Below are 72,089 nucleotides of genomic sequence, written 5' to 3' on the forward strand. Positions count from 1 at the left end.
ACGCTGTAACGCTAGATTGGGGTACATTCGACCGGGTATTTGACGGTTAACAGAAAAATTGCTCGAGAGCGACTCCAAAGGATCCATCTTGCAGATTCGCGTTTGTGCGTGAACTGCAACGTCCAGGATGGAGAACACAGACTACATCGTTGGCCGGCAGAAGAGATTTGTCTCAAATTTTGGCTCTTTTTACGGATGTCGCCCACTTCTGTTTATCTCCACTCTCCTCTATCCGAATACTGTTTATTACCCGAGGACGAATAATGGCGTCACGCGATTCATTTATTTGGAGGTGGTGTCTTAGGACCTGGATTTTTGGAACTCTTTAAAACGATAGTTATTGTGCTATTTTGAAGAACCCTAAGAACAGTCAATACTTTTCGAACTTTTTGTGGAGCATCTTCCACAATTCGACCCGTAGCTGGATTGCTCATCGCAGGAGGATAAATTTGATACTTCCGCTCGTAGGAGATTGACGAGAACGGTACCTACACGACATTACGATAAGCCACTCCGTGATGGGACGGCGGCGTCCGTGGGGTAGAGCCGCACGTGCGTGTTACAGGAGTGGCTTTTCCAGGGAGAAGTTGTGGAGCACGCGGATTTATTTTTTCGTCCAACAAATGAATATCCTTCCGTCGCTATTTACCCCTTCCAAGTGTTCCTGTTTGGCGACGGAGACATGCCTCATAAAAGGACCCTTGCTCACGTTGCCCGGAGATCATTCCAGCTTCGTAAGAGCAAACATGTAGCAGGCGACAGTTCCACTCATGCTCAAACTCAGTTTTTAAATCTACATTTTTCATCACTTGATATTTAATTTATATGACATGTGATACGTAATAATTAAAGCAATGTATTTGCATGAAGGTTTACTGAATTTCGTGTTACTTGACTAATTTTTAACCAAATTCAGTAAGTAGAACGAACATTTACAACTATCTAAAAGTAAATGAAAATCAGTTTTCCTGGGAAAGGTATGCCTGACGTCATTTATGAAATCGCTTATGAAGTTCGAACGTTAAGCACTTCACCATGAACAACGTTCAACACCTCTGAATTTCCAGAGAGATGCATTTTAATATTCCACATTGTTTGAATGGCCTACGAAAGGTGTACAAACTTTGAAGGAAATCCATGATCCCAAAGTCGTGACCGCCTCTTCTAAGCCTTAAAACATCCTCTGATTCTTCTTTCAAGTTGTTGCCACCAATCGGCGCCCACCTAAATGTGTCATATTGCATGTTCGTCTATTATGATTTGAGTGCATTTGGTGACACTTTTGTAACGTTTTATTTAGTGATTTAAACTTTTTCCACAATTTATATTTATATCGGTTTATATTGTACCACACCAATTATTTTGTTGTAGCTGGCTTCTGTTTTGCTTGACTAAATACTTACGCTGTAACATTCTTTACGATGTTACCTAACGACGCAAGTTTCATGCTGTTAGTATGAGTTTTTCTTCCATAAAATTAGTATAAATGTATTGTCAAGTTGTTCACGATGTGCCGAAATACTTAATCGCAGTGAAGAGAAGTTACTCTGACTTGCTTTGTATGGTTAATGCTAGTGCCACCTCTTGGCCTTCGTTTACCTCTGGTAGCTTAATCGCCACACACTTTGCACTGGTTCTATTCGAACAGACAACAACACTGTCAAATATGCCCACATAAGATGCTTGTTCTGTATTCAGTCTTTGCGCTCACTTTCGTTAGCTATGTACCAAAGTTTGATTTTTATGTAAGTACTATAGTAACTGAAATTTCTGTGTATTTGAATACTTAGACGCGTACTTAAGCATATATTTCGTATTAGTTTTCTTTTACACTTCATTCCATAGCTTCAGCCTGACGAAAATTTGAAATGCATAACGCTTAATAGAAAATTGTGCGACCAAGACCTTCCTGTATTTATTTCAAAATTGAGCCAAATCTGTATGATCGCCTGCCTCTACCATGGGTGTAGCTCTCCAAGTAATGGTACATAAAAATGTTGGCCAAATTTAGCAATTTTCAGCTATGTTCCTGAGAAATTGTGAAACAACTGCTTTTGAGTATTCTTCACATGTAACAAACGTAACCTGTTAAACAATCGTATGTGTGACAGGTCAAACAAGTTACATGATTTTTGTATTTTGTTTTCCTAAGTGGAAAGATTTATACCTTACAGGATTTAAGACTAATTATTTAACTTCCTGGAAAGAAAATTATCGTTGTAAGAAGAAAACAGTGGGTCCAGTTCACTGGTTTCAGTACAATCTTTTAAACATCTCAGTAGTTCTTAAATGTAAATTGTTTTTCCCGCTTAATATTTAGCATGAAAGAGTGTGAAATCTTTTAGTTAAAGAGGAATGTCGACGTAGTACTAATTTTAAAAAGAAACAATCCGTTTATACAGTTCTGATTTATTTTGTGAAGTTTTACCAAGCAGCCAAGGCAATGCAACTGATGTGAGGGAGGGAAAACAGAGGGAGGCGCCGAATGGAATATTTGGGTGGAAAAAAATGTTCTCGAACTAGCCCTGAAAACGAGAGTCATTTGATTACCAGAGCGCAGATACAGCAAGATTGATGTAGCATGTCAGCAGTTTGCCCTTAAGTGTGCATACTCTTAATGAGGTGTGTCATCCCATCACAAAGGCCACGTAAAGGACTGTAAAATAGTCATTTCTACAGGGTAGACCGAGCATTTCTCCCTCAAGTTTTGTTGGTATATTTTATTACACATTTCTTTATAAAAAAATTTTTACATTTGAATGAATGATTTGGGCGGTCATCTGTTCTCTTTTTCTATGTTTTGTATGGTATCCTGATTATGAAAACATTCGTCTGTAAAAACTGTGGGTCCTATCGCCTCTTCAGGTAAGACGGTTCTTGCCTCCTGCAAATGTGCAGTGAGCTGGTCTGTTGCATGGACGAGGTTCTTTGAGGACTGCGTCCTGTTGTGTACCCACAAGTGTTGCACCATAGGGTTTAAGTCTGGACTGTTTCCAGCCCAACATCCCAACAAGGAATTCATCTCCCAAAGGCCGTTTGGCTGAGTGAGCTGTGGCTCCATCTTGCGTAACAACAGCATTCATTGGATTTGATAGACTATTCTTTCTGGACCGCTTCAGCATAGACAGGAGCAGTCTTCTCCCAGTAAGCACCAGAGACCTTTCTGTATCAGTCAGAGGCAGTTTAGATTTCCCATAGCCACAGATGCTGCCAAGAACCATTGTCTTCGCAAATGGGCATTATTTTACACTTTGCGTGAGGTATGGCATAACAGAACCCTTCCCTAACTATTTCACAAAATTCCTGATCAATATTTTTGGCAGCATGGGTTTTTGACAGGACATAAGCATGTTTTCCCAGTATTTTATACGAATAAAGTCCTTTACGACTGTTCTGCAGGTGGCCTATCTTTACTGGTAATCATACAAGAATACAGACATTTGGCAGCTGCCTAAGTAGCAACCCCATTTCATACTTTAATGTCTGATTTTTAGTTTAGTGTTTTGTCTGAGTTTTGTTGGTTGTTCAACTCCGTTGCTGTCAAGTTACCTTCACCTGAATTAACCCGAAGTCTACTAGCTTTCAGATCAGCAGCCATACGTGAGCTGTTATTTTGTTAGACATTCTACTGACATGGAGGCCTTTAATCTGGGAACAAACGTGTTCACGTTTTGGTCTTAATGATGCCCTTAAAGGAGAAAAATAATTTTAGGGCAGTATACAGACAAAGTTAAAAATTCAAAGTAGTAATGTGTAAATCCATTATGTTGAAGAAAAATTTTTAATGAGTATCTCCCTACTTAATATTTAGAGAATTATTTTTCTGTTCTTTGATTAGGTGAAAATACATAGACTTTAATTTTCCTAGTACATATGTTTTAAAATTGTGAAAATTATCTGCTCAGAAGTGCACCACAACAATTTTGCCAACAGTAGAGTAACAGCTGTGGGAGTTTTTCTACTATGATTGATCAATACAGACTGCCATGAAGTTCATACAGGGAGCAGATTCTGTGAGTAAGATTGTACCTTCTCGGAGACATCAAATCCAGTTTAATAAAAAAACTTGAGAAACTTCCCATCACCCTCCATTTTGCAAATGATTTCACACAGTATGTAAACATATGCTTCAAGCTTTTTCTGAACACTTCAAATACGAATTGTTAATGTTTTTTCAGTAACTGGTATGGTCTATTTGTTAATATTCGAACTTTGATTTTACACAATGCAGAGTTTTACAGATAAATAGCGATGGGTGACAGCAAATTCCAAATTATTTTTTATTCAGTTTCACTCTTTTGAACATGAAATTTCTATGATAATTTTATTGTAGTTACATATATGATTTGAATAAGTTATCGAAATTTGGAACAAGGCAGTTTACAGAATATATGAAACTGATTATAGTACTTTTGAAACTACACTTAGAAACCAGTATTTTGTAAAGCTACCAGTGTTTAAATCTAATTACATTCATAAAATAGGTTTGCAGGAGAAATGATATAGGTTAGATCTGAAACTGTCTACTATCTTTGGCATTTTGTTGTACTGTGCAAATTATCAAAAACTTTTTTGCATATTTAACATCCTGAGACAGTAACTAATCATAGCTAATGATCATTTTTGCCTCTCATCTAGAATGTATGGAGTCACTATCCTGAAACTGTGTTGGATTACTTATGACTAATTGGAAATATATCATGTGATGCAGTTAACAAGCCCAACTACTTGAGGAGGACCTACATGGTGACCTCAAGTGACCACATTACTGCTTGCTTTTGTGCAATCAAAAATTTCTAAGTGATGGCTAGCCCAGAAAGTTATTCCATATAGCATTATTAATTAGAAATATACAAAATATATTAGGAGTTGCTTTATTTCTGAGACAGGCAGTTATATGAAGAGTGAACTCATCTTACAACTGTGAGCAGCTCAGTAATATGTTTCTTCCAGTTCTAGTTTTTATCAGCATTTACACCCAAAATCTAGCATTGCCTCTTTATCCACCTGAAACATAAGTAGGTATGTATGTATGTTTTGTAGAAGTGAATGTAGTTTGTGTAGTTTTGTCACCAAAGTATTTGAGTAGTGTAAATTGCATCTACTTAGTTTGTGGTCTAAATATGCTGAACTGAAGTAGTTGTGGTGTAGCCAACAAAATATAACAATGTTATCACACTTAACCTTTCTTGCAGATGAACTAATATTTGTAAATCCTAATGAGATCAGTTTGTTTTTGAAACTTTGCAAAGGTCCCAAGTTCGAGTACCGGTCGGACACACAGTTTTAATCTGCCAGGAAGTTTCATATCAGTGCGCACTCCACTGCAGAGTGAAAATCTCATTCAGTTTGTTTTTGTTTATAACTGACCTAAGAGTCTTACCTTTTCTTGCAATGAGTCGAATTTGTTCAACACTGCATGTGCATTTAATTTCAAGTCAGAGTCAGACATTTCCCTATCTTCAACTTAGTGGTGACTAACAATTTTACAATTTGACTTTACTTTTTGATTGTCATATGGCAGTCAGCACCCTAGACTGGAAAACAGGAAATTCTTCAGTTACAGCTGAATAATGGAAGAATATAGAAGCTTTTATTAAAAGTAATCTTAAAATCTGGTCTCACTGTCCATACATCTCATTAGAGCTCTTGTCATAATGGAAATAGCTCTCAAACTAAAGTGTTGTCACCCATTTGTGATTACTACATTCACCATGATAGCCAATCTCCACATTGAGGCCACAGTCTTTAGTCCATTCACATAGCAGCTGCCACCATCTCAGATCAATGCTCTCCATTCACTTTCCTAGAACAAAGGAACACCATTATTCATGAGCTGAAATGGTAAGATACTTTATCAGTTTTATGAACTTCGATGAATGCACTAACAGGAAAAAGTTTAGCAACATGTGAACTAGATTTCTACTTGCAAAGCCACCATCAAAATGGTAATCAGAAACTGGCAGTGTTAAATATCTTTCAAAAGAGCGAAGTCTACAGATGGCGAAGTCTACAGATCTCAAACATTCGGTAAAGTCATTTATCAAACCATCTCAAAAAAAAATCTTTGAAAATAGGCTTTGAACAGACACAGGCTACATGGAAGGGTTGGCAGAAAAGATTTCACTGATCATACGTGCTCAGATTACAAAAATATCGAACTTCATTTATGTTACTGCAGTTTTACTCCTTTTGTGCACCTTATGCTTCATATCCATCATGAGATGATGTTCCACCATCTATGGGCATCACTGCATCCTAGATAGTTGAGCATATTGCTGGCTGGCTGTTGAACTCTGTACAAATTTGTAAAGACATTGTCGCAATATCCTTTAAAATTGAAATAAAATTAAATGTAAAAGTGTTACTACTTTGTATCTGGGCTGGTGAGAACACTATTAGGAAGTTTTTCTCTGTAGAAGTCTTCATCCCATGACTGCGAGTAATGGGAGATGGTTATGAAGAGAAGTAATGTAGAGGATCGAAGCACTGAGCAGATATAACTCAACAATATGTAGTTTCTAGAGACTTCTAGAGAATTTTCGCAAGATGAATGGGAAGTTTTAAATGGAGATTCTCTTACTGACATCTTACAAGAAAACTAACTTTCTTAGTAGCCAGTTTTTACGAATGTCAAGGATAGAAAAACTTATGACTAATTTGACTATTGTGTAAGGTGTATAACTAGCTAAGTTGATTTGGTAATTTGTCTGGTCTTTGAAGGTTTCAGTGACTTGTTAAAGGAAATGATATAACAGTAACAACATGTGTAACAATATACATAGCTACAAAATCTGAACAGTTTTAGTGTTGCTACTTTGATGAGGCTTCAGGAAAGATATTACTGACTTTCATAAATCCTAGTAACTAACTGTTTAGCGAGGCGTTTTTGTGTGTGACAACATGATCAGTGGCCGATTGTGTTATATAAATTCATTCTGAAGTGACAAATGTTTTGGCAGGCATTTGTTCATTTTACGTCTAGAAGGCTGCGCCAGTGAGAGACTGAAGTGGCATGACGCCAATAACAAAGTTAATTTAGGTGTTGAAAGAAGAGATTAACAGACTACTTTCCTAATAACTCTTTGGAAAAATTCACAATTACAATCCGAGTTGTAACATGCATTTTACACCCAGGACCTTATTGCTTTTGTTGTGCAGCCCATTAATTTAAGGCTTATTTGACTGCGAAGTGAAAGGAGATTTCCTGTTTGCACTGAAAGCACAGTTTTCAGTGTTATACCACCACTCGCGGCTGGCGAAAACACTCCTGACATTATCAAGCTAAGGAATCATTGAAAGTCGTCGTCCAGTAAGCAAATTTGTCGAAAGTTTGAACGAACCAGAGACTGTACATGGAAGGGTTATTATAGCATAGTCACATAACGAAATCACTTCTTTGAAAAGTATTTTCATTGCCTTTAAAACTCCTGAAGTGTCTTACCTTGTGCACCCTTCTGAGTTGATTTATCAACCCGAGGTAGGGGATTTTTTCACGTACTTTTTGCAGCAACTAGCCGAGGGTCATGTAGCCCATCCACCGGCTAAGTTCTGCAGCTGACTACTGAAGTGCGCGTCATTTATGTTGGCGGCCGAGTTTAGGTTCGTTCTGCGCATCTGACGCCACAAAACACAGCCAATGACAGAGAACGACGTTGCCAGATCGTCTGCAGAGCAGAGCACGGACGAGTGTCTTCAGTTTTGGAAACGTTCAGTCAAAGTAATATAACAAAAGCAATGTCTTGATAGAATCTTATAGAAAGTTTGGAAAAAGCATTCTTTATACCAATTGCTTCATATTCTATTAATTAAACCAAACAAGCAATAAGACAATTCAGGCGATAGCAAGGAAAGGTGTTTGTATCAATCTCATGAACCGCTTTTTCCCAATAAAGAACAGCGGTAATTATTTCCTATTGTACTTCGACGAAGTCTGAGTAATACAAACAGTGTTTGTCAGTATTTTGCGTGACATGTTAGAGACCTGATAGTGTTATATGGTAGGACGAGCTGCGATAGCATAACGATTAAGGCGTTGGATAGGTAATCGGAAGGTGATGAGTTCAATTCTTGAGTGGTGCTTAAAATTTTCTTCATTTAAAAACAATATCTAAGTATCTTACTTCACGAATTTTATTCGTTTGAATGCAATTTTGTGAAATTTTTAGTGCTTTCTCTCTTAACCCTTTCGCTGCTGCAGACACGTGCTCCCGCATTCCGCGCTGTGCGCGATTTTGTCATCACTGCACTGCTCGCCTTTGCAGACAGTGTTCCCACTGCTTTGACACACTTATTCGATTTCACAAAAGCTATTTGGCCCAAAAATTAGATTTTTACACATCTTGACTGATACCTTCCCCCCATAAATGACAATGTTGTTTCGATTGTTTAAAATAAAGCTAAACGCGCCCGGTGTAAATACAACTTATTACAGTCGCGAAAGACAGAATATTTCTCAATATAACATACGACACCTATGTGGTACTTAAATGAGATTGTTATACAGTAAATTTTACATGAAATTTAGGTATCTTGTCCCCATTTCATTCTCAACATTGTGGCAAGTAAAATCAACCATACGGAAAGTATACGCTATGGACTTTTACCTCTGCAAACTCTTCAAAATTTCGTGCAATGGTTTACTACATTTAATGCTGCATAATAACTGCGTTGAACATCGAGACGTTGTCAGTCAAGAAGATGTGTAAAAATCTAATTTTTGGGCCAAATAGCTTTTGTGGAATCGAATGATAAAGAGTGTCAAAGCAGTCGGAACACCATGTGTCAGCACAGGCGAGCAGTGCAGCGACAATCGCGCACAGCGCGGAATGCGGGGAGCACGACTCTGTAGCAGCGAAAGGGTTCATGCGGCCGTGGTGGCTTTACTTCATGAACTGCGCGCTACCCCCTAAACGTAACTAGGCTATACTATGGCGCTGCTTCTCTTGGCGCGTGCGTCGTGTGCAACTGGCAACGCAGCAATCTCCCGCATGTGGGCGGGCATGCGCGAGCCACCAAGACAAAAGAATTGAACTATAATCGTCTGGCGTGGCATTCTGCAACATTGCAGCGGCAGGTTAGCTTACTTCATGCAGTGGTTCAGCGCCATTATCTAGCAGCCGTCTACATGACGGGAAACTGCCTCGTAATACACCTCAGCTCGTCCGTTAACAGCACTTTTTTTACTTCCGCATGTGCCGTAAGTCTCCAGAGCAGTCGTCTGTCAAATGTCAGTCACTACAACCTCATCAAAGAGCATCATCAGTTACGTGAAGCCGCTGGTCGAAGAGCCGCCGTATAGATCCGATGGTTCTGGGTCTCATTTTTTACAGTCCCTGCGTGTCATCACTTTACACCCAGGCCGATTTCAAGGGTCCTGGGTTTAAAAAAGCAGCGTCTCCTCGCTCATGCTGAGCAACTAGAGTCGCCTACGGTATTCGTACGGGCATCCATAACCTCACAAGCCACCGAGCTGACTTCAACATTTCATCTGCAAGGCCACACTCGCTGCCAGCCATCTTATACTAAGATAGCACGCCACCATCCTCGTGTGCACATTCCCCCACCAGTGCCTACGCGCAGACAGCGCCTCTTGTATAGAACCCATATTTAATACACTGAAGTGACTAATGTTTTGAGATACCACCTCATATCTTGGACCTCCTTTGCCAGGCTTAGTGCACCAACTCAACGTGGCAATGGACTCTAGCCTTTGGAAGTCCCCTGCAGAAATACTGAGCTATGCTGTCTCCATAGCCGTCCTTAACTACGAAAGTGTGGCCGGTGCATGATTTTTGCACGAAGTGACCTATCTCCCATAAATATTCGATGGGATACATTTCGAACTGTGTGAGTTGCCAAGTCATTTGCTCTGTCTTCAATTGCGAACAATTATGGCCCAGCGACATGTCTGGGAACATTAAGTCCACAGATGACTGCAAACTTTAAGTAGCCGAATATAACAGATTCCAGTCGATCGGTTCAGTTGACCGTATAAACAGCCTATACCATTATGGAATCTAACAACTTGGACAGAGCCTTGGCAACTTGCGTCCGCTGTCATAGCCCATTAACGCGAAATTTCTTAGTACTGTCCTGAAGGATACGTTCTTGTCGTTCCACAATATTTTCCGTGGTTATTTCAAGCCGAGTTGGTTGTCTTAGCACTGACAATTCTACGTAAACGCCACTGCTATGTTAAGTCAAGGCCGTCGGCCACTGCTTTGCCAATGGTGCGAGGTGATGCCTGAAATTTGGTATTCTCGGCACTCTGGACACTATGGCATATGTATATATAGTGGGTGCCAGCAGTGAAATGGAAAGAAGGTAACTATTTATGGCCAGACAAATAAGGGTAAAAAAACAGCATGAAATTGGATAATTGGAGTTTAATTCTTTGTAAATGGTAAATCAGGACGAAGTCAATTCCTGTCGTGTGGCCATAATCTCTTCGAACCTTTTCATAAGAATCACCTGAGTAGAAATCAAAGCTACACCAATGCATTGCCCTTCTACACCTTGCGTACGCGACAATATCGCCATTTTCATATGTTCATATCGCTATCCGTGACTTGTTACCTCAGTGTGAGTAACTGCATTACGGAATGACGATCAACCCCGCACTCACCGCGGCACTGGGAGATCACAATAAATAGATCCCATACGCGCCATTCGAGGGCAGATGTGGTCGTGCTGGCTGGTAAGCCTACTAATATCTTTACTGCAACTCCACCACGCCATTACACACAGAAAATAAACACCGATTATTATTTCAAGGAAGTTTCGCAAACATTTCATTGTAAGTACATATTTGTGTTTTGCTACTCATTTTCAGAACTGACATGTAAGATCACCTGCATAATTAATAGAATCGTCCACTGTTTAGTAAAGCAAGCTGCGAGCCATTCCCCTTTGTTTTGTTATTTGCCTCAAAGGATTTTTTGCCTAATTGTGCCGTAAGATAAATCTGTGTCTGTAATTCCGAGTATAAGACCAGGCCCATCTTTACTAAATTGCGGAAGTCAGGATAATTTCCTAATTAACCACATGAAGTATCTAGTTCTGCTCGATTACCTAACAGTATTTTCTCTTCCAATCACACTGTTTAAACAAATGCAATTACTATATTACTGATAAAGTTAGGAAAATAACTCCTAGAAATCCTTTAAGTATTCATGTAGGTAATTTCCAAAACGTGGTAGGAACATCAGTACTTAGTTTCTTGGTAATTAACACATGTATGGTATTGGCAGTCAGCTGTTTTTTTTTTGCAGGTTTCGTCATGTAAGGCATATTTCAGTGTAAGTCCTTATTAAAACAAATTTCAGACCAAAACCAACTTCTCTGCATTATTCAGTTAATTTGAGCTGTAAAATTCGAATATTAAATTATCGAAGTTACGAATTTCACCATTTTCAACTTTGTAGCTATTTTTGCAAAGCTATGTAAGCACTGGACGAAAAATCCATTTTAAGTCAGCCTGTTCTGAGATCTCGAGCTTGGCACCTGTGCCAGTCAAAACAGACAAAATGTACTTGTGCAATAATGTAACTTAATATCAAACCGGAATGTGAATTAAAACTTAATGACAATATGAGGGTTAACTAAAATGCAAAACCGTCAGTGCCTAGATTCCGAGTGTGGAAACCATGTCAGTCTGAAGAATATTAATGTGACAGCAGTTTTGTGTTGTAAATAAGAAGATGAACAGTGAAGGAGGGCAATTAACAATGATTGCTGCTTAGTTTTTATGTTAAAAGTGTAACACGTGTTGTTCACTTGAGTGAGACTTTATTATGCTATACTGCACGGTGATTCTCATGTAACTAAAAGGTGCAGCATGTGCATACATGGTAAGTCCAAATTATGTAATTAAGACACGGATTGGCCATAACTAATTCAGTAAGGGGTCTGACATTTATGGAAGTAAATATCTGTGAAACATTTTGTGTGTGTGTGTGTGTGTGTGGGGGGGGGGGGGGGGGGGGCTGTCACATTCTTGAACGTAGATAGTGCAGTACCCACCCATACTTAATTTTTCGCCCTGATCGCTGCCACCGAGAAGCTGAAGCTGACATATGACATGTCATGTCACAAACGCTGGCAAGCTTCTTGCCCCATTACCTCTTAATATTGATTTGGTGGCACTGTTCTGTAAGTCATTCTCAGCCGTTTCCGTTCATTCGAGAGGGACAGCGATTGCTATTACACCGACCGCGTAAGAGCGAGCTACCGTGGAAAATAGCGTGGTTCATGATCATTTTTTGTTTGTACAACCCTGTGCTTCAATATTTGTTAGTGACCTATCCAGCACAGACAAGCCGAGGAGAAAGTTTTCACACCCCAGTTTCTGGGGAGAAGGCTGCTGTGACAGGGCAATAGTTCTTGTCAGGGTTAAAACGAGAGTTGCCACTTAAGTACGTTTGAAATTTGGTTGGCTTGTAGGGGAGACTGACATCTATTGAAAATCTCCCTCAGCTCTGAGAACAATTTTTGTTGAGGTATGTCTGCATTCAGCACATTACTTGCAGTCTTTGAAAAGTTAGTGTTTCTGTGGGTGATACTTATGACTAGTGAGAAGATTTCAAGTTTTCAATTACAAATTCATTTTGTTCGACATGGGAAATGGCACAAGAAGTCATGTACTTAACGAAGTTTTACAAACCCATGGCAGTATGATTAGGCTCTATGGATCTGAAACTTTCGTTCCCACGTAAAAGCAAGTGACTGTGGTTCAGTGTTCAGAACAAAAATTTCTCCATAGAGGGAACTGCTTCAGAAATGGAAATATTAGAAATGAATTACTAGTTCATTCACTACAAGAGAAAATAGATGTAAATCGAAACATTGTGGGAACATGTTTGGTAGAGTGCAAGACAATAGACTTAAAATACATGACAAACAAGAGGGACATAAGACCACACTAACTTATTGAAAGGTGAAATTACCTAATCCATGAAAAGAGTAATCGAAACTGCATTGTTTCCATCAAATAACAATCTTAATGCCACTAGTAAGTGGAACTGAGTGTTCCTAACACTTGTACAATGGTCTAGGGGTAGAGTGAATGTTAAATCGTCCTAGCTCCCCAGTTCGAACAGACATTGTTTAAATTCTGAATAAAAATCAGCAATGCCGGCCGAAGGCCTTCCCGCATAAGAAGTCACCATTGTTCTTCGAACAACTTTTTCGAAGAGTGCACAGGAGTGGATAGATGTTCAGCGCACTCTTGCCCTTTGGAAGGTAAACTACTCCAAAAAGGAGATGAGCAATTACCAACGGCGTGAGGGTATAGAAGGCAAAGAAAACCAGTGCATTTAAGATAATGAGTATCCACAGGACAGGTGGCCTGTAATTGAGTCATTATCTCTCCATTGGCGAAAGATTTCAGGTTAGTCCCACATTCAGGTCTCTAGGAACAGACTGACAAGGGGATGGAGACCATGAGAATGAATAACCAGTTATGAAATAACATTCTATAAACCAAGCTTATAAAGTCAAAAGTTTGAACGTTGGTAGGGAACCTACAAAATGTTAAGAGCGAATACAAAGGCATATGTAAATGGCGTGGGTATCAGTGAAATGGAAGGTAACTTTATGGCCAGACAACAAGGGTAACAACAGCATCGTGAAATTGGATAATTAGAGTTAAATTGGTAAAGCAGGACAAAGTTATTGTTAATAGTTCAGTGATAGGGTTGCTCTCATTAGATGTGACACCAAACTAACACCGGCAATGATAGTTCAGGTACACATGCCAACGTCGCATGCAGGAGACTTAGAACGTATGGAAGTATTGAACGGGAAATTCAATATTAAAAGGGAGATGAAAATCTCATGTGGTATTGGAATGCGGATGCAGGAGGAGGAATAGAAGAAAATGTTACAGAAGAATATGGTCTTAGTAATAGGAACGAGAGAGGAGAGTTTTGCAGAATTCAACCAGTAATACTGAATACCCTGTTCAAGAATCAGAAGAGGAGATAGTATACTTGGAAAAGGCCGGGAAATATAGGAAGATTCCAGCTCGATTAAATGACCGTCAGATTCCGCAATTAGACATTTGGTTGTAAGGCGTACCCATGTGCAGATACGACTGTAGACTGATCACAATTTAGTAACGAGGAGTCTAAAGTTTAAAAGGATCGCAAGAATCAGTGAGGAAGTGGGATGTTTAAGTACTGAGGAATGATGAGACGTTTTAAGCTTGCTGAAGATGTTGGCAATGCGATAAGGAATGCCACAGTAGGCACTCCAGTTACGGAGTGGACATCCTTAGAAAGGGAAATCACGCAAGTTTGAAAACCAAATGTAGGTGCAGGGAAGCTAATCGCGAAGAAACCTTGTATAGTAAAAACTTAGAACTGATGAAGAAAGGAAGTAAAACTGCGCAGAAAAACAGGAATACAACGATGTAAAGGACTCACAATCGTTAATAGGAAGTGTAGTCCAACCAAAGCAAAATGGCTGCAGGAAAGAGGGGGAGAAATGAAGTGATCGTCTTGAGGACTGACTATGTAGAAGTGTCTAAACAACCTTCTATGAAAACAGTAGCAAGAGTGGTAACAATAATAGTGCAATGGGAATTCCATTGTTTAATGCAGAGGAAAGAGCGAATAGGTGGAAAGACACTCAAAGCCTATATGCAGAAGAGGAATTTATGAGACTGAAGAAATTGGATTCTATATGGAAGACAGGAGATCCACGTATTAATTTGGAACAGTTCTGTAAGACTAGAGATCAAATAAGGTACAAGGGTTATGTATCAGATTTTCTGAAATCAATGCAGAAAGTGCCAACCAAACGATTAATTAAGTCTGCGTGTAGAATCTATGACATAGGCGACGAACCATCGAACATTCGGAAAATCGCACAGGTCCGAAGATGGCAAGGGCAGATTAGTGCGAGCACTATCTTGCAATCAGTTTAACTGACCAAGAATCCAACCTACTGACACGACTAATATACAGAGAATTGGAAAATTTGTTAGTTTTATTTAACTTTGGTAAGGGCGCGAAAGACGTTGCGTTCGATAATGGAAGCTAGATAAAAATCGAATCACAATCATACGATTTTTTGACCTAGGAAAAGGGTTCCACAATTTAAAATGGTATAAGATGTTCGAGATTCTGAGAGGCACGAGAGTAAGCTGTAAGGAAACATGAGGAATATACAATATGCACAAGAACCAATGGAGAACAGCAAGACTGGAAAGCCAAGAACGAAGTGCTCGGATTAGAAAAGGTTTAAGACACAAATGCAATCTTCCGCCCCTACTGTTCAAACAATACTTCGAAGAACCATGACGGAAATTGAGGGCAGGTTCACTAATGAAATTGCAGTTCAGAGTGAAAGCTTATGAATATGGTTCGCTGATGACTTTGCTATCCTCAGTGAAGATAGCAAATACAGCATCTGTTGACTGGAATTAATGTAATGAGTATAGAATATGTATTAAGAATGAATCTGAACAGGAGGAAATGGAAATGAGCACAGCAAAAACCTATCAAATTTTATGACGAAGTTACGGAATTATGTTACCTTAGACGCAAAGGAGCCGTGACAGATGAAGCAAAGGCATAAAAAGCAAGTTAGCACAGGGAAATAGGGCATTCCTGGCGAAAGGAAGTCTTCTACATCTACATCCACATCCATACTCCGCAAGCCACCTGACGGTGTTTGGCGGTATCAAATATTGACTAACTTGAGAAATTTATGATGAGAATACCTGTTTCTAGCACAATAGTGCAGAGTAATCTTAGAATGCGAGAAATCCAGAAGAGAATAAGCGTTAGAGCTGTGGTGCTACAGAAGGATGTTTAAAGAAAGGATGTGTGACAAGGAATGCAAAGGTTCTCCGCAGAATAAATGAAGGGCCTTAATGATATGACGTGTTCAGACACAGGGAATAACCTCTTTGGTTCTACCGGGAGCTGTAGACGGTAAAAACTAGTGGAAGACCGATTGGAATACATCCAACAAATAATCATGTGCACAGGGTGCAAGTGCTGAGCTGAGATAAAGATGTTAGTGCAAGAGAGGAGTTTGTGGTGGGCCATATCAAACCAATCAAAAGACGTGACTGAGAAAGGAACTTCGTAATTTCTTCGGTTTCTTTGCAGTCAGGAATGTAAACAAAAGCAGATCTCTTTAGGGGTCCAAAAAATTGGTGAATCTCGTTATAGATTAGCACAGATAGCTTTCACTTACGCACACTTTGCTACGAGTACACATTTGTTTTACTTAAATTTTACTCTTCACGAGGAAAAATCACTATTGACTATTAGTGGCGACAAGAATACGGAATGTATTGACGGAAACTATGTTCGTTCCAAAAAGCGAGGGCTGGGAAGAGATTGCGGAATGTTTGAAATTGCATTGTTGCACTCCTTGGGAAGCATTTCAGAAGTGGAAAACTGGCGAACAGTGGTTCAACAAAATTCATTTACAGATCGTACCATTTGTGTTAATACATGCTGCGGACTACGGATTATTTACTACGGTCGACACGGATTATATTTAACGGAACAGTGACAGAAATATTTAGCGCTTTTGCTATCAAAATATGCAGGCCTATTTACTCGATCGTACAAGGAAATATTCTGTTTATTTTTGTTCTTTAGATCGTAAGTATGCACATCTAGCTTACATTTTAAGGAAATTGAATCTTCTGTCTTTTGCAAACGGTAATATAATTTTTAGATGACTACATGAGCGCTTCCAGCCTCACGAAACAACACTCCCAATAGTCACTTTGTTGCATATTTTCTTACATTAAGAACTTTTGTTCGTGTGTGGAGCGCCTAATTTATATAATTCTATGTAAGTAGCATTATTTCAGCTTTTGATCTAATATGGCCCACTATGTACCTCCACATAGTGTTATAAACCTGTTCACTGTTTAGTATTTTCTGTTGTGCCATGACTAAACAGTTACTCCGAGGTTTTACAGCGAGTTTTGGATGTAATTTTATTTTCTTCGAAAGCCATCATTTACTCTCCGTCAATGGTCTGCTACTATGAGAATTAAGAAATACTACGTAATATGAACTTTTTGTTTAATGATATCAAATAAATCCTATTTACAAGCTTCTCACTGTTCGCCGTACACAGTATTTCACGTGTCTGAACGTGAAAATATTTATCAGATTGCAGCGGACAAATGCATTAAAGTTTTGATCTGTTGAGACATTTTACCTCTTACTGTTCCTTAACATCGTTTGTTGCGCCGTAACTGACGTAGGTAGTTTCTCAAACTATTCGACCACAAAAGCGAACTATAATGCCCGTTCTGGAAGACATACGCAAGTCCAGTGACTTGCTTAATTGACATACAACAGATTTTGCAACTGAATACTAAACTTGAAATAAAGTCCAAAGGGATGTGAATAATTTGTAATTCAAAATTAGTAAGTACCGAACAAAACCGAAGGTATGTAAATCTTTTAAATATTTCTAATTAAATTAACCAAAGTGCTACGCCGTTAACAGTAAGACTAATTTTTAGTTTCAGCAGTCTTCCTACATTCAGTGCATTTTATCAGCCTGTATTTATGCAGGTTTTGGAATAGCTACTAATTAACCAATAAACCACATCTATGGCAAGAGCAAAAGAAATTAAAGAGAACGAAGTCAAAGCCAGAAAATATTGTTATAGTTTGTACATTGCAACAAATATGGTAAGAGGCCAAATGCAAAACCGCGAGATATCCTAGGAAGTGGGAATATCCGAAGCGATATCACTGGAGCTGGATCGATAGGAACATGCACTTCAACGTACTCTTGTAGATTTGATCTGTTATCGCAGACATTGTGGGCCTCAATGCATTGGAAACAAGGTGTCTGTTACTAAACAAATCTAACAGAAGTGGGATACGTTTACAACGAATTGCAGTAACACCTCTCTCAGACAAATTTTAGTAATTAAAATTAGCTGTTTAGGACAAGTTAGGGCTGAATTTGTTTCCATTGTTCGCTTACTTTTTTGCACAGAAATCTAATAATTACTCTAACAGGCACTATTTCACTAACAATGACTTGTGCTGTGTGACAAACTCTACTTATACAAATTTGCAATTTCAGTAAGAACTGGGGAATTGTGATTCAACAAAACTCTTTACTACAAAAATCACGAAGTTTTACTCACATTTTAAGACAATTTTTGAAAGATTTGTGAAATAGTTTACTTTTTATTTAAAACAATTGCTTCCAATGCATGGAGTATCACTTGCAGAGTTACGCGTATGTAGGCAAGCAACTCGACCGCCTCCAATTGGTACAAGGTACGGTCAAATAACTAACGCCATCGGCTCAGGCCGCTCCGTTATCAGTACGAGCGAGTTTAGGTACAAAGAGCAGCAACGTCGCCGGAAATGGGTAAATTCCGAAAGTTGGGAAAGAAGGCAGTTGTTGCTCGCACTGTCTTCATGCAGGAGATGCACCAGAAATGGTGGAGTATGAGACAAGCTGAAAGACGGCTTCATACAGCTCTTTTACAATCTATAACAGTTTACGGTCAAGTATTAAAGCAAATCTGAACACATAGGACCTCAGAAAGATGTGGTGCATCCAATGACGATTTTCAATACCAAACAATGGAAGTTAACATTTCGCAGTCAAAGACTTCCACAATGAATCTCTCAATTTAGTAACACTTTATACGATTTCTATAAAAGATATCTCCGATGACAGCATTGCACCATACTACCATCGCTGAAAGCCACTCATCTATGGCTTATTGGCATATGAGGTCTCTTATGGGACTGTGACATATCACCATTCCCCACCATTACTCAGCAAATAATAATAGCACAAGCAGCTCACATATAGCTGCGTAGTCATTCATTGAACAGTTCACTATTTTGCCAGAAACTATGTAAGTAACTACAACTTATACAAAATCATTAATTTAAAAATTTGTGAATCACATCGCTTAGGCGATACCTCCAGTGTAAAAGTGCCAAAGGATACTTCTGACAAACAGGCCTAAATAACTGTTCAGACAATATTTAATGACAGTCTTATTTATTGCGAGCACATCTGCACGAGAATATTGGGTTTTTGATTTGTGGACAAATACACTACTGGCCATCAAAATAGCTGCGCCACAAAGGTGACGTGTTACAGACGCGAAATTTAACCGACAGGAACGCGATGCTGTAGTATGCAAATTATTAGCTTTTCAGAGCATTCACACAAGGTTGGCGTCGGTGGCAACACCTACAACGTGCTGACATGAGGAAAGTTTCCAACCGATTTCTCATACACAAACAGCAGTTGACCGGCGTTGCCTGGTGAAACGTTGTGATGCCTCGTAACAAGCAGAAATGCGTATCATCACGTTTCCGACTTTGATAAAGGTCGGATTGTAGCCTATCGCGATTGCGGTTTATCGTATCGCGACATTGCTGCTCGCGTTGGTCGAGATCCAATGACTGTTAGCAGAATATGGAATCGGTAGGTTCAGGAGGGTAATACGAAACGCCGCGCTGGATCCCAACGGCCTTTTATCACAAGCAGTCGAGATGACGGATCTTACAGCCACGTCTCTATCCCCGAGTCAACAGATGAGGACGTTTGCAAGACAACCATCTGCACGAACAGTTTGATGACGTTTGCATGGACTATCAACTCAGACTATGGCTGCGGTTACCCTCGACGCTGCATCACAGACAGGAGCGCCTGCGATGGTGTACTCAACGACGAACCTGGCTACACAAATGGCAAAAGGTCATTTTTTAGAATGAATCCAGGTTCTCTTTACAGCCTCTTGATGGTCGCATACGTGTTTGGAGACACTGCGGTGAACGCACATTGGAACCGTGTATTTGTCATCGCCATACTGGCATATCACCCGGCGTGATGGTATGGGGTGCCATGTGTTACACGTCTGTCACCTGTTGTTCGCATTGACGGCACTTTGAACAGTGGACGTTTCATTTCTGATATGTTACGACGCGTTGCTCTACCCTTCATTAGATCCCTGCGAATCCCTACATTTCAGCAGGATAATGCACGACGCATGTTGCAGGTCCCGTACGGGCCTTTCTGGATACAGAAAATGTTCGACTGCTGCCCTGGCCAGCACATTCTCCCGATCTCTCACCAAATGAAAACGTCTGGTCAATGGTGGCCGGGCAACTGGCTCTCACAATACACCAGTCACTACTCTTGAACTGTGGTATCGTGTTGAAGTTGCATGGGCAGCTATACCTGTGCACGCCATCCAAGCTCTGACTCAATGCCCGGCTTATCAAGGCCGTTATTACGGCCAGAGGTGGTGGTTCTGGGTACTGATTTCTCAGGATATATGCACACAAAAGTGGTAAAAACGTAATCAAGTCATTTCTAGTGTAATATATTTGTCCAGTACCCGCTTATCTGCATTTCTTCTTGGTGGAAGAATTTTAACGGCCAGTAGTGTATATATAGGGAAAAGTGAGTATAACTAATTCAACTTTTGAGTCGAGCAAGTGGTGAAGTTTAGCCAAATGATGTCTGTAGAAGAACGAGGAAATGCAAATGGGCTTTTTCGAGTGAAGAGTTCAAGGAAGCGATTCTGGGGACTTCTACATTAATTCTGCAAAGAGGCAGACCTGCCTGTGGAAAGAAGTGGTGTTCAATCATTGAAGTGTGATGTTAGTCAATGAAAAACGCTACCTTACTTCTGAAGGAACTAGTTTAAGAGGTCTGAATGTGCTCCATAGTAGGACTGACGTTTTCCACTTTTACTGTGAAAGTGAACAGTATTAGTCAATTGTTTCTATAACATGCGGTAATTTGTAAATAATCGTGTTTAGCTCTGAGGTGTTTATTATTTGATGTATTATGATTACGAAATGCACTTAGCTTTCGTGTATCTTTGATACCAGTCAAAGTTTGGGGATTCTGCTACCATTCTCTTAACACTCAACGTAACTAATGCACGTCTAAGCATTTTCTGTCTGTTTTAACTGAATATGACAGGATTTATTATTTGAGATGTCCTTTCCTGAACAAACCAACAATTCTGACGTTTACATCAATTGCTGGCATAATGCAACCCATGTTATTAAATTATTCATTTAGATTTGTGTATTTTATTAACTCACCTTTTTAGCCAATGTATAAGCTGTTTGACTGTGGGATCGTAGCTACAGTTTATTTACAGCGAATTAGCTGCAGGTCATTAAAAACGTGCAGCTTGACCCCTATAACTACCTCGTGCTATTCTTTTTAAACAGAAGCCGTGCACAGCCCAAGTACCTAAAGTACACGCAACTGCAGGGAAACGAATTGTTTGCTTGTCTCCGACGCTGTTCAGAAGGGCGACTAGGCAGCAGAAACCCGTTAGGTGCCCGCTCACACTAAGAAAATCTTTGTTACAAAATACAAAACCTAACAAATTATTCTGAGTCACTTCTATTCACTAAAAAATTGAACTACTGCATCCTCTACACAAGAAAATATCTTAAAAGTTAGTGTTTTGCTACTATCTAATTTTTAATCTAATGTTTTATAGAACTTTGGGAACTTTTATATAATAAATTACTACCAACGAAAACCACTAACATCTTTATAAAATGAAAAATTCAATTTGGCAAAACTATATTAAGTACTATTTAGTTTTTATTCTTAATGATACTCTTCAAATAAGGTAACAGGAAATAGGTTCCAATTTCAATTAAAAACGACTAAAGAGAAACAGCTTTAGAACTGAACTAATTCTACAAAACCATATTCAGAAATAAAACCAAACAGAACACGGTCAGGGGTAAAGTCTGAAGACAAATTGTGCGACGACAGTATGTAGTAATGTCTGTGATAGAAAAGCATGCCATCAGATTCTTCAGTTGTCCCACTATCACCAACGGCTCTAATTATGAAAGACTTTCATTGATGCCGTACCCAGTGGTATCAAAGAATTCAAATAGCACATCATGCGTCGCATTCTCGCGGCACACCTTGACATGCATTCGCGATATACCGGCTGCTGGACGGACATGACCGTTCAGTTATAACTTTCTAATTTTTTATTTTTGTAAAAATCAGCATCTTCTGGTGACCCCACTCTCAGTAGGCACCACATGATTACGATCACTCCTACAACGAACATCTGCGGTGGTTTTAAACTTTATTACTGTAGCAGTTGCTCACCGCTCTGTGCAGAAAGATGAGAATTCAGCCCTGTACTGGTTCGTCGTAAGAGTAATGATCACATTAACATTACATTATGCATCCTTGCGTGTTTGCTGGAACCTCACTGGATTTTGTTTCACGTGTAGCGGAAAACAAGCTGTTGAGTACAGACGAGTAAGACAGTAACGATACGTTTTGTGCTGAGTCAAGCGCGCATCGACTTCGCGATGATACAGGACAACAGCTTTATATCTACATATATACTCCGCAAACCACAGTGAAATGTATAGCAGAGGGTACGTCCCATTTACCAGTTGAGGTTTCTTCCTGTTACATTCACATATGGAGTGCGGGAACTATCACTGAATGCCCCTCTGCGTGCAGTAATTATTCTAATGTCATCCTCACGATCCCTCAGTGATGCGTAGGCGCTGTAGTGTGTTACTAGAGTTGATATTTAAAACCGGTTCTTGAAACTTTAATAGACTTTCTCTGGATAGTCTACCTCTGTCTTCAAGTTTTACAGTTCAGTTCCTTCAATATCTGACACTCCCGCGGATTAAACATGAGACCATTCGTGCTGCTCTTTGTATACTCAATATCCCGTGTCAGTCCTTTTTGGTACGGGTCCCACACACCTTAGCAACATTCTGGACTCGGTCCTTTGTAGACTGATTATAGTTCCGCAGTATTCTACCAATAACTAATTGTACCACCACCTTTAACACGACAGCCTGTGTGATCATTCCATTTCATGTCCCTACGAAGTGTTACAACCAGGTATTTGTACGAGTTGCTCAATTCCAACAGTGACATTGTAGTCTTGCGATTGATTTTTTCGTTTAGTTTGGTGAATAATTTTACATTTCTGAACATTTAAAGCAAGTTGCCAGTATCTGCATGACGTTGAAATATTATCAAGATCTGACAATCGTCATCCAGGATGCAGAGTACAACCGATTGGTTAAAAGTATCCCATATTGTTATGAATCTGAACCATATCAAGATTATCCACATTTATACAATCAATTTCTCTTAGAATACTGAATCATTTTATGTGAAACATAGACATAGCAAGAGAAAAGATGAACAATTGCTGGAAAAATTCTCAGCAGTGAAGTCATAAAAGATCTTCGATACAACTTGACCGCTGAGTGACAAGAGAATACTGGACCCCTACCACCTATTTGCTATAAATTATTTCGAAAGAAGAGACATCAAAAGTGACGAAGGGGCTGGAAACTACGGTGGGTGTCGGCAAGAAACGGGAGGATGATTTTATTGTTCAACAAAACATTGTATAGATCACAGTGCATAACTTGTGGCTAAGTGAACGTATTAAGCAACGTAACGTAAAAATAACCATAAAGCTGCACAAATAGTATCTTCTTATTCAGTTTCGAGACACTGATGAGCTGAAAACTGGGCCTTAAGAGGCTCTACCATGTAGACTTGTATGCTAAATTAGTGTTATTCATCCTCTGTTCGGAAAGGCCATCTTCATTACACCAACTTTTATACCACTTTCCAAGTAGTATGCAATTTTGTAGTTTCCTCAGAGGAACGTAAATTTTCAATGCACCCTTTCTTGTAGAATGACAATCTTCCAGAAGGAGACACACTGATCATAAAAACAAAGACAAGATGGAATCACTTTGCCACAATTGCATAGAAAAGGAGTATTTTCGTGGCAGTAGCTGTTAACTGTTGAACCAATGATACAATTAACGAGCTGTCAAAAAGATGAGCGAAAAGCGGAAGGAGCTGCAGCCATCAACCGTGGAGATACAAGAATGAGTCTTTACAAAATTACCGATTATGCAAATGTCTCAGACTTTACTGACAATGCTGAAGTTACAGTTCCTGAAAATTTAAAAGCACTTGTAAAGGACGTGCTGTCTCAGAAGACACAGTGTCGAAGATGCTGAGGACAAAGCTGTACTAGCATGACTCTTCACAGGACACTGAGGACAGTTTCATGTAAATTATATACAACTGCATAGTGATATTTTAGTTGTCTGTTTTACGTATGATTCTAACTGAATTGTAAGGAGGATAATTGTTGATTAGTTCTACAATAATTCTAGATTCTGATTTTGATTTCAGTAGACATATTAAGATGCGTAACATTGAGCAAAAACTATGAATCGATAAATAACTTTTAAAAGTAACTTCACTTTTTCACTTTCAGATTTAGTACTAACATTTATGTACTACATAAATGCTTGTTGTATCCGGAGTAGGTTGCTGTTCGGAAACTACAAAAAGATTTTGCTGATTTAGAACCAAAGTTGAAAATTGCATGAACTTTTAGGCTAATGGATTTTTTATCTCGCAGATATATTGTCTCGAAAACTGGTTATCATGCTTCAGACATGTATAGGACCATCTTTCAAAATTAGACTAGAAATATTTTGTCAATGTCTTCGAAAAATGAACCGTTCTACGTAAAAATTGAATTGGGAGATGGATGCTTACTCAGAGGGCACTGTTTCTTACCACCACTTCATCTGACTTATCCCAAAGTTCCAAAACTATTTTCCCCTTTTTTCCTCATTTGTCTGGAGTGAAACCAAACGTGTGAGTCTGAGCAGCGCCGATGCATGGCGGCAGTAGCCAATGCAGGTCAGTGCAGTGCTCTCACTGCCGGAGTAATCCGTGTTTTATTGCCCCTATTAATAGCCTTCAATAAAACTAATCTCTCACTAGAATAATTTTGCACTGCTCTGCCGAATGCGCACATCTAACTGCAACTAGTGCGGACATTTTCTTCAAAACGTAAAATTAAATGAAAAGAACACCCTTAGCTGCTTACAGGCGTTGACATACGTCAACAGGGACAGATGAAAATTTGTGCCCCGACCGAGACTAACCCGGGATCTCCTGCTTACATGGCATACCCTCTATCCATCTTTTTTCTGTTCGTTATTGATCGTTGTGTTTGGTCGTTGCGGACGTCGCAAGACATCCAGTTCAAGTTTGGTGGTTGATCCTTCCACTCTTTTTTATCACAGAGAGCACGCAGCCCTCTGACCATCTGAGCCACCGTGGACAGAGGATAGCGCGACTGCAGGGATTTATCCCTGGCACGCCTCCCGCGAAACCCACATTCCCAACGGACATGTCCGAAAGGACAGATACCATCTTAGTAAATAAACGTAAAATTCAGCCTAGAAATAATTTTCATTTAACGGGAAAGCATCGCTTTCCGTCGATACTTAAGCTACATATCGCAAAAACGAAATTGCAAATATATGCCGAAGCACCAGAGCAAATGCTCCTGACAATTCTTAGGACCGACACCCTATACAAATTTGTGCGTGTGAAACCGTTTCCGCGAGTACCTAAAATAATGGGAAACAAAATCTGAGTGTGCCCAAGAAAAAATTTAAAAATAATCTCAGTTATTACAGGAACAAATTAAATAACTAGAGAATACTCATTGCTGTCCTCAAAGTGAAGATTTACACCACGTGTTTGGAATGAAGGGTTGAGCACGAGATACGGATATGGTAGCCGAACAAAGCTAGATTAGATGTGATTGGCGATAAACTTATCAAAATTGGTGACTGAAGTAGAAATGAAAGAATTCTGTTTTCTTGGCAGAAAAATAACGTGCCGTACATAATGTGGGGAATATAAAAATCACACTAGCACAGACAAAGGGTATTTACGAACAAAATTCTACCAGAGTCAAAGATAGGACTTAATTTGAGGAAGAAATTTCCGAGAATCGTCATCTGGTGAAACAGTATTGTGTGTTATGAAACACGGACAGAGAGAACCTGAGCCGAAGATAAGCTGAACGTTTGATATCGCGCACCATATACGGATCTTTAAAATTAGGTGGATAAGATAAGGAATTAGGAGGTACTCCGCGGAGTCTGAGGAAAGGAATATATGGTATACGCAAAAAGGTACAAGATTATAGAACACGTTGACATGAAGCAGTAACTTCCACGTTGAGAGAGCTGTAGAGGATAGAAGCTGTAGGGAACACATCCAACAAATTGAGAACATTGGCTGCTAATGCTACTCCGAAATTAAAGACAGGAGCGACATTTGTGGTAGGCCGCAGGAAACAACTTGGGTTGAATTTGCTTCAGCAACACAAACCAGTATCTTCTAGTGTACTATGATATTTTCACTTTAATATGTATCAAAGGGCATCATTCCCAATACCTCCTGGGATGGGGGTCCCCTACTCAAATACATATAACTGATCGTTTAAATATGTTAACGATATGTAAAACTTATTACCCTTCGGATTTAAGTGATGATATGTATATCACTATAATGCCAAGACTGCATACACAGTTTCGTGAATCTGTAACCTTACACCGCGTAGAGATCGAATTCATGAAATTTACCAACTCATTTTTAAGTAATATCTGAGTTATGTGAACCTAACTGACGTAACTAAGGCAAACTTAATTCAAAGCTTGTTCTACAACGCAGTAGAAACATACATTTTCCAAAAATGCAACATTTCCAGCCAGTATTACTTTAATTACGGGACCAACTTTTTGACTGACTGAATGCTCACACTAATAAAGAGGTTTAAAGTAGCTCAATGTGAGCTGAAGCTTTGTTCTAGTAAAGACAACGCGAAGAAAGTTTCAAAACTGGGCAACAATTTTAGCATGACAAGTTTTAGAGGCAGTCTACAGGCATGTTAATGTGTCAACCAGTGAACCAGTGCAGTACTAATTCAGAGGACAATCCTAAAGCCTGCCCTTAAAGTCAAGTCAACAGTTTGAAAAAAAATCTGTATGCAATCTCAAGACGAAAATGTTTCAACAAATTCCTTAAGGAAACCACAGAACACACACAGATCACGTACCACTAAATGCCTTAAAATACGCTCCTACCCACAGCGCTATTACAATGCAATCTAACACGTACACGACCGTTCTTTTCGTTACCTAATGCGACAAACGCAGAATGCTAGCTAGCCATGTGATTGAAGCGAGTTCCATGTCTGTTATCCCGTTTCCAGCAGGCTGGAAAACTGATAACGCGATGTTGATAGCATCACGAGTAGCGAGCAGTGCGTCAACAAGTCAGCTTTCACCAGCTGCGTGATGGACGACAGTTACTCGACAGCACACGTACTCACCACGGCTACAACATGTAGTAATCTGCATTTTTGATGGACTTACCCCATCAATCACTGAGCTTCAATTACCATTTGTCACGCGTGAAGAATGCTACGAATGCTATAGATACATCAATTTGACGGGAATACACAACTGAATCATTCGACACCACTTCGTTAATATCGCGTTTCCTTGCGCACACGTGGCAACATTAAGGGACGAAGCCGACAGTGTCGGTAGGTGTGCCACGCCCTTTTATACAACTGAGGGGCATTTTTATAAAACAAGGCGATGAATAGCTAACATTAAGACCATGTTCTTTCTTTACAGCAAAGATCATGCTTCGACACTTCGTGTCATCACTTCAGACTGGCACCAATGGTAAAATCGCGTTCGTTAAATACTCTTCAGTCCAGGTAAAAACACTCCCTTACCGTGGATGCCAGTTAATACAAAATTGAATTGTTATTAAACAGTGAGCACTTAATTTCACACAAAAGTGATTTAAATATGCAGCACAAAAAATAGAATACAACACCGTCGTTGACAACTACCAACTTCCAATAAAAGAAATGTCAGGATAATTATGGCCAGCGACGACGTCCCGCAAGGTGGGGGGGGGGGGGAGGGGGTAGAACAGCATTACGGTTAATTGAGATAAGTCACACGATACCGCGTGGATAGATATCCAGTTACAAAACATTTAGGTACCTAACACGAAAACATAACAATGCGACATTTACTGGACCTCTGCGGTGATAGGGTGGTTGTGAGGAGACAAGGTTCAAGTCATTAAAGCCTGAAAACTTATCAAAGAAAGAAATATGACCACAGTGTGGGGAGGGGGCGGGGTGAGAAAACTTATTCAACAGACTGTTTCTGCTAGTTATCGGCATCTCCATTGCACCTGTATGTGTCTAGTAAACTACACACTGTAGCACTAAGAAAAAAAATCATTTAAAAACGTAAAAATCATTTAAAAACGTAAAAATCATTTAAAAACGTAAAAATGGTACACGACTTTACACCTTTAAGGTATACCAAAAATTCTAAAGATTTAATTATATTAATGGGAGTATGTACAGAGCAATGTGAGAAAACCTCAGATTTCTGCAATGACAACGCCACCAATAATTTGGTGAAACTACAACCACAACAACTGGAAAATAATGAACAGCAACTCCGGAAAAGAGAATCTTTAGAAAATAGTAGCTGGCTACAGACTTAACACAAAAATTTGTATTTCAAAGAATAAGTGAATAGATCAAATAATATAAAAAAGGAGAAATCACGACAAGAATAAACGAATACAGAATGACAAACAGCTATGACTTATCAACCAATAAGAATATCAACAGATCAATAAAGAGGGGTACAGGTCAAACGGTAACCAACCATACATTTCATTCATTGAAAAGGAGGATGTAGCAGGAAGTGCGTTCAGTTTTAAGAAAGACATGTGGAACAATATACGGATGGTTCGCACTGTCTACAGTCTCTGTTGTACTGTATACAGTACTTGACCAATCTCTTCAGTAGAACTGCCATACGCTATGCTCACCTTCAATGGTTGTCGGTGGCACAGTTCCGCTGTGCTGTCCAGCTTCTGCTACACCGCGTGTTGTTTGTGGCGCCTTCCATTGCAGAGAAGCAAGCGCAGCAGCATTAGGCAAGGAGTAGCCCTTAGAAGACTTAGCGGCTCCATCTCCACGCTGGGCGTACACGATAACCATGGGTTTTATTCGTCTCTGCCTCACCGGAGCCATCCGCATGAGCTCCAGTCGCTCGAGTATGTCGGCTTGTTCGAGAGTGGGCCACTCTTCCTGGCAAAGATTGAGAGGGCCCTGTGGTGTCTGGGAGTATACCACCACCCTGGGGGTCTCCACAGGGGATGACGCCTCTACCTGTTCCACCACCCTGAGCTTCTCGGAAGGGGGTGACGCCTCTCCCTGCACGATCACCCTGGGCTTCTCCCAAGGGGGCGATGTCTCTGCCTGCGAGTCCGAAGCCGTGCTGTTCGCCCGAGATTTCAGCATGACCTTGACGGAGTGGCGGTAGTGCAGGGGGGCAGCCACGGCCACAGCCTTACCCCGCTCTACCTGCGACAAACAAGCCGCCTCGCCACAGCCTTCAGTCTCGACGCGCTGCGGTGTGTCGGGCGACAGCATGGCTCAGCAACTGACGTGCTGGGGCTGGCGGTGGAAGCCTCTGGCCGTCACACACTGCTGCCAACTTGTGGCGGAAAATCACACTGCAGCAGGCGAACCTCGGAATATTCGGCAGGAAATTCCTAAGTTCGTTTGAGCAGTTACCAGACAGCGCCAGACAACAGGCTGTACTGCGCATGCGCAGCTACGATGACGAGGCAGCCCGTGCTTGGTGTTTGCTCTTCTCATACGTTTTTCGTCGCATTTCTGGTGGAATTTCGTGCGTGGTGGAGCATCACGTGACCATGTGCAGCCCTGCGGCATGTTGAGAGGACATACAGAGTTGTACTTAGAGCAATTGTTTTATCATATCCCACCCATATAAAGGATAAAAGGATACAAATAAGGAAGCAGTTCTTGGCTAAATATCATTTTAAAATTACACTCCACAGCTCAGGGTGAATTTGACAGATTTTTTTTAATTTTTTTTTTTAATTCGTACTCTGCAATATTGTTACGTAGCATTTCCAACAGGTTTACATCTACACAGCACTGCAAAAAGCTAGTAGGATGGAATACAAACTTCTTGCAAAAAAAAAAAAGTTTCTTGTATAGCTTACACCGGAATAAAGGACAATAAATTTCATGGCTATTTCAAAATGTGCAAAAACTAACGAGGTTGTCTGTGAGGCAAATAAACTGTACAATTGACAGCTGAGATTAAATATGAAGCCATATGCGGAGTTAAAACGGTAAAACAACGTATGCCGCCCGTCTACAATTTACCATAGAATAGCGTTCTATGAATTTAAGAGGTAAACAGAAATTAAGAAATAACTTCAGGCCTAGAGGAAGTGCTAGACAGGTGCCTTGTGATCGAAAAACACTCTCACAGAAGGCAAATTTGTAAAATTTTGCAACAGCTGTCATATTTGAAACAAAATATTTAGTTTAAAACTACTGACCAATGTTTACGTATGTTCGTACGTATACAGCATTAAGAGATCTTATAGTGTCATGAAAGGAACAGGACGTCAGAGATTACTCCAACCAGCATGGGAATTTCATAAATCATACTAAAATCCTTCATTCCGCTCTAATTGCACATTTCTATGTCCAGATGCACTCTGAAGTACCTGATATTCATCTTTTCATGTGGTTTTTGTGATACAAATTTTCTTGAAGGTCCAGTACTGTATTCTCATGTTTGGTTCTTTATTATGCCATAATTTCATTCGTCCCAGAAAATGAAAATTTGCACTTGAAATTGAACGAAGTTGAAATTAGCCAATAGTGCGGAATGAAATGCTTCGTTTCAAATAAACTGCCTCAGCGGAAAAAAAATAATAGAGGCAAATTTCTCTACAAAACAGACAGAAATAGCTTCATTAAGACATTAATGGTTGATTGCTAATAACGTGGAAATAATATAAAATCAGAAAATTGAAACCACTAACTTATTTTGGTCTTTCATGGTTTTGAGAATGTATATTAATTCACTTGATGGCTACTGACCACAGAAATCTGTTTTGATTTCATTTGACGTGGGAGCTGTAGATGGAGAGACCAGCAATATTACGAAGACCCAAAATATATACACGGGTCACGTGGGGAAGGTTCTCCCCGCCCCACTATAACTCAACTTACTCTGCGCATGCGCGAATCTGGCAGCCACGCTTCAAGTAGCCAGAGAAGGACGGCACTGCTCAAACTCAAATTCAGATGTGCGCATGCGCTCTAGCCCGCTGGCAACTGCTCATACGAATTTGTTACCATACGCCACTTGTATATACCACTTGTTTGACACACAGTAACTCTTAACAGTTAAGGTCTGCTACTCACGCACCAACTTAACGGCCGGTCGACTGACTGACTAATTACGTGACAGCCTACACACACCCCCACCGATTGCACTTAGCGATTACAGGGCCACCCTGTTTATGTAAATTGTTTATCTTTAGTTTATTGTATTTACGTCGTACGGGATCCCTCTTGGTTTTACACAGAAAGAAAAACGGGTTCTTGACTTGGCTGCTTTAAAGGTAACAAGGCAAAAACAAAAACAAAAAAAACAATAGAAAGCTGTGGACAAATAATGGCCAATGCAAGGAAAGAAATTCACTCCCGTTCTATTACGTAGGTAATTGGGAACTGGTGATTTTCGTCATTATTTAAGACTGGTTGAATCATGAATTTCAGCGAACAGAAATCATGCTGTCGCTGGGTGTGAATTTTATGCCTCTTGCGAACAGAAACCAGACTGTCGCCGTGTTTTTTAATTGTCTGTCTTTTATTTTACCTGTCTGCTTCATATGTACTTTATTAGCATTATCATCCCTTTGTTCTATGTTTTAAGTTCCACGATTTTTCCGCCATGTTACCATTTAAGTGTCCGATTTTATCGCCTGTTTTTATTATTTATTATCTCCATCTTATTAAAACAAATTCTGAAGGCTGCTGCCAGCCCGCCCCCTTCGGGGGGAACCGAAACCCAATACAGAAAGAAAAAAAAGATGAATTTCGGAGCTGCTGAACATAATGAATATTGAGCGTATGGCATTGGTGGCCGGGAGACCCCTCGTGGGGCGGTTCGGCCGCCGCTCCACAAGTTCTTTAACGCCACTACGGCGACTTGCGAGTGAATGGGGATGAAATGATGATGAAAGACGCACAACACCCAGTCATCTCGAGGCACAGACAAATCCCTGACCCCGCCGAGGTTGGAACACGGGACCCCGTGCGCGGGAAACGTGAACGTTACCGCAAGTCCACGAGCAGCGGTCAGCTGAACATCATCAGATCATTCTTAATGAAGAAGAATACAGTCATCAATCACTTATCTTGGTCCAAAAACGAGTCCAATTTCAATAAATTGCCAGGAACCATTAAAAACTTAAGACCGCAGGCGTTCGTGGCCGTTGTTACTATAGGTAAAATCTTCTGGATTGTTAGGCCGCGTCATATTTCCTGTAAAATAATCGACTTTTCGACCGCTCTGCTGGGGTCTTCTTCAGGCTCTTCCGGCGTTCACTATTGCTAGAACACTTAGAAGATTTTAACATCATTAAAAACTTGTTTTCAGATAAAGTACAATTTAAACAGAGTTTGAAAGACGAGCATCTTAACAGGGACCGTCAAACCGCCTTAAGTAAAAAGGTTGTTAGATTCCAGTTTTGACAGCAGTCAGTCACAGCAGTCAAGATCAGGTATTCTGTGTACGGTAAATTTATTAAAAGTGTATACCTATGTTTTCTTCCGACAGTGAATTAATTATGTAAATATTAGCAGATCCAGTTTACTGTAACGTATTCGCATATCTTGACAATCTTCTGACAGATGATCAAGGAAGTGAGTATTACATTCATAGAGAGGTCGTAAGCTGCGAGGAGAGGCTGCTAGCTACTATTTCTAGCCACTGACAGAAGTGGTCTTAGATTCGGTGCCGTTGTGTTCTTACAGTCATAAACGAATCCTACAAGTTGGTTTATAGCTGACCGAGGAAATACATCACGATAGTGCAAAATAACTAAAAGACGTTCATTTAAATTTTTTAAATTTATTTATATACGTTGCATTGAAGATGACGTGCAAGTTTAAGAAACTCATTTCGGATGTGAAGAAGAAATACTGCAAACACAACAACATAAGAGATGAAGTATTTAGGAACTGTTGAAGAAAAAGTGCCACGCATTTCTTTTCACAGCAGAGGGCTCGGATACCTAGACTGGACTTTTTTAACACTTATAACTATGAAGCACGTGTATTTTATGACTTAACATCCATTGAATGGCGATATATCGGTTTCTGGTAAGTATATCGGAAATAAAAGTTAGAAACAGAATTACTGTAGGTCGACGGACTTTTATTCTCTACGTGCCTCACCAAACCGTTACGTATTTGTTAAGTAAGTGAGAAAATGCTTCATTTCTTGCATCGACATTCCTATACTTCTCGTACATGTCGCACAAACATCTACAGTTTTTAAGTTTCTCCAGAAACTCTGTCTTTAAAGTTTCGTTCAACTCACACCCTGTAAAGTATATTAGAACAGCTTTTAATACTATACGCTGCGGCGAAAGACGAATTTTTTTCCGGGTAGCTGGCGCGATAGTGCTACATGCGACAGAATCGTTGGCGGCATGGCTTGTGGCACGGGGGAGGGCGGCGGGGAGAAAGCGGTGGTCTTCCGAGTGGTCCTGTCCTCCCGCCATTCCAACAAGGAATGTTCGTCGGTCGGTCGGTCACAACATACACATACGTTCAATTTGTCGGTCCGTCCGTTGGCTGGTTCGTGTGTAGATCCCCGAACAAGCCAGCGTATGCTAGCACTTTATGAAACTATACGCACATCCCCTTCGCCTCATTACAAGCTTGCTCCTACAATCATATGTTTGTACTTCCAAAACGTGGTGCTCGAACGACGTCTCCCTGTTTTACCCAACCTTGGCGCTGTGATGCGAAATAAAAGGACAAAGAAGAAGACGTGTGGTTTGCATATTGGTTAGTAATATGGAAAACTTATTCTCACACTAAGTTACTCTTGAAGATTAATTATTTCAGGATCGATGGAGAAAAATATTTGTAGCTTCTATCAATCGTAACAGTACTGACTGAAAAGCAAGATACAATAGCGAGAGAAGCTGTAACACTACACGAAAGACTGAAACCAATATTCCGATTTCTTGTCAGCTGAAGCTTTTCTTTTCATCAGCCTTCTGACTGGTTTGTTGTGGCACACCACGAACTCTTCTCCCGCGCCAGCCTCGTCATCTCAGAGCAGCACTTACACTCCACCTCCTCCATTATTTGTTGGACATATTCCCATCCCCGTCTTCCTCAACAGTTTTTACATTCCACAGCTCCCTCCACAATCATCGAAGTTATTCGTTAATGTATTAACACATTTAAATTTCTGAGAAAATCTTCAGCAGCTAGACTGGTATGAAGTGTACAAGGAACCCGATGCTAATTTAAAATGTATCTTATTTCATGATACACTTGTAAGAGAATTTGAAAACTGTTTTCACAAGAAAGTAGTCAAATCTAATTATAAGGAACAATGCAGAAGTCTTGGCTTAATAAAGGAATAAAAACATCTTGTAACCACAAAAGGGAACTGTATCTAACAACAAGAAAGAGTAATGACCCAGAAACAGCCAAATACTATAAAAGACTGTGCTACATTAAGAAAGGTTATTAAAAAGTCCACAAGCATGTGCATCATGTCTGAGATTAATACCTCTGGTAACAAAATCAAAACAATTTGGAATATTATTACAAGGGAGACAGGGCAACCAAGAGTACAGGATGACGGCATCACCATCAAAGAGAATGGAAACTTGATAAACAACAAGCCGGAAGTCGACAATATTTTGAATAATCATTTTTTTAAAATGTTTTAGACAAAATAGGATCTAAATGTTCATTGGCAGAAACAAGGCAGTCAATGGAAGAGGTCTTAAGGTTCGAATGACTCTAAACACTATATATATAAATATATATAAATGACCTAGTAGATAGTGTCGGAAGTTCCATGCGGCTTTTCGCGGATGATGCTGTAGTATATACAGAAGTTTCAGCATTAGAAAATTGTAGCGAAATGCAGGAAGATCTGCAGCGGATAGGCACTTGGTGCAGGGAGTGGCAACTGACCCTTAACATAGACAAATGTAATGTATTGCGAATACATAGAAAGAAGGATCCTTTGTTGTATGATTATATGATAGCGGAACAAACACTGGTAGCAGTTACTTCTGTAAAATATCTGGGAGTATGCGTACGGAACGATTTGAAGTGGAATGATCATATAAAATTAATTGTTGGTAAGGCGGGTACCAGGTTGAGATTCATTGGGAGAGTCCTTAGAAAATGTAGTCCATCAACAAAGGAGGTGGCTTACAAAACACTCGTTCGACCTATACTTGAGTATTACTCATCAGTGTGGGATCCGTACCAGGTCGGGTTGACGGAGGAGATAGAGAAGATCCAAAGAAGAGCGGCGCGTTTCGTCACAGGGTTATTTGGTAACCGTGATAGCGTTACGGAGATGTTTAACAAACTCAAGTGGCAAACTCTGCAAGAGAGGCGCTCTGCATCGCGGTGTAGCTTGCTCGCCAGGTTGCGAGAGGGTGCGTTTCTGGATGAGGTATCGAATATATTGCTACCCCCTACTTATACCTCCCGAGGAGATCACGAATGTAAAATTAGAGAGATCAGAGCGCGCACGGAGGCTTTCAGTCGTTCTTCCCGCGAACCATACGAGACTGGAACAGGAAAGAGAGGTAATGACAGTGGCACGTAAAGTGCCCTCCGCCACACACCGTTGGGTGGCTTGCGGAGTATAAATGTAGATGTAGATGTAGCACTATGGGACTTAACATCTGAGGTCATCAGTCCCCTAGAACTTAGAACTACTTAAACCTAACTAAGCTAAGGACATCACACACATCAATGCCAGAGGCAGGATTCGAACCTGCGACCGTAGCGATCTCGCGGTTCCAAACTGCAGCGCCTACAACCTCTCGACCACACCGGCCGGCGAAGAGGTCTTACCCACACCATTTGATACAATTGAAATTCCACACACCTCTCCTCCTGAAATTAGGGAGATAATAAACTCTCTCAAAAATAAAAGCTCACGTGGAATTGTTGGCATTTCCAGCAGGATAATAAAAGCTTGTTCCCAAGAAATAAGTGGGATTCTTAGCCACATATGTAATAGTTCTCTGAAGCACGGTATTTTCCCAAATAGACTGAACTGAAGTTTGCCATTGTTAAACCATTGCATAAAAAAGGGGATACGTCTGATATTAACAACTACCGCCCAATCTCTCTTCTGACTGCTTTATCCAAAATTCTTGAAAAAGTAATGTATTGTAGAGTAGCTTCACACCATTGTAAAAATAAAGTTTTAACAAAATGTCAGTTTAACCGTAAGTCACCCGTTGGGATTTTTTGTGATCTATCAAAGGCATTTGATTGTGTATATCATGGAATACTTCTAGACAAGCTCAAGTACTTTGGTATGAATGGGACGGTGCTCAAATGGTTTAAATCATACCTAACTGGAAGAGTGCAGAAAGTTGAAATAAACTGTTCACGTAATATGCAAAAAACTGGTGATTCCTCAAACTGGGGAACAATCAAGAATGGGGTGCTGCAAGGTTCGGTCTTGGTTCCTCTACTGTTCGTAATATATATCAATCACTTGTCATTCTATATTCCCGAAGATGCTAAGCTTGTACTTTTTGCCGATGATAGAAGTATAGCTATCACACCCAACAGTCAAGAATTAACTGGTGAAATTGTAAACAATGTTCTTCAGAAAATCATTAAGTGGTTCTCTGCAAATGGGTTCTCATTAAACTTTGACAAAACACAGTATATACAGTTCCACACAGTGAATGGAATGACACCATTAATACATATAGACCTCGATCAGAAATTGGTAGCTAAGGTAGAATATTCCAAATTTCTAGGTGTATGCATTGATAAGGGGTTGAACTGAAGAAAAACACACTGAGGATATGCAGAAACGTTTGAGTTCAGCTACTTATGCTATTAGGGTTATTGCAAATTTTGGTGATATACATCTGAGTAAATTAGCTTACCATGCCTATTTTCATTCTCTGCTTTCCTATGGCATCATATTCTCGGGTAACTCATCACTGAGTGAAAGAGTGTTCATTGTTCAAAAGTGTGTAATCAGAATAATTGCTGGAGCTCATCCAAGATCATCCTGCAGACAATTATTTAAAGAGCTAGAGATCTTCACCGTAGCCTCACAATATATGTACATTCACTTATGAAATTTGTTATTAACCATCCGAGCGAATTCAAAAGTAATAGCAGTATACATGGCTACAACACTAGGAGAAAGGATGATCTTCACTGCTCAAGGTTAAATCTAACTTTGGCTCAGAAGGGCATAAATGATGCTGCCACACAAGTCTTTGGTCACTTACCTAATAGCATCAAAAGTCTGACAGATAGCCATGTAGCATTTAAAAGGAGATTAAAAGAATTTCCTAATGGCAACTCCTTCTACTCATTAGATGAATGTTTGGAAATAGTAAGTGGGTAATTTCCCAACACCCACCAGAAAAAAATTTAAAAAATTTAAAAATATTGAGTGTCATGTAATATTTTGTGTAATGTAATATCTTGTATAGACACCTTTTATTAACCTGACACGTTCCACATCATTACGAAGTGTCGTATTGATGATCTGTGGAACAAGTTCTAATCTAATCTAATCTCTAATCTGTTGTCCTGATCCCCCCCCCCCCCCCTTGTCGTTCGCCATATCTTCCTTACCTCGTCGTTTCTGAGAAAAACCCCTTTTTCCCACAGCCCCTGATTCGTTTCTACGTAGCAGTGTACTCCAAATACACGTCTCAGAAGTTTTATTTTCTAAAATTAAGGCTGATGTTCCATACTGTAATAGTAAATTTCTTGTGTCCAAGATATCCTCTTTTCTGTGCTAGTGCGCTTTTAATGTTCCGCTTGCTTCATCCATTACGTGACATTTTTGTGCGAAGTAACAGAATTTCTTCACCTCATCTACTTCTCCGTCGCCAATTTTGATGTTTAGTATGTCGCTGTTCTCATTTCTGCTACTTCTCATTATTTTACCTTCTGTACTCGTTAGGCCGTTCACTGCGTTCAACTGCTCTTGTTATTCTTCTTCACTTTGCTTTCATCCTTGAGTTTTAATACCATTCCTGAAACGTTCTTTTTTAAACGAAATTGCTTCTTTGAAGCATAGACTCGTTCTCGCACTTAATTGCTCTTGCTATCTTCGGAATTGTGCGGATACTGTTTTTCCAAAGTCTGATGATATATCTCCAATCTCATAGTTTCTACAAACCACTTTGAATCGTCATTTGATTGTCACTTTCCCCAACGATTTCAGAAATTCCAGAGGAATTATTAGTCGCCTTCAAGTCTTGCTAAGCTCTTTTAAGCTGAAGATGCTATGAAACGTCAAATACGCGTCTGTATATATTTGTAATACGCGGGTGTTGACCTATGTACATCATCTTACCCTGTCCCATATTAGCTAATATTTTCCATCCTTTCTCTCCTGTCGTTAGTTCTGCGAGTATTTACATCTTTAACAGGAAGATGTCTCCCAGTGCATGGCCCATTGCTTTGCGTCCGGTTAAAACTATAACACGTGCCACGTGTATCCTTGCCTTTCCGTGATAGCGTTAAGATTTAATGCCACTGAAGCAAGGTAATTTTTCACGTACTCGAATAAGATAATCCAGCGATTTGCATTATATAGCTTCATATTGTTCGACATAGTGGCGCAACGAAGCTTCCCTCGCTATTACTTACGCAGGCTTGCGCACGGTCGCTACACACGCTCAAGCGAGTGCTCGTTTGTATTTTGTACAATCTTCCATGACTGAAAATCGATTGATCCTCAAGCAGTTTGAAAAGTCCGAATGCTTACGCAATGTTGCCCTGTTGATGGTCAAGTACGCTTCTTTTCAAGCTTTGCAGGTACTTGTGTGGTCACCTTCACAGTGCGACGACATCTTCATATCCTGAAGCAGCAGCACTGCGGACCGTAATTTGAATAATACAGAAAATAAAAGTGAGACCAACTTTGTTTCTCCTGTAGTCTTCCCGTAAACCTACTACCTAAAGTGAATGCTTCGTTGGGAAGCCGTGCGGTCTGAGGCGCCTCGCCACAGTTCGCGCCGCTCCCCCCCCCCCCCCCCCCCCCCCCTCCACCTCGGAGGTTCGAGTCCTCCCTCTGCCATGGATGTGTGTGTTGTCTTTATTGTAAGTCAGTTTAAGTTAGATTAAGTAGTGTGTAAGCCGAGGGACCGATGACCTTAGCAGTTTGGTCCCACAGGAACTTACCTTTACCACTATAGCGAATGGTGTTCTTCACTTTGTAATAAATAAGTAACAACTGGCATCATCCAGAGAGTTGGTTTGAACACAACGGTGATTTACTGAGTATGGTGCTATTTCATTTTGCATGTGTAAAATCTTTCATCAGTGGTACCCTGCCATGTACAGTGGGACCTACAGTTTAATGTGGACTTTGGAAAACGGCGCTGTTCGACATTCTTCATATTAACAAATCGATGGCAAAGAGGAAAGAAGTAGTATATAACAGAAAGAATACTTAGCACTGCCTTCGGACGGTGGTCTAACACTCACCCACTGAAGCACCGAGTCGTACTTTCCTGTCTGTAGCTTTCCAATTTACCAAAGTATCGGCCTTAGGCGTATTTTGGGCTTCCAGTTTTTAGTGTAATAGTTTTTCGTGGCAGTTCTGTTGTTCCCGTTGTCGTTACTACTGGTCGTGTATTGTTTGTCGCGACTGGAGGTAGAACTCTCGCTCATTTTCCTAATAGCACCCCATTAGGTGGAGTGCTAGATGTGTTTCACGTTTCTTAGAGCTGCAGTGGTCCGACGGGTAGCTAACTTGATTCTTAGTTTGAGGAAACTTTTGAATCGGACTCAACGAAATTCGTATTAATCGTCTTACTTGCTGTAAATAAGTGGGAAACAAAGTGCCTCTGAATGACATCTACGTGTGAGTGTATTACATGCAAAATTTACATTCTCAGCAGGGATACCACAAGTACACCACAAGTCAGTCTGATCCGCACGACCACAACCACGCGATCCAGGCCGTATTGTTGCAATATTGCTTCCATATGACGACGAACCTGCAGTGGCACGGATAATGAGTCATAACAAAAATCCAGGAAACCGACTGGTTACCGTTTACACCCAAATAACCTGCCGGTGTAAATCACGGCCGCAGTTCACCATTCACAATGGACGTAGTGAAATATTGTCTTTCGTGTTATATTGCAGATAATTTCAATCTTTAACAAGATAATTAGAAATATATCATTGAAAAATAATAAATTTACTTCACACAAACAATACATGAGCACTAACAAGTGGCACTGGTTTTACTTTCATTACACAAAGTGGCTCACACGGTGCTACAAAGTAAACTATATAACAAATTGAGAAACAAGAGAAACAAAAATTAATTGTATGTTCATGTCTTGAATTTATTGTGTTATTACGACTTGTACACAATGTTGCATCAGATATAATGATATAACTACTAATCATACATCATAAAGTCAGTAAAACAGTACACAAACTGAAAAAAATAGCCCTATATAAATTAACAATATGTATACTGGAACAATTCCCAAAGAGCATACCTTTAAAGCTTTATAAATGAAACAAACTTGATTAACATTCCACATTTTACTCGTCATATCTACATATTTATTTCTCGACGTAGTCACCCTGGCGACGAACACCTTTCTCCTAACCACACCTGTTTGTTGATACGGTCACTGTAGAATGTTTGACTTTGTCGGCAGAACCACAACCTCATCTCTGCTTCCACCACTTCATCACTGTCAAAGAGAAGTCCTCGAAGGTGTTCTTTAAGTTTTGGAAACTCGGATGAGGTCCAAGACGGGACTGAATGGAAGATGATAGACGATGGTGAACCCCTGGTGATGGGTTGTTGCAGGCGGCGCAGCTCTCGTGTGTACTCTGGCATTGCCACGTTCCCAGTGTGGACGACTGGAAACTCGATTGCACTCCGCTGTTTCTCACGCCCCGTAGTTACGCTACACAAAGCTGTGTTACACGCTACAATTCGAAGCCCTCTAGCAGCAGAGTTCCAGCTTGCCTCAGTGAAGCGAGAAAGTCAATCGAATAATATGCATGGCATGTAAATACCTCAACCGACACTGAGAACAGAAGAAAACATTTGGAGGCTTTACTCTTCAGCACGCCCTCGTAGAAATATGGACTCAGCCACAGTAGAATTAACACAAGTGCTACTTGATGCTTTCGATTAGGATTAGGCGTTTCGCACGCATATCCTTAAATCTGTTCCAAGCTTATGATACTATCGACGATAACATTTTACTAAACAAAGTAGGATCATTAGAAATAAGAATTGTAGCTAACGAATGATTCTAACTCTACCTTGCAGAAGGGACACAAAGAGTAGAAATGAAAGCTCAAATAAGACCAAACTTTTAGTGAAACACCAATCATAACTAAAACACATTAATATAAAATTCCCTCAGGGTAGCACATTAGGACCAATACTGCTCCTGATGTCATCAGTGATCTTCGCAGTACTGTTAGTCGCGGAAAGAAACTTCGCTTTGCTGAGTACATTATAGCTACTAAAAAAAAATCTAAAAAAGGCAAGACAAGTATATGCAGAGGAGCAGATGAAATCTTGAAGGAATTCCACAACTGATCAATATGTAATAAAGCAAAAATAAACACAAAGAAACAAATGCCGTCTATTTCAACTTGAAGAGGGAAGATGACACTGTCAAAGTAAATGTAGATGGTACCTTTATAAACTGCGGAGCAAACTCAAAATTTCTAGAAATAAATACTGATTATCATTTGAAGTAGTGTCAACGCATAAAGATAAATGCAAATTATTATCAGCATGTTATACTCTTAAAGTCCAGGTCATCAGTGAGTGGCATCCAGAACCTTTCAGCTACACATTGTCTGTATGAACACTCAGTTGATAGCTATGGTATTCCTTTCTGGGGAACAAATGACCACAATATGAGAACAGTTTTAAACTGTAGAAAAGGGTCATAACAGTAAAAAATGAAAATAGCAACTGAGTTGTGGGTAGAGCAAACCAAAGACTGCGATTCATTGGCAGAACACTTAGAAGGTGCAACAGGTCTACTAAAGAAACTGCTTACCCCACGCTTGTCCTCCATATTCTGGAGTATTGCTGGCTGTGCTGTGTGGGATCGGTATCAGGTGGGACTGACGGATGGCATCGAAAAAGTACAAAGAAGGGCAGCTCGTTTTGTATTCACGCGAAGTATGGGAGATAGTGTCACAGACATGATACGTGAATTGGAGTGGAAATCATTAAAACAAAGACGTTGCGACGGGATCTTCTCATGAAATTTCAATCACCAGTTTTCTCCTCCGATTGCGAAAACATTCTGTTGGCACCCACCTACATAGGGAGAAACGATCATCACGATAAAATATGAGAAATCAGGGCTCGCACAGAAAAATTGAAGTGCTCGTTTTTCCCGCGTGCCGTTAGACAGTGGAACGGTAGAGAGTCAGCTTGAAGGTGGTTCATTGAACCCTCAGCCAGCCACTTTATTGTGAATAGCAGAGTAATCACGTAGATGTAGATGTAGAGTTCATTGTATATGTTCAGAACAATGTGGAATTTAACTACTGTACTCCATTTGAGTATATCTACGAACCATTCAATCAAATAAAATAACTTGATTATTACTGCACAAACATCTCTATCCATGAGAATAAAACATAATCTAGACTTAACTTACACTTGGTAAAAACAATAAATACAAAACAGCATTTTTTGCCCATGAATAAAATAGTACAATTAATTATCTAAAGAGATTAAATAGATCACTAAAACAAATTTTAAAACACAGTTAAAAACTATGTATTGCACATTACATTCTGTACAGTGAACGACTGCGTAGATAATACAGAGTATGAAACTTCCTGGCAGATTAAAACTGTGTGTCAGACCGAGACTCGAACTCGGGACCTTTGCCTTAAGCGGGCAAGTGCTCTACCATCTGAGCCACCGAAGCACGACTCACGTCCTGCCTCACAGCTTTACTTCTGCCAGTATCTCGTCTCCTACCTTCCAAACTTTACAGCTCTCCTGCGAACCTTGCAGAACTAGCACTCCTGAAAGAAAGGATACTGCGGAGACATGGCTTAGCCACAGCCTGGGGGATGTTTCCAGAATGAGATTTTCACTCTGCAGCCCCCAGGCTATGGCTAAGCCATGTCTCCGCAAAATCCTTTGTTTCACGAGTGCTAGTTCTGCATGGTTCGCAGGAGAGCTTCTGTAAAGTTTGGAAGGTAGGAGACGAGATACTGGCAGAAGTAAAGCTGTCCGTGAAAGGCAAAGGTCCCGAGTTCGAGTCTCGGTCGGGCACACGGTTTTAATCTGTCAGGAAGTTTCATGTCAGCGCATACTCCGCTGGAGTGTGGAAATCTCATTCTGAATACAGAGTATGATTTGATAAAAAAAATAGTCTAAAAGAAATAACTCACTATGGGCAGGTGCGGTCTCAATTTTTCAGGAAAGCTAACGGGAATTTGGAGAACATAACGTGAAAACTAAGCGTCATTGACTTGGTCCTGATGTCAACTGACACAGTGTGTGAAGTGTGCAGGGATTGACGTCGAAAAACGAATGAATATTCTAGCTTTTTAGATTATGAAATCAATTGTTTGCTGGAATGTGTAAACAGAGCGGTATTAAACGTTATTTACGTTATCGGACGAGTTCTGTTGTTCTCAACAGACTGACTTTATTCGGGAGAATGATGACTCCAGTCTCCGCCATGTCATCTTGATTTACATTACATCAATCAAATGTCAGTATGGTTCCTACTAAAAGGCTACAGCTGACTATCTGTGCCCTTTTTATCATTAAACTATAATACGACGGCTGTGTACGCTGTGTCCGGGTTCATCTTAAAAGTAATTCACGCTTGAGTAAACTATTACTACTACTATATTTAAGTCTGCTGAACATTGTATATTAACATGGAGGAGGATAGGCAGATTCTCTGATTCGTATACAGGTGCGAAAACTAAAAGCAGAATTTTGATTTCGAATAAGCTTCGCATTATACTAGAATGAAGAATCTTTTTTCATTTTCGTAATATTTATTGTTGAAATAAATACAGGTGCACTGTATTGAATTTCTGGCTACACTTTCCAGCAACTAATATCTTCATAGTTCCAGCAACGTTGGTTGTAGCAAGATTTTCATGTCTCCAGATATGTTATTATGTTTCCGAAAATTAAGGCTAGCGTATAACGAGAAGCTGCGGCCGTAATTGAGTATCATATTCTATACTGAAGCAGTTGTCAATTAGGGAGTGAAGAAGAGCACGAACTAAGAGCACCGGGAGACTTGGCCCACAAGATAAAGTATCTCGTTAGATAAAGGGTAGGGGGGGGGGGGGAGGGGGGGGGAGACAAGCGTGGATGCTCTCGTACGTCACAAGGGGAAGACTATACGGTATGACATCAGCAATGCCTTGCTACCACAGACTCCGCTACAAAGAGGTAAAGCAGTTTGTGTATTTCAGTTGTGGTTCGTTAATACAACACATCCATTGCACAGCACCACTTCATTTCGTCTGTCTGACTGTGACGAAAATGAGGGCCTGAAACAAACTTTTCTTTGGATGCAACTATTTATACACAACCGATACAAAAGAGTTACATCTTTGCAACTGTTACTCTTCTTCAAAGTAGTCATCAGCATTGTAAAGAACCCGTTGCCAGCGATGTGGAAGTCGTAGTATACCATCAGCAGAACCTGTTCTGTTGATGGTGTGAATGGAGCGGTCTACTGCCTGTCGAATCTCTGGAACAGTTCTGCAGTGAATGCCACAGTTAATGCACAGTACTACTGTTCGTTGGAGCATTGCCAGCGACCAGCTTTGCGAAAAAAGCGGAGACACTTTTTCCGCAACCCACCCATCATTTCGCACGACAATGCGCGGGCGCATTCAGCGCAAGCTGTGGCTGCTCTGTTCGGTCGATGGGACTGGGAAGTACTGTACCATCCACCATACTCCCCGGACTTAAGTCCTTGTGACTTTGATTTGAGTCCGAAGATGAAGGAACCACTTCGTGGCATTCGCTTCAGAACTGTTCCAGAGATTCGACAGGCAGTAGACAGCTCCATTCGCACCATCAACAGAACAGACTCTGCTAACGGTATATTACGCCTTCCACACCGCTGGCAACGGGTTCTATACAACGCTGGTGACTACTTTGATGGACAGTAACAGGTGCAAACTCTTGTAACTCTTTTGCACCGGTTGTGAATAAATAGTTGCCACTACTTAAGTTCCAACCCTCGTACATTGAATTGTTTCCTGCTATGGCATGATGCTAAAATTTTTCTATAGTATCACACTACAACGCTATTCAAAACATATTCGATTCCTTTATGCTCAATACACAGAAATATACTGTCTGATAAAAATAAGTTAAGCAGCCAGAAGCGTAACTTCGTATATGTATACACCATCGGCCGTAATGTAAGTGATTAGAGACGCAATTTTCAGTGACACTTAGAACGGCCACCGAAGTGCATTGGTGTTGTTCGTGTTTAGTGTTGTTACCAAACCTGGAAAGGTAAATAAGGGGCCTGAAAGCGTCAGATATTGAGTGATCTCTGTGAAGGACGCGGAGATGCCTCATACTCGTACGATAAAGCGTTATCAGCACCTGACAGAGTTTGAAAGAGGCCTAATTGTGGGTGTCCATTTAGCCGGCTGGTAGAATCGTTCAGTATCCAGATTTGTGTGGCGTTCTGGCGTGACAGAGGCCCGATGTGATATGGGAACGTCAGGGCAGACTTACTCGTCATTAAGGTTCTGGTGGGTCACGTCTGACCACCACAACGGAGGATGGCAGTATTGTGCACCAAGCCCATCTTATCCCATTTACATCGGCGCCTGCCATCCGGAGTCAAGTAATGGATGCCCCGCCCTATTGGTCGGAAAAAAAATGTTCAAATGTGTGTGAAATCTTATGGGACTTAACTAGTAAGGTCACCAGTCCCTAAGCTTACACACTACTTAACCTAAATTATCCTAAGCACAAACACACACACCCATGCCCGAGGGAGGACTCGAACCTCCGCCGGGACCAGCCGCACAGTCCAGGACTGCAGCGCCTAGACCGCTCGGCTAATCCCGCGCGGCTATTGGTCGCCAGACAAGCAGCAGTCGGACCAGGGAATTGCCGCCGCATGGGTAGGACGCCGTTAACGCCACAAGACAAACGTGGTGCCATGATCGGGAGGCATGGGCTGCTGATGAATGGCGTGTGGTGTTCAGCGATGAATCGCGGTTGTGTTTCAGTCCGCATGAGCAACGTTGGCGAATATGGCGGCGACCTGGAGAGAGGTCCCACTCCTACATTGTTTTGGAGACAGCACTGTTGCTCCTGACGTCATCATATGGGGAGGGAGGCCTACGAAAAAGACAGGCCGCGGCGCGTTCGTCACGAAAGTAGGCCCGCGCTTGTTCAACTCAGCAGACAAACCACGTTTCTACACCTGTTAACTCGCAAATAAGTGTGCACGTACAAACGAGAATTGCATCTTCTTCTGGAATCCGCTATTACGGAGTCATCGGAAGTCCACAGGCCTGCTTATAATTTGTACCAGCTGTAATGGGGCACAATAAAATTAAAATCATGCCAAAATATTATCAGTCGCATAAGGCACCTCAACTTGTATGAAATGAGGATTGTTAAGCTGAAGAGACTAAATGCTATAAAACAAGTCATTATATCATTTACATCGAGTACTGATCTTAAATTTTGTTGTAGTACTGTTAAACAGTAAGACTTCATAACAGCAGATTCCAGTAGAAGAAGCTATTCTCGTCAGTACGTACACGCTCATCATCATCGGAATTGTCTGCCGAGCTGAGCGAGCAAGCCAGTTGAGGCCTACCTTCGTGACGTACGCGCTGCAGCCTGTCTTTCTCCTTGGCCTCGATGTGGAACCAGCGAGTATGTCTTTAGGGCAGGGCTGGTAGTGTTTGAGAGAACTCTAATCGCATAGCGCTATGTCATGTGTTACCTCTCATGCGACAGTATCACGGAGTCATTTTTCAACAAGACAATTTCGTCCGCACATGACATGTGTCTTTACAAACCGTCTGTGCCATGTTGACACACCCCGCTGGCCAGTAAGATCCGTAAGTCTGTCCCTGATAGAACACGATCGATCGGACGTCAACTCTCTTCCAATGCCAGCATTCAGTATATTAAGAACCTCTTACAACAATCGTGTGCCAGTTTGCCTCATAAGAAGATACAACGCCACCATGACACTTTCACAAATGAAGCAGTGCGTTAGCAGTGGCGGCTCATTACCAAAACAGATGGTAGTGCACTTAGTTCGCCAAGAAACCAATTAACTGAGAAGAGTAAAATAGCGCACTGCTCGTGACATAAGCAGATCGCTCGAACATGTCACTATAACACCTACTCTTAATAACACCAAAACGTGTATACAGAATAAAGGAAATTAAAATGAACTGCAAATCTATGTACGCGAAAAGAAGTACGCGTACCGTATGCACCTGCGAAAAGTAGTAGGCATGCCGTATGAACCTTTCTAGAAAGATCGATATTCATACTATTCGACAAGTGTCTGCCGTTTGATGTGTGGTGATCACTTGTGCAGGAATTACAGTCTTCATTCCTCCATATCTGCAACCTTTTCAGTCACTCAAAGAATGAAGTCAAGAGTTTCTAAAACGAGGTCTCGGTCCATAGAGATCATTGCCAGCGCTGATAGTCTTTATTGGCCAATAATAATCCCTAAGAAGGTTCTGAGGGATTTCAGTGATGGAAAACAATTGTCTGCTTCTGACACGACCACTGTAATTGCAATTATTGCTTTCAAGAGTTGCGCAGAGTCGCTCAGTTACTCCCTTCAGTCGCTTCAACCATGTTTACAACGTGACCGGTAATTTGCCATGTTCTATTTTGCGCATAATTGAGGGAGGCGTTTCGCTGATTTTGGTTTGTGGCGCTCTCATAACCGTTGTTTTTCATAACTGTTATTTTTATGCGGGTGTTAATTCCCGTACCTATACAATGGTCTACTATCGCCGGCACCCCGCCAGTTATTCAATCATTACGATTATTTCTTGATGGTGAGCCACAGTGCGCAGAAGTATAATTTCTGTTATTTCTGACGATTTCCGAATCTGCCATTATCGCTATATCCTTGCGGCGGTGCGTATGGATGCCAACCGCATTGCGCGTTGCCGTATTGACTTTGCTATTACAGTCGTTGTTGTTGTTGTTGTTATTACCGTCAACACGATTATTAAATCCTTCATCAGTTTTCACAAGTTTGAAGAATTAGAAATCAAGAAGCTATTTAAGCCGACTTCTACATTAACAATTTGACAGGTGGTTAACATGAAAAGTCCTGAACTCAATAGGAAATTAAACTCCAAACTTGTAACGGCACTTGCTACATGTTTCCAAAGACTTACACGTAAGATAAAAAAAGGAAGCACTGCGCAGACATGCTGTTAGATGAGAGAGATGTGACTGTCGCGTTTTTTTTACCGCTCTTTCTATTGCAACAGTTCTGTTAATAATTTTGGAATTTGGGTTAATATAAATAACATGAAGTTCATTACAGTGTCTGTCTATTTATTTGACATAAAGTTCATCACACTGCATCGAAATATGAGTTCCTTTCATTAGGTGACATGGTACCCAATTAGCAACTTCTACAGCGAATGTATTGGAGACGACCATCTCACTGAAAAGAAAATAAACTAAGAACATTTACCATTAAATTTCCTAGAAAATTTATTTCAGATATATTTGGTTGTTTCTGTTCGGGAGCTGCCTATAAAAGCATTTCATTAACTTCCAGATATGACTTCACAGTTAAAAGTCAGAAAACATTTCCTATTCAAAAACTCTAATTCATTATGCATCCAATAGTAAAAAATAAAACATAATACACTGGAAATAGAACGGAGACAAAATCTCGCCATGTTCGGATCGTCAGTAAAACACAATTGTTTAAATATTAATATTGTATTCTTTGTTCCATATATACAACAATGAGGAAATGAGAACTCTACCAGTAAGAAAGGAATAAAATTAAGGAAACTGAAGAAAGTTTCTCCAGAGACCAGTAATTGAACGTTACGGAATGTGGACTGAGCTACGTCAACCAAAGGTAGGATCAAAACTTTCCATTGATCACAGCACGCAAAAGAAATTGCGCCACGATATCCTGATCATTAAAGTGCTTAAAACATTTTTGCAAGCAACAATATTTATAGCAGAGTTGGTTTTTCATTGCAATAGTAAACGATTTTTATAAATGCAACAGAACATAACGAGAGGCCATCTTGTCGCGAACGTATATAGCGTTTGAAATTTTTCACACCTATTGAGTTTCTGTTACCTTTCAACAATTCAACAACAGAATGTACCTTTTATTGTCAGTAAAATGGAGTCAAGTGTCAGTGAGAAAATTAGTACTAACAGTGCTCGTCACGGAAGTACTGAATCAGAATGTATTAGATAATGAAAATGACAATGCATCGCAAAAAGATAGCAATGTTGCAGTCGAAAACAGTACACAACTGAACTCAACTACAATGAATGGACAGTATGTTAACCAAATGATGTCACGTGGCTAATGATGTTAATTCGCAATCCTCAACAGGATATTTCTCTTTTCATTATAATTTGGATAGAAACAATGCAACAGATGTAGGAAATTTCCCGAGCTGCATACTGAGCGAACAGAACGAACACACATACAGTCGGGCTGTACCACATTAGACAATCATCGTTCATAGGTATCAATCATAGAACAATCTTTACAGAAATTAGTACAAATGAATACTGAGTTATGTACAGACGTCAGCGCAAAAATCGCAAACATGTCCACTGGTCTCGACAAATTTAGACCAAGTACCTTAGGCAAAAAAAATCACGAAACTTTCGAACGGCTTCGAAAATTTGAGTGCTAACTTTTACACAAAATTGCCATATGCAAGTTAGATACAAAATTTTCTAATATATACAACCGTCTAGACAAAAACCTTTCTAGTATGAGCGAAGATCAAAGTGCTCGTAAAGTTGAGGGACGCGAAACGGCCCACAGCGCACTTGAAAGCTTAGCTCAAGTGGTAACAATTCAAATACATATATCTGAAATGAAGACTGTGTGAAAATTTACTGAATGATGTTCAAAAACTCACGCTCGACGTAGGATTTCTGATTTCAGGACAAACCTTTTTGAAAACCAAGTACCAACGCACCAGTAAGAATGCAAAAAGACTGAATGGGAGATCTGCAGCCGGCGCCTTTGACAGCGATTCTACCCTAGTTGAAACGCGCGCCAAGGAACTAAAAACATATATTGACGCGGTGGAAGCCGGCCGAAGTGACCGAGCGGTTCTAGGTGCTTCAGTCTGGAACCGCGCGACCGCTACGGTCGCAGGTTCGAATTCTGCCTCGGGTATGGATGAGTGTGATGTCCTTACGTTAGTTAGGTTTAAGTAGTTCTAAGTTCTAGGAGACTGATGACCTCAGAGAAGTTAAGTCCCATAGTGCTCAGATCCATTTGAACCATTTTGAACGCGGTTAAAAAGGTCATAAACGAAGGAGAACATTAAATTCTCGCTAAAATGGATAGTGATATGAATCCAATAGATCATAAGATTCGTTCCGAGCCTGTCAGTGTAAGAGATAGTTCGAACGAACCGCCTTCCGAGGCCAACCAAGACAGTAAAGCAGTACGAGAACAGTTTGCAAACATCAAACTTAAGTGCCAGTGTCACCATAGGCAACACTGCCGCCTCCGAAAAGGCGTAGGACGGCGTCGCAACCTGATGACGCAACGCCTGGCCTATCGTCAGTCGTAATAGACGATCATCATCATCATCATCATTTAAGACCGATTATGCCTTTCAGCGTTCAGTCTGGAGCATAGCCCCCTTATCAAATTCCTCCACGATCCCCTATTCAGTGCTAACATTGGTGCCTCTTCTGATGTTAAACCTATTACTTCAAAATCATTCTTAACCGAATCCAGGTACCTTCTCCTTGGTCTGCCCCGACTTCTCCTACCCTCTACTGCTCAACCCATGAGTCTCTTGGGTAACCTTGCTTCTCCCATGCGTGTAACATGACCCCACCATCTAAGCCTGTTCGCCCTGACTGCTATATCTATAGAGTTCATTCCCAGTTTTTCTTTGATTTCCTCATTGTGGACACCCTCTTGCCATTGTTCCCATCTACGAATACCTGCAATCATCCTAGCTACTTTCATATCCGTAACCTCAACCTTGTTGACAAGGTAACCTGAATCCACCCAGCTTTCGCTCCAATACAACAAAGTTGGTCGAAAGATTGAACGGTGCACAGATAACTTAGTCTTGATACTGACTTCCTTCTTGCAGAAGAGAGTAGATCGTAGCTGAGTGCTCACTGCATTAGCTTTGCTACTCCTCACTTCCAGTTCTTTCACTATGTTGCCATCCTGTGAGAATATGCATCGTAAGCACTTGAAACCGTCCACCTGTTCTAATTTTGTTCCTCCTATTTGGCACTCAATCCGTTTATATTTCTTTCCGACTGACATTACTTTCGTTTTGGAGATGCTGATCTTCATACCATAGTCCTTACATTTCTGATCTAGCTCTGAAATATTACTTTGCAAACTTTCAATCGAATCTGCCATCACAACTAAGTCATCCGCATATGCAAGACTGCTTATTTTATGTTCACATATTTTAATCTCACCCAGCCAGTCTATTGTTTTTAACATATGATTCATAAATAATATGAACAACAGTGGCGACAGGTTGCAGCCTTGTCTTACCCCTGAAACTACTCTGAACCATGAACTCAATTTACCGTCAACTCTTACTGCTGCCTGATTATCTATGTAAAGACGTTTAATTGCTTGCAAACGAGTGACTCCTATTCCATAATCTCATAATTCTAGACATATAAAGCATAGATACAATTCCCTGTTCCACGCGTAACACTTCTCCATTATTTGCCGTAAGCTAAAGATCTGGTCCTGATAACCTCTAAGAGGCCTAAACCCACACTGATTTTCATCCAATTTGTCCTCAACTAATACTCGCACTTTCCTTTCAACAATACCTGAGAAGATTTTACCCACAACGCTGATTAAAGAGATACCTCTGTAGTTGTTACAATCTTTTCTGTTTCCATGTTTAAAGATTGGTGTGATTACTGCTTTTGTCCAGTCTGATGGAACCTGTCCCGACTCTCAGGCCATTTCAATTATCCTGTGTAGCCATTTAAGACCTGACATTCCAATGTATTTGATGAGTTCCGACTTAATTTCATCCACCCCAGCTGCTTTATTGCACTGCAATCTATTGACCATTTTCTCCACTTCCTCAAATGTGATTCTATTTCCGTCATCATTCCTATCCCATTCTACCTCGAAATCTGAAACATTACTGATCGTATTTTCACCTACATTGAGCAACTCTTCAAAATATTCCCTCCATCTGCCCAAGGCATCCACAGGATTCACCAGCAGTTTTCCTGACCTGTCCAAAATACTTGTCATTTCCTTCTTACCTCCCTTTCGAAGACTGCTAATTACACTCCAGAATGGTTTTCCAGCAGCTTGACCCATAGTCTCCACCTGTTTCCAAAGTCTTCCCAAGATTTCTTCTTGGATGCTGCAATTATCTGTTTGGCTTTGTTTCTTTCTTCGACATAACTTTCTCCGTCTACCTGAGTTCTAGTATGTAGCCATTTTTGATACGCCTTCTTTTTCCTTTTATAGGCTGCCTTGACTGTGACATTCCACCAAGCTGTTTGCTTCTTCCTGCTTTTACACACTACTGTTCCAAGACATTCTTTAGCCACTTCTAGTACTGTGTCCCTGTACCTTGTCCATTCCTTTTCCAATGACTGTAATTGACTACATTCAACTAACTGGTACCTTTCTGAGATCGCTGTTATGTACTTGTGCCTGATTTCCTTATCCTGAAGTTTCTCCACTCTTATCCTCCTACATATGGACCTGACCACCTGCACTTTCGGCCTCACAATCTCAACTTCACTGCAGATTAAATAATGATCAGTGTCATCAAAGAATCCCCTGAATACACGTGTGTCCCTCACAGCCTTCCTGAATTCCTGATCTGTTATTATATAGTCAATGACAGATCTGGTTCCCCTGCCTTCCCAAGTATACCGGTGAATGTTCTTATGTTTAAAAAAGGAGTTTGTGATTACTAAGCCCATACTGGCACAGAAATCCAAGAGTTGTTTCCCGTTCCTGTTGGCCTCCATATCCTCTCCAAATTTACCCATAACTTTTTCATACCCTTCTATTCGATTTCCAATCCTGGCGTTAAAATCACCCATAAGCAGAACACTGTCCTTGTCCTTTACTCTAACAACTACATCACTGAGTGCCTCATAAAAACTATCAATCTTATCTTGATCTGTCCCTTCACAATGCGAATATACTGACACAATCCTAGTTTACTTGCTAGACACTGTCAAATCTACCCACATCAGTCGTTCGTTTACATACCTTATTGCAACTACGCTGGGTTCCATTTCTTTCCTGATGTAAAGCCCTACACCCCGTTGTGCTATTCCTGCCTTGACTCCTGACAGGTAGACCTTGTATTCTCCCACTTCCTCTTCTTTCTCACCCCTTACCCGAATGTCACTAACAGCTAAAACGTCGAGCCCCATCTTACTTGCAGCCTCTGCCAGCTCTATGTTCTTCCCAGAGTAGCCCCCATTGATATAAATAGCTCCCCATCTCATTACCATTTGTTTGCCAAGTCGTATCTTAGGAGTCCCTGGTTTGTCAGTTAGAAGTGGGACTCCGTCACCTCCAAAGGTCCGAGGCATTTTGCTCTGATTGTTGCCAGCACCATATTTAAAGTACCAGGGGAGCAGGGTGCTAGCCTTACTTGCCCTGAGTCCCATTGGGTATTTCCCCATAACGGTTGAGGGACTAACCGTTGGATTTGGTAGTCTTTGCCGTATGAGCACAAAGGTGACGAGTGTCTAATAAAACATAGACAATTCCCAGTCATCTCACAAGAATCCAAGAAAAAATACGCTGTTGTCTTTGTGAGAGCTTTTCCGAAATGTTTTACTTCGGCATTGGTCCAGAATGCAAAAGATTCAGTTCGTTGTTGGTTTCATACAAGCTGATGCGCTGTTGTGGGTAGCCCAGGAGGTATGTCTTTATTGAACATACGAAGAATCTGAACAGGCCTTCGTAGAGAAATACTAGTCGCGGGGAATTCAGGAAAGACTACAAATGGAAGTTTTTGATCCATAGCCATTGAAACGTAAAACAAGGCGGACTGCGGGCGGTATTTCGAGTGATACATGAACAAGACTAGATACTGGAGCAATCCGATATCACATGTCGATGTTTGGAGAATATTAAAGAGTCATTTGCCGAATAACATTCGTGAGAAACTGCTAAATGTGCCAGCTTATGACCTAGATTACTTCCTCGCAGTCTTGGATTCAATTGCCATTTCTGAGAGCAATCAAAACACAAATGAATGTAAGAGAAGCTAGTCGGGTTCACCGAAAAACGAAGCATTTAATAATCTTGGTAACGTTAGCAACAACTACAACGGCAATAATACATCTGAGAGCAAGGAAATTACCTGATGCACGATTTCACACACTCACTTGTTGCTTCAAAATTTTCTGTAGCAGTAGCTAAAATAACGGACACAACGAGCGCCAAATAGTTGGTTCACAGCTACAGGTCAAGTGGCAAGGAGGCGCGAGAAACCCACTTTGTTAGATCTATCAGCTCAGGTTCTCTCCAGGGAGGGAGGCGTGTGGGCTAGTGAGAGTGTCCGCTCTATCGGGCTTAAGTTACTAGCTACATCTTACCATTTGGCGCTGTTTATTTATTTGCGGTGTTGGAGCGGGCTTTATTTTATATCTTCTAATTAGGAATTAATTTGGAGGGGATTAAAGGGAACGGCTCCCACTTTCACCTTACGATCAGGGGGAGCCTCCAAAGATCTCGACTGGGGCTGGTAGTGTAACCGTTCGTTGCTACCTGTCGGTGAGATGCGCAGTCACCATAGCGCCGCAACCTGCGGCCACAAACTGTTCTATCAGTCCCACTATGTATACTCTGTTCATCATAAGAATAAAAATGATGTAAGCATTACACCGTGTATTCTTCCGCGTTTGCTTGAATCTCATTGGAATTCGTTTCACGTGGAGCGGAAGCGAAGTTGTGACCAGTACAGTCGAGTACTATTATAAGGGTACGTTTTATGCTGAGTTACACGCACACAGACTGAGCAGTAATGCGGGATAACAGCTTTATCGTCGCATTAAACTTGGACAGCACTGGTCAGCCAATTAACCTGGAATGATGTGAGCAGTTGCATTTCAGACGTAAAACAAGACGAGCGAAGACAAAATATAGCTTCGAATGTCATTTAATTTTTAAAGAGCATGAAATAATATTCGACACAATCCATTACTACCGCGCGCTTCTTAGGTGAGCAGACGGAAAGCATAAAATCCTCTCGTTCTCTACTGACATAGTATTATAATCACAATCAAGAGTGATGATAATTTCTTACTTTAACACAGGGTAATTTTTCTGAACGAGTTATGTGTGATGCAAAGGCATACTGCAGGTATCTCACCGTGCTGTTGAATACTGATTTGCCGGCCAGTGTGGCCGAGCGGTTCTAGGCACTTCAGTCTTAAACCGCACGTCCGCTACGGTCGCAGGTTCGAATCCTGCCTCGGGCATGTATGCGTGTGATGTCCTTAGGTTAGTTAGGTTTAACTAGTTCTAAGTTCTAGGGGACTGATGACCTCAGATGTTAAGTCCCATATAGTGCTCAGAACCATTTGAACCATTTTTGAATACTGAATTAATTACTGAATTAATTACAGTCAGTCGTCTGGTAATCTCTTAGCTCTTTCCTTATCCGAATCCGAGACATACATTTAAGTTCTGGAACTGTCATCTGCTACGTTGATAACGAGGCGACCAATAACGGAATCCACGAAGCCAACTTTCTCTTCTTTTATAACATGCCGTTCTATATCCCGCCAGCATTCGGCAGTGACATGTGAAAAAGGTGAGTGCTTTAGTTCCAGTACGCCTGGCAGCTTAACAGTCTTGTTATTTCTATGGTCATATCTCTTATCTTGGCTCCAGATCACTTCTGTTTGGTTCAATCAGATTACAACAGTGCAGTTGCTGTGACTACACGATTTTTGAAATAAAAGCTACATTGCTAAAGCATGAGTAAGAAAAACGTTGATGGCTGTTAATACATTTGAATATCTTAAAGTTTGATTTAACGTAACTTTGTAGTAATATATCGACTACATACGTAGGATCTACTTCCAAGAGCATGACATCAGTGTACGCGTGCTACGGCTTCTGACCAGTCATCGCGTTTGTGTTTGTTTACATCAGGTTTATTCTTATGATGAATGGAGTGTAGGAGCTACAACGCCTTGACGCGATTTTGCAGCTCTGAGCTTGCACTCATCCTCGCGGCGTGGTGAAATGATGTTTTCTCGTTTGTGCTCGCTCATGGCTTCCCCGCTCCACACAGGGAGGCTCAAGTGTCGTGTTTATACACCGAAGTCCCTTCTACGAGTACAGTGTTGCCAAGCACTGCCTGCGCACACACGCCGCCCCCACCCTCACACTCCCACGCCGAGACACCCCGGTCTGCATTTCCAAGCGTGCTGCAACCCAAGCCGCCGTCAGAAAGATTTTGTCCCACTCAGCTGCGTTCGCTGCTTAGAGCCGGGTATTTCAACAGAGATAACTGGTGTTTCTTCACTTTTATAGGGAGCTCGGAAAGCAAAAACAGTTAAACAAAATTATTCCTGAGGGTAGCGCAAACTTGCAAGCTGATATACGAGCTGCACCTGGCGTGTACCCAGTGCAGACGGTGTTCAAAGTCGCACTGAGAAGTGGTCTCACACTGACATAGTCTTTGAAAATTTAATTTGGTCTTCTAAAGACGAAATAACATCTCAGCCCATTAAGTTTCATTCCTTTTCCTCCTCTGCTTCTGCATGCTTTTACTTCTTTTGTCAGGCAGTACAAATGGGTGTATGCGAGCTTCACTTAAACCAAGATGCAACGTGTCACCTATGCAAAAGCCAGGAGGAAAATGCAGACATCAAAGCTACCATACTAATGTTAAATTTTGAAACTATAACTGAATACAAACAGATAAGAATGTTATAATTATTGTATACTCTAAGATAAAAATACAATGCACCATAAAGGAATTATCCGATGGAACGGAAATCCGTCAGGCACATAAATTATTAAAATTACAGAAAAACTGGTTGATTTATTCAGGAGATGGAGCTTCACAAATTGAAAAAGTCAGCAGCGCATTGGCCCTCCTCTGGCCTTATACAAGCAATTGTTCAGCTTCGCATTGAGTGACAGGGTTGTTAGTTGTCATCCTGATGGACGTCGCGTCAGGTGGCCCTGCCCGTAATGCTACCAAACATTCTCAATTGGGAAGAGATCCGGCAATATTGCTGGCCAAGGTATGGCTTGACAAGCACGAAGAAAAGCAGTAGAAGCCGGCCGTTGTGTCCGAGCGGTTCTAGGCACGTCAGTCCGGAACTGCGCTGCTGCTACGGTCGCAGGTTCGAATCCTCCCTTGGGCATGGGAGTATGTGCCTTAGATTAGTTAGGTTTAAGTCGTTCTAAGTCTAAGGAACCGATGACCTCAGATGTTAAGTCCCATAGTGCTCAGAGCCATTTTTGAAAAGCAGTAGAAACTTTCGCAGAGAGATGGCGGGCGTCATCGAGCTGAAATGTAAGCCCAGGGTGGCTTACCATGAAGAGCAATAAAACTGGCCGCAGAATATCGTCGACGTACCGCTGAGGAGTAGGAGTGTCGCTGCTTACAACCAAAGGCGTTCTGCCATGAAAAAAAAAGATGTCGCCCTAAACCATTACGGCTTGGTATCCCACTGCTGTGTGGGGCGCATACAGACACGTCTTCGATCTGGAATCTTATTGACTGGAGCAGAATTGTCTTCAGTGATGAGTCCCACTTCGAACTGAGCCCCGATGACCAACAAGATACATCTGGAGATGGCCAAAGCAGTGGTGAGATGCCAACCTGACTATCGCCTGCCATACGTTCCGATAATCAAGAGCGATGGTATGGGGTGCCATTTCATTTCATAGCAGGACACCTTTGGATTCGATGCACCGCACACTTACAGCGTAGCAGTACGTCGACGATATTCTGCGCCCCATTTTACTGTTCTTCATGGTAAGCCATCTTGGGCTTGCATTTCAGCCCGCCAGCACACTGCTACTTGACTTCATGCTTTGCGAACCTCAATTTGGCCAACAAGGTCGCCGGATCTCTCCCCAATTGAGAACGTTTGGAGCATCATGGGTGGGGGCCTCCAACCAGCTCAGGATTTTGACGATCTAACATGCTAATTGGAAGACATTCAACAGCTGTATCAATCGATCTCAAGCTGAATAACTGCTTGTTTAAGGACCAGAGGTGGACCTACACGTTCTTGACTTGCTCAGTTTGTGAAGCTCTTTCTCTTGAATAAATTATTCAATTTTTTAAAATTATAATCATTTTTTCGTCTGTTCGTGTACATCACATATACCGATTTCCGTTCCCATTCAGGTAATTCCTTCGCGAAGCGTCGTTTTTTTTCCTTCTTTTTCTAGGAGTGAACATAAAGGAGCAACAAACGAAATTATTGTAATGACGTGAACCACACTAGTGATTAATTCAGGAAACGAAAAGACCAGTGCAAAAAGGCACCGGTGAGGCAGAGCAATGGAGCTGGCGTTGCCCGAAGCTGTCTTTGAGAGAAGACAGAATAAGTAAGTGATTGACAGCGAAGCACTGTTGAGCGTGCAAGGGGGCGACACTGTCTTTTGCCGGTGTGAACGCGCGCATTATGGCTGTAACAGCAACAGCTGTGTCTGCCTTCTTAGCTGGGTGGTAACGTGCTTGCCTGCCAAGCACTGGGGCCGGGTTCGATTTCCGGCCGAGTTGGAGAGCTTCTCCGCTCGGGAGTTGTTGTCCAATGAGGCGCCGACTGAAGTAAGACTTGCACTTGGCGGCCGAACCCGCCTGGAACATCCCGGCCAACAATGCCATACGATCATTTCATTTCAGCAACAGCTGTGCGGTTTCTTACTGGACTACCTTCTCACGGCGCCTTTCAATATGCGCTACTGAGTTACTCCCGTGTATAAAATAATACCGTGTTGCTGTTATTTGTATATCTCAACAAAAGCAACAGCAAGAGCACTGTTTTTACAATAATCGGAATGACCCGATTTCTGTTGTATTCGTTGCATAAGGAGTGTTAAAATAGATCTGAATCGTTCGTGTAATTAATAACTAACAACATTGCTTGAGTACTTATCGATCACCCAACCACGTACTATCATACTTGTGCGGAGGAGTGTTCCTTGGTAATAACATGATGTTTATTGTCCAACTGTAGTACACTCCGTTTAGTCGGCCGCAGCTGGTGGTCGTGCGGTAGCGTTCTCGCTTCCCACGCCCGGGTTCCCGGGTTCGATTCCCGGCGGGGTCAGGAACTTTCTCTGCCTCGTGATGACTGGGTGTTGTGTGATGTCCTTAGGTTAGTTAGGTTTAAGTAGTTCTAAGTTCTAGGGGACTGATGCCCATAGATGTTAAGTCCCATAGTGCTCAGAGCCATTTGAACCATTTGAACTCTTTAGTCAATAATATGAAATACAAACACAAAAATAAAGACGAATTAAAGCAAAGGGTAAACACCACTTAGTTCAGAATCACTTTCTTCCTCGACATTGTCGTCATTTGAGCTCTGGTCCGTGGACGAGCCACTGGAATTGCCCAAGGATATAATTATATTTTCTTTATTGCCCTCGACACACACTTCACTTTTCCATGCTGCTTTAACAACCGTCTTCGTTTGGCGTACAACATTTCTCCACTTCTCTGGCATTGTTTGTGCCCTGCTTCCTCTAACAGTCTTCGAATTTCTGCAACAGTGAAGCTTTTGTTATTCGTTGCCCCGTAATTTTTAATTTGTTCCCAATTCATTTCGATGGCGTTAAAGTGGCAGTGGTATGGTGGAAGCCTAAGAACCCTGTGGCCGTGTCCTTTAGCTACCTCGTGCACAAAATACTGTTGAATCTATGACTTATTTTCCACCTTACGTAAATCGTCCTTAATTTTCGCGTTGTGGCGTTTCAACCATTCAAAAATGTTGGCCTTTTTCGTTGCCATCGTTGGATAACAGCTGAGTGGTATGGGGAATTATCCATTACAATGACAGACGGCCGATTTAATTTAAGTTTTCCAATAGTTGCCCCTTGAACCACTTCAGGAAACGATCGTGGTTCATCTGCTCGTGGTAGTCATTTGTTTTCCTCAATTTGTAAACGAGGAGACAGTTCGGTACGAAACAAGATGCAGTTCCACCATGAAAGACAATAATTCTTGCGTCCTTTCCCACCGGAAGAGTGGAACTTCCACATATGTTATCATCTGTTCAGTCTTGTCTGACAGAATGAGCGTCGGATATCCAGGTTACATCGAGCCACACAGTGTCTTCAAACGGCACTTTAACTATAGTTCTTATAAATCGACAACGTCTTGCTACGGTGTCGCCTCCCTCAATTATAATTTTCTGTCCATTAATTTTTTATAGCGAAAACGGAGGGCTCTCTGACAACCGTTAACAAAGACATGTTGCTGAAGCTGAAAAACTCTGCCTCGCGAAGCGTAACGCACTGTTTTTTAAGAGTTGGACATTCTTTTCTCTCGTAATATCCATACATGTGGCGGCTTGTTTATTACAGTAAAAAATTCGATAAAATATAGCTAGGTTATCACGGATTCCGAATGTGAATCAATCTGGGTGAAACTGAGTGTCAAAGAGTGGTCGAAAATGGTGATCGGATGTTTTTATAGACCACATGGGTTAGGATATGTAGTTGTAGAGCGCTTCAGACAGAACTTGCAGAATATCATTAGTAATTTCCTGTCATGCCGTTGTAATAAGGGTTGGCTTCAACTTGTCAGGTATAGATTGAAAGCGTTATGCCATCGAAACTGGTGACATAGACAGGGATTCGTGTGGCAATGGTCTCGATGTCTTGTCCGAAAATTACCTTGAGCAGATAGTAAGAGACGCAACTCGTGAGGGTAACGTCTTAGACCTCCTCGCAACGAACACACTGAATTTATCGAATCAGTTAACGCAGAGGAAGGTGTCGGTGATAACAAGGCTGACAGCATCCATGACGACGGGTCCTACAAGGAATGTTAAGAAAGGTAGGAAGATATATTTGCTCAGCAAGTTTGACAGGATACAAATTTCAGAATATCTCAGCTGTCAGCATCAAATATTCGGTGTGAAACGAATATGTGGAGAACAAATGGAAAAATTTACAAGATATCCTTCAATATGCCCTAGACAAGTATGTTCCGAATAAGATTTTAAGGTATGAGAAAGATCCACCATGGTTTAATAACCGTGTTAGAATTATCTTCAATTATCTTGAAAGTAAGCATTGTCAACCGACCTGAGTAAAAACCCTAAGAGATTTTTGGTCGTATGTAAAATCAGTAAGTAGGTCAAAATCATCTGTTCATTCTCTCAGAGTCCACAACGGCACCGAAACGGAAGATAACAGAGAGAAGGCCGACATACTGAATTCGATCTTCCGAAGTTGTTTCACCGCGGAAAATCGTAACACTGTCCCTCCTTTCAATCGTCGTACGAACTTCGAAATGGCTGATTTTGAGATAGCCGATCGCGGAATTGAAAAGCTGGTACAATCGCTTAGTAGTGGAAAGGCGTCAGGACCAAATGAGATAAGAGTCTATAAAGATTATGCGGAAGAACTTGCTCCCTTCTGGCGGTAGTTTATCGTAGATCGCTTGCGCAACTAAAGGTACCTAACCACTGGAAAAAAAGCGCAGATTATTCCCGTTTTTAAAAAAGCCGTAAGACAGATACACACAATTATAGATCTATATCTTTCACATCAATCTGTTGTAGAATTATGGAACGTGTTTTTGGAAAAAGAACATCTCCTCTATAAAAATCAACAAAAATTCCGCTTACAGAGATCCTGTTCCTCCATGAGATCTACAACGCAGTGGCCAACGGCACTAAGGTTGATGCTGTGTTCCTTGATTTCAGTATGGCATTCGACACCATCCCGCGTTGCCGTTTAATGAAAAAAATACCAGCTTACGGAGTATCGGAGCAGACTTGTGATAGAATCCAAGACTTTCTTGCAGATATAACTCAACAAGTCGTTCTTAACGGAATAAAATCGAAATATGTAAAGGTAATATCCAGAGTACCACAGAGAAGTGTGATAGGACCGTTGCTGTTTACAATGTATATAATAAATGATCTAGTAGAAAGCGTCGGATGCTCTTTAAGGCTATTCACAGATGATGCAGTTGTCTATACCAAAGTAGCAACGCCAGAAGATAGTAAGAATTTGCAGAACGACCTGCAGAGAATTGATGAATGGTGCAGGATCTGGTAGTTGACCCTGAACGTAAATAAATGTAACATATTGCGCTGCCATAAAATATCCAAGCATAACTATCCAGAGCGACCTTAAGTGGAATGACCACATAAAACAGATAGAGGGAAAAGCAGACACCAGACTCGAATTATCGGAAGAATCTTAAGGAAATGTAATTCATCCACGAAAGAAGTGACTTATAAGGCGCTTGTTCAAGCGATTCTTGAATATTGTTCATCTCTATGGGATTCCTATCAGGTAGGACTGATACGGGAGATATTGAAGATCAACGAAGAGCGACTCGTTTCGTCAAAGGATCGTTTAGCTGGCGAGAGAGCGTTCCGGAAATGCTAAACAAACTCCGCTGCAGACGTTACAAGAGAGAAGTTGCGCACTACAGAGGGATTTACTATTGAATTTTCGGGACACCACTTTTCAGGAGGAGACGGATAACATATTATGTCCCCCCACATACATCTCACGTATTGACCACGAGGAGAAAATTCGAGAAATTGGAGCCAATACAGAGGCTTACGGACAATCATTCTTCCCACGTGCTATTCGCGAGTGGGACAGGGTTGGAGTGATCAGATAGCGGTCGGATGTTTTCTCCGCCACACACAATTAGGTGGCTTGCGGAGTATGATGTAGATGGTTAACGCAAACATTTTGGATCACCCTGATTTTGATTTAGATTTTTGTATGACACGTGACGCCTCATCCTATGGCTTAGGCTGTTTATTTCAAGTTGTAAAGAATGGAGAACAAGAACATGTGAAAATTACTGGTTTTGAGAGTCGCACACTTAGTGAATGTCAACGCACTTACTGAACCACAGAACTTGAAACATTCCTTTATTATTATTTGTATGGTATGCACACTAAAATTTGTACTGTCCACCAAGCTCTCACATTTCTGTTAACTTGTAAGCCTGTACATCCCAGATTATCACGCTGGGCTTTATCTTTGCAAAACTATACCTTTGAAGTTGTTTATATTAAAGGTAAAGATAACGTTATTGCCGACGCTTTGTCTCGTCTACCTCAAGGTTTGAATGAGTGTAACTCTGATCTGGGGAATGTTAAAGATTACGGAATACTTCTTCTGCAGGATAAGCTATATCACCAGTATTATATCTACTAATGTAGAAATATATCAGCGTTGCAGAAATATGATCCTCGTTGGAATAAGGTAAGAGTTTTACTCACAAATCAACCTGACCATTCTCTGTCTAACCGATATTTGATACATAATGATGTGTTGTTTTATCGCCGTTGTATTTTGAACACAATTTAATATGGCACACACCTTTTGCTTGGGGTCATTATGGTACAAAGAAGTGAGTATAGAATCTTAGTACCTACTGTTACATTAGCAACATGAGACGTAAGATCCACAGTGTACTCAAAACATGTGCGATTTATCATGAATCTAAACCGCTGAACTTGGCTACGAAGACTGATTTGTTCTATTCTACCTAGCAAACTTCTAGAAAATGTAAGTTCTGACATAAATGGTCCACATATCCAAGCACTGGTGACGTGAAATATATTCTTGCATTTTACGATTTATTCTCCAAATCATGTTAAACTGTTTGCTCTAAGATCTGCTACTGCCACTGTCATCGTCATCGTTTCTCACGTGACAACATTCCTCACATTGGTAAACCAAAAGCTATTTTATCCGACAATGTGCATACTATACTGGGTACAAGTGGTGTAAATTTCTCAAAGACTAGAGTGTTAAGAGCATTTTTATCTCAAGGTATAGTCCCGAGTGTAATCCCACTGAACGATTGTTCCGTGAGATAACAGATTTATGAGAACCTACATCTCTGCCTAACATGCCAATTGGGTAACATATTTGTCTTTATTTGAGGATGTACACAACAATCTCGAAGTTTATGAATCTCCGTACTCACCTAATGAGCTCATGTTCGATAGCAAAGAGAATAACGATTGTACAACGCCGTTACCAAAACTTTCTTTTCAGCGAACAACACATGACGAAAAGGTAAGGGAAGTCTGTGCGACGCTGTCTGCGGAAGCCAAAATTAGGAACAAAACTTATGCACGCACTGTCAAGAGGAAGAAGGAATTTAAAGTTGCTATATTAGTGCTTTTGCATACTCACCATAAGTCGTCTGCTCTTCAGCGGCGCAACTCGCAGTGGCGTCTACTGTACGACGGTCCTTATGTTATTGTCAGCATTCCGCATCGTGCAACATCCTAAAACAAACAGATTTATTGGACTATATGCTCACCGTGATCTTAGAGTATCCATGCTCAACAGTAAACACATCAATGGATCATGCTTAAGTTATACACAACTATTAAGCACACGTACCTCACAGTACTTCTACAGAGAAGCTACGTAGTATAAGAGTTTTATTTCAGCTGCTCTTGTCAGCAGCAGAAGGAGAAAGAAGAGATTCGTCTTCGCCGAATACTTACAGCAGCCACGTAACCAAATTTTATATTAACTTTTATACAGGTGTGAAGAAGATATATTTTCAGCCAACGAGATTGACTACCTGCACCGTCAGTCTTCGACTGCTAACGTCTGATTAACGTGAATATTTAATCATTCTACACATTTACACTTTCACTTTGAAACTGATTGGATACGCATCTCATCATTGAACACACACACTTACGAGAACTAAGGCCATGCGTACACTGCACACTTACACTCGTGTCGAAGTATTTTTTGTGTTTGGTGTTAGTTTATTGTTTTTGTTATTTTGTTATTTTGTAACGTTCCCTGGCAGCACACACAATATTAATAAAATGAAATGACATTTAATTGTACTATGTACGCCACTATGAAGCAATTCGAATGTACTGTAATTATTTAACAAATGTTATTTAATTTTGTGTAAAGGACGTTGGTTATTATTGTAATATTTTCTGTAATAATATTCTCGATGTATTTACGAGTGTAATATTTCTATACTCATAATGTAATTACGAAATATGTTAATATCTGCGATGAAAAAATGTAAAATATAGCCACAGATGAAAATAATGTTGTAAGATTACAAAGAGATATTCAAAATCAGCAGTAGTATAAAAAGCGCTACATAATGTGTATTCTTGGTCGTCTTCCTCTGGAGCTGAGAGAGAGAGGAACCTGTGACGTAGCATTATATGAATGAGTAGACTTCGTTTGTCTGTATCTATCTTTAGCCGCCATTAGAGGAGAAATAATCAAGGTGTGTAATTTTGATTATTGTTATGGTCTAAATACATTATAATTTATCAAAATTGTGTATTACTAATGTAAATTAGCTTGCCCATCTCATCTATAATATTTCTTTAAAGAATTTTCAGCACTTTTAGCGATTATCGTTGCTGTTTCTGGGCTGTGCCGCGACCGAACGATTTGCAGCGGCGGCACATTTAAAAAATTGTTCCGCTATAAAATTAAGCAAACCCGTAAATCGGGAGCAGGTAAAATTCGCAGTGAATTACGAAATATTTTTCTTTTATAGCGATCCTGAGGCTGACTGAATTTGTTACTGGTTTTACATTTGTGCATTCATAGGCGGATAATTAACGTTGAAGTTGTTGAGGTGTTGGTTCTGTCCATTTCTAAAGCAAATAACTTAAACGTATAGTGAAATGTGTTTTGTCAATTATAATTAAACGTTCAGATCGGCTTTGCAATATTTAACCATTTTATGCTAACAGAGACAGCCGGGAAAGAATTCAGTAAATATTTAAAAAATCCACTGCATCTAGAAAATGTGTGTCAAGGCCGAAATACGTAAAAAAATTAATTTAAATAAGTTTCAAATAAATGTTATTAATCAGTTAGTTTAAATTTATCAGCATGAGAGGGTTGCTAAGGTTCACGTAATTTTAAATGTGCTTAATTTTGTCTAAATGAATTTTTATTAACACACGTAAATAAGAGGTTCTACAACAAAGTTCGTAATGAAAGAGTAAATAACAAAAATATTTAAAGCCATTTCTTCCCCCCTCCCCCATTTTTTCATCCATTCATTCACTGTTACATAATAAATATTCTTAATTTTTTTCTCGTTAAAATTTTTAGTTGTGCGCTTGGTATTATTGCTCGTGTGGGATGTCGTGTCAAATCCTCCTCTATTTCAGGTGACATCATTTGCAAAAGCCAAACATGGATCTAAACTAGTCATTATTGTAAATACTGTAACTATTGTAAACTTACGTAAAGCTATATGTAAAGCCAATATGTAATATGTTTATATGTTTTTTTACATATGTAAAAACCTATATGTAACATGTTTCTATGTATTTATCTGTATATACATAAAGCTAAATGATATATGCTCATTTGTATATGTTATCTGTAATTGCCCCCCATGAACCATGGACCTTGCCGTTGGTGGGGAGGCTTACGTGCCTCAACGATACAGATAGCCGTACCGTAGGTGCAACCACAACGGAGGGGTATCTGTTGAGAGGCCAGACAAACGTGTGGTTCCTGAAGAGGGGCAGCAGCCTTTTCAGTAGTTGCAGGGGCAACAGTCTGGATGATTGATCTGGCCTTGTAACATTAACCAAAACGGCCTTGCTGTTGTGGTACTGCGAACGGCTGAAAGCAAGGGGAAACTACAGCCATAATTTTTCCCGAGGGCAGCTTTACTGTACGGTTAAATGATGATGGCGTCCTCTTGGGTAAAATATTCCAGAGGTAAAATAGTCCCCCATTCGGATCTCCGGGCGGGGACTTCTCAAGAGGACGTCGTTATCAGGAGAAAGAAAACTGGCGTTCTACGGATCGGAGCGTGGAATGTCAGATCCCTTATTCGGGCAGGTAGGTTAGAAAATTTAAAAATAGAAATGGATAGGTTAAAGTTAGATATAGTGGGAATTAGTGAAGTTGGGTGGCAGGAGGAACAAGACTTCTGGTCAGGTGAATACAGTATTATAAATACAAAATCAAATAGGGGTAATGCACGAGTAGGTTTAATAATGAATAAAAAATAGGAGTGCGGGTAAGCTACTACAAACAGCATAGTGAACGTATTATAGTGGCCAAGTAGGTATTAAAATCCAAGGAGAAGAAATAAAAACTTTGAGGTTCGCCGATGACATTGTAATTCTGTCAGTGACAGCAAAGGACTTGGAAGAGCAGTTGAATGGAATGCACAGTGTCTTGAAAGGAGGATATAAGATTAACATCAACAAAAGCAAAACGAGGATAATGGAATGTAGTCGAATTAAGTCGGGTGATGCTGAGGGAATTAGATTAGGAAATGAGACACTTAAAGTAGTAAAGGAGTTTTGCTATTTGGGAGCAAAATAACTAATGATGGTCGAAGTAGAGAGGATATAAAATGTAGACTGGCAATGGCAAGGAAAACGTTTCTGAAGAAGAGAAATTTGTTAACATCGAGGATAGATTTAAGTGTCAGGAAGTCGTTTCTGAAAGTATTTGTATGGAGTGTAGCCATGTATGGAAGTGAAACATGGACGATAAATAGTTTGGACAAGAAGAGAATAGAAGCTTTCGAAATGTGGTGCTACAGAAGAATGTTGAAGATTAGGTGGGCAGATCTAGTAACTAATGAGGAGGTATTGAATAGGATTGGGGAGAAGAGAAGTTTGTGGCACAACTGGACTAGAAGACGGGATCGGTTGGTAGGACATGTCCTCAGGCATCAAGGGATCACAAATTTAGCATTGGAGGGCAGCGTGGAGGGTAAAAATCGTAGAGGGGGACCAAGAGATGAATACACTAAGCAGATTCAGAAGGATGTATGTTGCAGTAGGTACTGGGAGATGAAGGAGCTTTCACAGGATAGATTAGCATGGAGAGCTGCTTCAAACCAGCCTCAGTACTGAAGAGCACAACAACAACAACATCTGTAATTGCTACATGTGTCCATATATGAAAAGTTATGAGACTTTCATAACCTGAAACTATGCGTGGACGTTTATTATAAGGCGCTGATCGCGTAACTACTAGGAAACTGGTGTGCAAAACCGCATAATTGAGAAAGACTATTCATGATATATTCCTGTGAGTATAGACGTGATGAACTATTTATGTTTGCAATTTGTTTAAAAACTGTTAATATAAAGTCGTGTTACGAATTGTTTGCGTAAAGACTTTTCAACGGACATCTGTTCCACCTCACAACTACTTGTGTATGAATATTTGTATATTTTCTGCCAATCTGCGTACGTGAAAAAACTGTCATAGTGAAGTGCATCACAAACTGACTGCATCTCTGTATATCAGCATCTCTGCAAGTCTGAATAGCAAGAACTGGTTCACAACTGCATCTATAGTGCAAAACGATTAAGATCACTCGACAGGTGGAGGAATTTTGGACGAGTCCTCAGCAAGCAAAATGTTCTCAGAAATGACGGACACTCTTACCTGGTCTAAACGAGGATCGTATCGTCCGAGGTCCTACTTCCATGCCTTCGCGAACTTATGCTGTGGAAAGGGTTAATGGCTCTGAGCACTATGGGACTTAACATCGGTGGTCATCAGTCCCCTAGAACTTAGAACTACTTAAATCAAACTAACCTAAGGACATCACACACATCCATACCCGAGGCAGGATTCGAACCTGCGACCGTAGCGGTCATGGGTTCCAGACTGAAGCGCCTAGAACCGCACGGCCACACCGGAAGGCCGTGGAAAGGGAAACCACCAGTCCTCTATCAGGCGATGTACGATCCAGGGCATAAAAACAGTAACATCAGTCTAAATAAACAACGTAACTAGTGAAAAAGTATAAACTGTGCTACGAGTGATCGCGCACACGCATCTCTATCAAAACTGCGAATTGTGACATTTAACTGCCATAGACAACCTTTATAATATTGTATATTTTCGGTTTATGGAACTGTGAACGATGACACGTCTTGAAAAGACACTATATCTGAATCAAAAAGACAATTGAAGCTCAATACTGTGCTAAAGAGACTATCAGCAAACAGAATTTGCAATTTTACGTTAACCAATGTCGTAACTTTAGGATTTTGTGCCGGTTGTAAATGTTAATCCACACTTGTAGAATCCATGATGATATATCTTGTCTCTGCCACGGCGTGTGCACATGAACACACGGACTGAGTGTAAACTATGTACCATTGTGTCGTGTGATGAACTCGCTTCTTTAACAAAAAAAAAAAAAAAAAAAAAAAAAAAAAAAAAAAAAAAAAATGCTCAAACTTTCAAATGGCTCTGAGCACTATGGGACTTAACATCTGTGGTCATCAGTCCCCTAGAACTTAGAACTACTTAAACCTAAGTAACCTAAGGACATCACACACATCCATGCCCAAGGAAGGATTCGAACCTGCGACCGTAGCGGTCACGCGGTCCCGGTCTGAAGCTCCTAGAACCGCACGGCCACACCGGCCGGCCCATGCTCAAACGCCGAAAGTTTGTATATATTTAATATTCATTTCTATAGCTCATTGTATTGTCTCGATCCAGGTACGAACGACCTAAAATTAATGTCTGTTATGTGATATTTTTTGTATGTGTGTTTTCTGGTCAGATGTAATAGAGGGTCAAAACACCCTAATCTGGTGAGACTGAATAAGCAACAAATTCTTTAAAAAATCGTCGTCCATGTTTGCAACTCTCCTCAGCACGCTTTTGGGGAGCTAGGGCCATCTACTTGCAAAGTTGTTTACGTGACCAAATACTTAGCGCACCTGCTGTTAAATTTCGCATTCAAATGCACGGAGTTCCTTGAAAATCTTTCTGATTTTTTTGTAGGCTGCGAATTTCGAGTGATCTTCAACAATAATAGACTAAGATCGTTTCAAAATGGATCTTATCAAGCTGTAGTAATTTGGAAAAAACGACGCCACCTTGTACTTTAAATTACTCCGGCAGACGAGATGAACAATGTCGGAAAGCGATCTTCAAACTTAAGAAAATTTGGAATCCAATACCTTTACACAACAAATTATTTCCTTTTAACAAAAGATATTCACACAAAAAAGTTAAAAGTACTCGAGCAGTTTCGTTACATGCCAGTTACCTTTATTTAAGTGTTTCATTTATGTGATGCTCACAAGAAGTTAATTTGGTGCTAATGGAAACTGACATGCTTTTGTCAAAAGAATAACTGTATAAAAATAGCATAATGGTTTCCAAAGTAGTTAGGTTGACTTACTACAATGTATTCAATCAAACGAAAAATCTTTCATGTAATTTAAAGCACGAAACATTACCACGCTGGGCACTTAATGGGCCTCTTCATATTCACTTGAACAATATTCACCCTACAGTGTTAATGACGATACTGATGCTCTGTAGATGATGTCAATACCATCCATTATTCTGTTAGTTCCTTACCTTCTATTGTCAGGAAACTTTTCATTTTTGATGGTGTTTTTCAAAACAAAATGAGTTAACAATTGGTGACCAAGTGGCCATCCTTTGTTGAGAAGTTGAACTCACTGTAAGAATCAAAACTGCTTTCAGAGTAGTAGGAAATGTAGAGTGCATTTTAAGTGGTTCACCATGGATCCTCAGACTATATGAACTGATAGTGGTTTGGAGACCTGCCATCCAATGTTTCATCGGACTTCTTCAAACAACACGTGGATAAGTTACGGCCAAAGATTATTTCATAGCTTTAGTAGTAAACAAGCCACCTCTGTCCTTGATGCGAGGTTTCCTACCGGTTCATAGATTCAGAAATAGCCTACGGCATCCAAAAAGCTATTGCTACTATAAATTTACCCCATAAACAGGAATATGAATGGTTGTTGTTGCTTTGTGGTCTTCAGTACGAAGACTGGTTTGATGCAGCTCTCCATGCTACCCTTTCCTGCGCGAGCGTCTTCAAAAAAATGTTCAAATGTGTGTGAAATCTTATGGGACTTAACTGCTAAGGTCATCAGTCCCTAAGCTTACACACTACTAAACCGAAATTATCCTAAGGACAAACACACACACCCACGCCTGAGGGAGGACTCGAACCTCCGCCGGGACCAGCCGCACAGTCCATGAATGCAGCGCTTCGAGCGTCTTCCTTTACTATTTTTGCCCCCCCCCCCCCTCACTCTCACACACACACTCTCTCCTCAAATACTAAATTGGTGATCTGTTAATGTCTCAGACTGTGTCTTAACAACCTGTCCCTTCCTTTCGTCAAGTTGTGCCACAAATTCATTGTCTCCCCAATTCTCTTCAGTACCTCCTCATTAGTTACCTGATCTACCCATCCTTCAACAGTCTTCTACAGCATCATATTTCGAAATTTTTTATTATATTTTTTATCTAAACTGTTTATCGGCCATGTTTCACTTCCGTGCATGGCTATACTCGAAATACCTTCAGAAAAGTCTTCCTAACACTTAAATCTAAATTTAATGTTAAAAAATTTCTCTTCCTCAGAAACACTTTTCTTGCCATTGCCAGTCTACATTTTTTAGCGTCTCCACTTCGGCCATCATCAGTTACTTTGCTGCCCAAATAGCAAAATTCATCTACTACTTAAATGTCGTGTTTCGTAATCCAGTTCCCTTAGCGTCACCTGATTTAATTCGACTACATTCCATTATCTTCGT

General features: G+C 40.7%; 1 protein-coding gene across 1 annotated transcript; it reads right to left on the bottom strand.

Moving 5' to 3' along the window:
• Positions 1–5,589: 5,589 nt before the first annotated feature.
• On the bottom strand, positions 5,590–29,488 carry LOC126336792 (uncharacterized). Its single transcript, XM_050000814.1, has 2 exons — positions 28,777–29,488; positions 5,590–5,806 (listed from the first exon to the last, which is right to left on the bottom strand). Exons 1-2 carry the CDS (start codon positions 29,381–29,383, stop codon positions 5,799–5,801), a joined length of 615 nt encoding a protein of 204 aa, XP_049856771.1. The 5' UTR covers positions 29,384–29,488; the 3' UTR covers positions 5,590–5,798.
• Between the last annotated feature and the right edge of the window lie 42,601 nt (positions 29,489–72,089).

The sequence above is a fragment of the Schistocerca gregaria genome, chromosome 2 (genome assembly GCF_023897955.1).
Source record: "Schistocerca gregaria isolate iqSchGreg1 chromosome 2, iqSchGreg1.2, whole genome shotgun sequence".
Taxonomy (NCBI): Eukaryota; Metazoa; Arthropoda; class Insecta; order Orthoptera; family Acrididae; genus Schistocerca; species Schistocerca gregaria.

Coding starts and splice junctions, on each gene's coding strand:
- LOC126336792 (XM_050000814.1), bottom strand. CDS start 29,383: ATGCTGTCGCCCGACACACCGCAGCGCGTCGAGACTGAAGGCTGTGGC.